The sequence below is a fragment of the Scomber scombrus genome, chromosome 11, assembly GCF_963691925.1.
Source record: "Scomber scombrus chromosome 11, fScoSco1.1, whole genome shotgun sequence".
Lineage (NCBI taxonomy): Eukaryota > Metazoa > Chordata > Actinopteri > Scombriformes > Scombridae > Scomber > Scomber scombrus.
In genome coordinates, this window is record NC_084980.1 from 7118488 (window position 1) to 7189625 (window position 71138).

General features: G+C 39.3%; 6 protein-coding genes across 8 annotated transcripts in view; 2 read left to right on the forward strand and 4 right to left on the reverse strand.

Annotated features, from left to right (window-relative positions):
- Window positions 1–6323: 6323 nt before the first annotated feature.
- Window positions 6324–11130, reverse strand: pigr (polymeric immunoglobulin receptor). 2 transcript variants are annotated; one of them, XM_062428649.1, is made up of 8 exons: window positions 11019–11130; window positions 9989–10336; window positions 9781–9862; window positions 9382–9608; window positions 7766–7862; window positions 7233–7321; window positions 6975–7024; window positions 6324–6861 (listed from the first exon to the last, which is right to left on the reverse strand). In XM_062428649.1, the coding sequence occupies exons 1-8, from the start codon at window positions 11065–11067 to the stop codon at window positions 6778–6780; spliced, it is 1026 nt and encodes a 341-aa protein (XP_062284633.1). In that variant the 5' UTR covers window positions 11068–11130; the 3' UTR covers window positions 6324–6777. The 2 variants fall into 2 exon arrangements, with proteins under 2 accessions (XP_062284633.1, XP_062284632.1); XM_062428648.1 differs by having other exon boundaries at window positions 6975–7045.
- Window positions 11131–14781: 3651 nt separating this feature from the next.
- dad1 (defender against cell death 1) lies at window positions 14782–17532 on the reverse strand. Its single transcript, XM_062428937.1, has 3 exons — window positions 17232–17532; window positions 16012–16183; window positions 14782–15045 (listed from the first exon to the last, which is right to left on the reverse strand). Exons 1-2 carry the CDS (start codon window positions 17440–17442, stop codon window positions 16053–16055), a joined length of 342 nt encoding a protein of 113 aa, XP_062284921.1. The 5' UTR covers window positions 17443–17532; the 3' UTR covers window positions 14782–15045; window positions 16012–16052.
- A 457-nt stretch (window positions 17533–17989) lies between these two features.
- On the forward strand, window positions 17990–24479 carry abhd4 (abhydrolase domain containing 4, N-acyl phospholipase B). The gene is made up of 8 exons (XM_062428806.1): window positions 17990–18244; window positions 20178–20263; window positions 20377–20481; window positions 20730–21018; window positions 22902–23083; window positions 23163–23274; window positions 23439–23625; window positions 23820–24479. Exons 1-8 carry the CDS (start codon window positions 18195–18197, stop codon window positions 23907–23909), a joined length of 1101 nt encoding a protein of 366 aa, XP_062284790.1. The 5' UTR covers window positions 17990–18194; the 3' UTR covers window positions 23910–24479.
- Window positions 24480–26511: 2032 nt separating this feature from the next.
- tgm1l1 (transglutaminase 1 like 1) lies at window positions 26512–42189 on the reverse strand. The gene is made up of 14 exons (XM_062428401.1): window positions 42168–42189; window positions 39819–40111; window positions 39475–39666; window positions 37023–37274; window positions 34930–35048; window positions 34211–34318; window positions 33716–33893; window positions 32101–32239; window positions 30712–30904; window positions 30177–30330; window positions 29587–29871; window positions 28785–28945; window positions 28514–28650; window positions 26512–28399 (listed from the first exon to the last, which is right to left on the reverse strand). The coding sequence occupies exons 2-14, from the start codon at window positions 40108–40110 to the stop codon at window positions 28255–28257; spliced, it is 2355 nt and encodes a 784-aa protein (XP_062284385.1). The 5' UTR covers window position 40111; window positions 42168–42189; the 3' UTR covers window positions 26512–28254.
- Window positions 42190–52219: 10030 nt separating this feature from the next.
- LOC133990526 (nucleolar protein 9) lies at window positions 52220–61644 on the forward strand. Of its 2 annotated transcripts, none has more exons than XM_062428868.1 (12): window positions 52220–52285; window positions 52830–53120; window positions 55263–55499; window positions 55591–55791; window positions 55888–55995; window positions 57379–57520; window positions 57632–57824; window positions 57912–58052; window positions 58195–58314; window positions 58462–58674; window positions 60507–60612; window positions 60732–61644. In XM_062428868.1, the coding sequence occupies exons 2-12, from the start codon at window positions 52901–52903 to the stop codon at window positions 60884–60886; spliced, it is 1836 nt and encodes a 611-aa protein (XP_062284852.1). In that variant the 5' UTR covers window positions 52220–52285; window positions 52830–52900; the 3' UTR covers window positions 60887–61644. The 2 variants fall into 2 exon arrangements, with proteins under 2 accessions (XP_062284852.1, XP_062284851.1); XM_062428867.1 differs by lacking the exon at window positions 52220–52285 and adding an exon at window positions 52478–52494.
- Window positions 61645–69103: 7459 nt separating this feature from the next.
- rem2 (RAS (RAD and GEM)-like GTP binding 2) overlaps window positions 69104–71138 on the reverse strand; it is a 31870-nt gene continuing 29835 nt past the window's right edge. The window contains exon 5 of the mRNA XM_062429492.1: window positions 69104–69426. Within this exon, the coding sequence (XP_062285476.1) occupies window positions 69104–69426 (323 nt within the window). The remainder of the gene's footprint in view (window positions 69427–71138) is intronic.

Consider the following 71138-nt stretch of genomic DNA (forward strand, 5'->3'; position numbering starts at 1 on the left):
AAACTTACACAGCCACCTCGCCAATCGTTTCTTGGACAGGGCTCTGCCAGCCGTACCGTCACCATAACACACCAACAACTGGTTGGTTATCCTGACGGTGGCCGTGCGGTCGACATAATATGTCAATAAGCTGAAAAGCCTCCAATTGGATAACCCTATACCGAAATGAACTCCTTATGTTATGGCTATATAACTTGGCTGACGTCAGAGCAAGCAGCAATGCTGTCTTGAATGACACATTACCATAGGTATAATGGCATTGTGATGCAACATAATACCTGACATTTTATGACATTTGGATTCATACTTATTTTGAGATACTTATAACAGTATTGTTACTCCAACAATATATATATGACTTTTATGTTGGCTTCAGTGTGCAGCACAGCACAGAGGTGTCAAAAATTATACTAGCTCAAGATTTTGAGTTAGTATAATTTTGATGCTGATATTGATATATACACAATCACATATATATCCATGGCTTTATCCTAATCTTATTATTTCAACACAATAAAACCAGAACTAATATACTGGAACAGGCAAAATGTTTAGCAACTGCTCACCATCCATTTATGAAGCTTGCCACATTTATTTCATCATTCATTTGATTATTTTTCATAATAGAAGTATTTCGCTTTTACTGAATACTGGATGATCTAATTGTTCTAAAGCAGCATGTCTCCATCTCAAGGTGTTCCCCTGAGTTCATTACGTCACTTAATTTAGCTTATATGAAAAGATACTCAATGTAATTTCCTTGCATATCTTCTATATATGTTATGGCTATATAACTTGGCTGACGTCAGAGCAAGCAGCAATGCTGTCTTGAATGACAACGCTCTTAAGGAAGAGCACTCCAAAGGCTCATAGGCGTCCCTCATGAGGGCCTCGAGCACCAATGGCAATTCCCACCTTGATAGTCGCGTGAGATAGCCCTCTATCAACCAAAAGTGTACGTCTGGACTCCGACAGAACAGACTGACAGAGTTGAGCACAATCCCCAAGTACTCGGCCCGCTGGCTTGGTTGGGGGGTGCTCTTTTTCCAGTTGATGGCGAATCCCAACTTGGTCAGCTGTGGAGCGGCTTTCAAAAAGCTGTGGTACATCATTTCGGCCCTCTCCGCCGCCAAACCCGCCATTAAAGGGAGTTTGGCCCATGGGGGCCCTCTGTGAAAGGGTTGAGTCATTCCTGACGCACCAGGCCCGCCGTCCGAGCTCCCGGGATCGGGGTGGTTGAGCCTGGCCGTAAAACCCTTGACGGAGACGGCTCACTGTCTTCGGAGGCAGTGGTGGGGGCAGGGGGAGCCCAACCGACTCCGCTGCTCTCGTCATGACCTTCGGGAAGTCAAGCTCAATTGAAGCGGCGCCGGAGACAGCCGAGGTGTCAGATAGAGAGAGCTCCTTAACGCAGTCCTCGTCTCCTCGGGCTGGCGGGAAGGTTGAAGCGGGCCTGGTCAGCGATGCTTCCTCAGGTATGGTGGTGGTGTGCGTAGGAGCGGCGTCCTCCTCCTCCATGGCGTCTTCCCCATACTCCCGCTCCTCCTCGTCACTGGCGTCAGGGGACAAGTCAAGTAGAGTTTGGCCGGAGAAGAAGTTGGCTCGCTGCTGGCGACGGACACGGGGGATGTCTCTGCAGCACGGCGATGGCATGCTCCATTCCGAGACACTCGAAGCAGAGTAGATGCAGGTCTGTCGGAGCGATGATACCGCTGGGACAGGCCGGACAGTGGCGTTGATCTTGTAGCGGCGACTCCATCTTAGGCAATGCTGTGTCAGTGGGCCATCGCGTGTACGCGATTGGAGGAGGGTTATACCCATAGAGTCCAGTAGACGGCGAAGCCTGTGTGAGATATAACTAAAACATGTTCTTCTGGGTTCTTCCTCTTCCACTTTGCTTCTGTATCACTGGGCCCATGGAGCAAGCAGCTCCATCTAACTTAAATGTGGCTAAAACGATCAAATGGTTCAGCTCTCCTGGACTGTCGAAGTGAGATCGAACATAATGGATCAAATTCTGATAGTAAAACGTCTCACTTCGCAGGGTTTGTGACACTAGGAGAAATGTATCTGCTGATTTACAGACCTCTCTTTCACAAAGTAAGTCTATGGGGAAAAGTATTTTTGGGCCCTAATGAGCTAAAATATGTGTGCAAAGCTAATTCACAAATGCGACACATTTCATGATGTAAAAAGTAATGTACTTTAGGTACAACTTAACTACATCTGTGTGTTTTTAAAACTTGTTTAATATACTCTTTTTAATCTTTAACAAAATAGCTTTTAACCCTATTTTAACCACATTCATGAAATGTCTTTTAAACTTATTTAAACATAGTTATCTAACATTTGCATTACAATATATGATATTTTAAACCTATTTTTTAAAAACTTGTTACAAAAATGAACTGTAAAAGCTGCACATTGGGTCCTGTTTGTAGTTAACGTAACATGTGCTATACTGCATCTTTTACTTAAACAGTGGGTTGAAACAGAAATAAAAAAATAAAGAAATGTGTTTATTTTGTGAGCTCTTGTTTCAAGTCATTTTATAGTTTATTAATTGTCATAGTGGTGAAAATTAAGTGATAACCCAAATTTACAGTAAATATATTCTCTAGGTTTAATGTGAAGTCTTGTACCTTTTACAGTGTGTTAAATGTTATGTATATGGAGGAGTTCATATCTGTAGCACCACAGCCGGGCAAGCCTGTGCCCTTCATTTCCAGCCTCGTCATGCTCTCTTCAGCGAGTGAGAGGTACTCTGTAGTTAGTCACGCTGGATCTTATGGTGGAAACAGGATCTGGCAGCAAGGTACCATTTCATTTCATTTCATGTCATGTTTTGTTTTGTTGTTGTTTTGATTTTTATCTACCGTTACTATAGAAACATAGAGGCAAATTATGCCTTCCACAGTTTATGGTGGACCTGTTACAGACTAAATGAACCACAACAGTTTAAAATTATGAAATTATGCTTCTCAATACGTAGAAAAAAGGGATGCGTTAGTTTCTTTCATGCAATTGGTCTGAGTGAATAAGAATAGCACAATATTTTAATGGGAACTGTGCACTTGTGCATCACTTGGCCTTCATACCAATTGTCACAGAGCTCAGAAGGGTTTCTTATCCTTCAGCCTGGCCCTCCATTTCCATTTTTCACTGATGCCCTATTATGTGTAGCAGCTGTCAACAAGGTGAGTTCATATGTATTGATTGTAGGTGCCCTTAAATGGCAAGACTTGAGGGAACAGCTACAGAAATGTAATGTTTAATGCATGTGGACATAAGCAGAGATTGGACTGTTTTCATATTAAATGGGCAAAAACATACACACATATACATGCACATACACACAGCTTCAGATGCAAATGCATGAATGCGAAGCTATTTAAATCCTGTTTTTCTCTGTGTGGAACCCTGTGGTGACTAGCAACAACATTCTGTTTTTCTCCACTTTTTCTCCAAACTATCTCCTTGTTGTTTGGTCAGACAAAAGGAACAATTCTATGAGCATGAATGGGGACACACACACACACACACACACACACACACACACACACACACACACACACACACACACACACACACACACACACACACACACACACACACACACACACACACACACAAGCAATACATAACGGAAAGAACATATTTCACACAGGGTTGACCTCCATCTAGTGGCAGAACTGATTCCACTCGAAACGCATTAAGATTAATGACTGAGTCCCTGCAACAGCCACACAACACAATGGTGACACTAAACTAAACTAGAATGGGCTGAACAGATTAGAAATCACTCGATTAATGTTTTGCTGGTTGAGGAGGTTGACGTACAGGATATATAGGATTTTATATATAAGCGGATTTCCATAAAATATCTCAAAAACGCAAAAAATAAATAAATAAAATAAAGACACAAATGGAAATCGTAACACATCTGAATTTAAAACCTTGTTGATACTTCAGCACACCACCAAAATTACCACCACCAAAATTTGGTGCCTCCTAACACAAATAATTGGTCATTTATAAAGGCTTCCTTCAGAATCTTTTGTAATTTCACCAGTTTTTAAAACTATATTACATTTATAAGCTGGTAAAAACTTTATGCATCACTGCAAATATTTAATTATTCATTAAAAATGGAAAATCTCTCGGTAAGAGATCAAATATTTGATTATTTATGAGGCTAAATAAGCAAAAGATTTAGAAAGATTGTCATGAAAAAGTGTTCACATGCATATTTGGGCTTATTAAATTGGGTGTTTTTCCAGTTGGAATATATATATATATATATATATATATATATAACAATGTATAGAGTAGTTAGAGTAAAGCAAGTTATAACATAGGACAAAATAAAGGGATGGGATGAAACTTAATATAGAGATTAAACAACACAACATGACACAACTGATTAAACAGTACTAAAAACAGATAATCACACTAAAATAAGGCTAAAGAAAAGAACTGACATAGTCAGAGTCCTCAATTTAAAATTCATTTTTAAGACTATTCCAAGTGTCGTGAGTAGAAAACATGAAGAATATGTTTACCCTGTGTGTACATACATTAAAACAGTTTCTTTCGATTCAAATGTTTTGCAACAAATCCCCTGAGCAACCTCCACCAGCTTCAGCAACTTCGACCATAAATGATAAAAGCTCTGCAAAGCGATATATAATATCTGTGGTGATGTTTGTCTGCTGTGAAATAACCTAATGGTTTTTTAAAGACAGTGTGGGCTCTTTTAAAGAGAAATTTGACTCAAAAATGATAAAACATTTAAAAATGTGCTCTTGGAAAAACCACAATTCAAGGCCAAAACACAGTATTCACCTCATTCCGAGAGTTGTTTATTCACTGAGAGTTCATTCTGATTCTGCAAGTACTGTGTGTGATACATGACACCACAAGGAAACACTGAAACTTTGTCATTTATTTCACTATGTCACAAACAACAAAATGGCCTTCCTACATATGAAGGTGAGACCTAAGTTACTGTTAAGACTTCCAGGCTCTAGTTGGTTACACAGCTTACGACTGTCTCATTAGCCTGTTCAATTTCCAATTCTAACATGTCATTTGCGGTTCAGTGAGAGAACAGACTGTTCAAGTGTGAAATGTAGTGCTGTTTGTTTCAGAGTTCATTTACAAACTCTTTCAAATGCTTTGCGAGGCATGCCTCATAATTAGGTTCATAGTGTCTGAATTGGTTTCCATCAGACAGAATGTATTATATGCTTATATGTGCTAATGAGCTACTCAATTATCTAGTTGTGAAATAAACACTAGATCTACAAAAATAGCTGATCTGAAAACATTACTGTGTCACTCCCATGGGCTGTTAATGCAGATAAGACTTTGAGTTACAATCCACACCATAACTCAGTAATTCCCCACCAACGCAATCCAGGCACCAAAAAGAAAGTCTATCATTTTTTGTCTTATTTTCTTTGCATTTGTGGTGAAATTACATTTTCTGAAAGCTAAATTTTAATGGAGCAGTTATTCAAAGGACAGCTGCTTATGAACTCAATTAACTAAAAAGTGTCCATAATGAATATTTTAATATTAACAGTGGATCACACAACTATTTGTATGTGTAAGGTGTCGCTCATAAACACAAAATAATCAGCTGAATCCGCAGTTTTTGTCAGATCTATGGGGCATTTGAGTGTCTTTCAGCATGCTTTTTCTCAGCTTGCTGTTTTGGTTTTGGATGATTCTCACCGTTCTCATCCTCTTCATTTTCAGCAACAGCAATAGGCAACTGCATTCAGCCACAAAGCTTTGAAAACCCACTGTATGCTGCCATACCAATGCTCTATGCGGTGTTTGAGCATCTTTCAGCTTGCTCTCTTTCAGCTGTTTTGGTTTTGTTGCCCAAAACCTAACTGTTTTGGTTGATTCTCACTGCTCTCATCATCGTCATTTTCAGCAGCAGTAGGCAGCTGCGTTCAGCTAAAAAGCTTTGAAAACCCTTTGTATGCTGCAAGTCCAATGCTAAATGACAGACAGGCATAGATAGCGACATGTGTAGGAGTGAATATAGTGAAGCAGTTGGAAGCAAAAGAACCCGATATTTCCTTCAGGAGTTAGTGTAGGCCAAAAAATGTAAAAGGAGAATAATGGCCAGAGCACAACTCCAAATGAAATCTGCTGAATGTTTTAATAGGCAACTGTTTGCTAACATGTTTGCCCTAAAAACTGGTTGATGAGGTCAGTGTTGTGTTTACAGCTTGTTTACGCTGCCCCCAAGTGGCCAAAAAAATCTGTTAACGTAGTACTCAAATAATTAACTAAGAACGTCATCTCCATTTTCCCTTTAATTAGTACAAAATTGCATAATTCTTTACAGAGCACTTTACAGAATACTGACAAACGAAATGAAGCATAATTATCCAAAACTCTGGAGAGTGTAGACTCTACCCATTTTGCTAAAATCTTTAAATTCCTAGACAAAGTAGAGTAGACATACTTCAGTGTCCTGTGGTAGTGATAGATACAGCTGTACTTCTGAACAAATTAAGTAAAAGGCTGCATAATTATTTGTTGGCAAAGCTGTCTTATATGAAGCTCTTTTATAAACATCTCAAGACTATAACAGTGGCAAAGTAGCAGTTTAAAGCAGTATGCAATATAAACAAAATAACTGGAGAGCCAGCATATGTGATGTGCAGTTAACTAACACAAAATTACATTCAGTTACAAAGAGTGACAAAAACAACACTGCAAATATAAAATAGGATTTATGGTATTTTTCTGAATTCAGCACATATGGGCGCTCTGGGGATTCTTGTTGAGGAAAACGACAGCAGCGTTTTGCAGGTCACTGACATCCCCTGAGTACTCCTGTGGGAGACAGAAAGAAAAATGAGCACTGTAATCGCTACAGCATATTCTCGATTATGGTGTTTTTTAAAAGTGTATGATATGTCGTGACAGATGTTTTTACAAGGGCTTACACTGAGCCTCGTTTTCACTCCCTCCATTTGTCTTTGTCCAGGATGCCTCTCTGGAATTGGACAGTAAGGATCTTTAAGACATAAATAGAGCAAATAATCTGACTTAATCTTACAAATATTTTAAAATGATTATACCATACTGTTGTTGCTCTCATTAGAATTAATGAATGCATTTACAATACGACTTAACACGTCTTTAAGAAGATTAGAGGCCAAGAATTAATATTTAAAATATGAAGAAATGAGAAGTAGCCTTACTGTGCAGTTTCCACATCTTCCTTGCAAATATGGCCAAGCCAACAAGAAGCATGAATGACGCACACACGAGCAAAGACTCCAGGATGTGACTAAGACAGAGACATAAATATACCATGGTCTGAACACAAGATAATCCAACATTAAAAGCAGCTAAGGCGTACACTGCATCTGTTCTTACATAGTAACATTAAAGCGAAGATGATAAAAGATAAATGTTCCTGAGCTGGGAAAGAATGGTAATGATCATTATCTGTGCATGACTGAGATTAGCTTGCATGAACTCCATCATGGTGTTACGGATAAGCATCGCTAATGATTAATAGTGTAAAAGGCATCAAATTAAACATGGACAGACCAGCACTCAGATGTTCTATCAGTAAATTTAGGTGGAAGGCCACATTGCAATAAGGTGCAAATAAGTATCGCTATTGTTCCACTGCTTTTAAGAGCATATTTACATGAACATATTTAAAGATATGCTGCCATACATTTCTCAAAAATGGTTCTATCATAAAGACCTGCTTTATTCTTACCTGTGACCGTTCCAAGACTCCTTTGTGATGGGTTTGGGGGGAGGCAGGTATGCAACAGATTGACTTGATGTAGCAGAGGACATCACAGACACTGCAGCTGAAGATAAAGATATTGTACGTAGCTTAAAAATGTCATACTATTATAAGCAAAGGAGTATTTGCACCCAAAGCCACAGAGTTCATAGAATTAATTTAGCTGATAAGCGAATTGAAACAATGGCTGCCTTGTACAGCTGGAGACCTGCGAGCCTCTGCCATCTGTTACCCACACATATTGATCTGTATAGCTGCACTTGCCTTCTTCTAATTCCCGCAGGTGGGGAATTAGCAATGCAGTCACAGCATTGTGTTGAATTTCATGCCTACAATGCCTGGTTTAATAATGATGTCATCAGGTTACTCCACATGGTATACTGATGTGTCTGGCTTTCACCTATACCAGGCTCCACTGATTTCTTGTGAGACTGTGAGAGTGTTTTTTTTAGGCTGGCATTGTTAGGGTTGTTGTTCAGTATGATAACAAGACTAAGAGTGTACAGCCATGCTTATGACTCTGTGCTCACAGAGCTTTGAGCTAAATGCTATGGTCAGCATGCAAATATGCTGACGATGACAACACTAACATGCAGATGTTCAGCATTTTAGTTAGTGTTAGAATGCTCATATTTTGTAATCAGCACTTAACACAAACTCATGCAACTGTTGTTGAGACATTTTCACTCAAAACCACAAATGTCAATCTCAGGGCACAGGGTGAAAGGTCAGGGGGTCAACTGGGTCATTAGGATTCATCCTCATGGTGCTACAAATGTCTGACTAAATCTTTTAGCAATCTATCCAATAGTTGTTGAGATATTTCAATCTGGACCAAAGCAGTCAGACTGACTGAGATAAAATATGTATTTGTTAAGCTGCACTAACCAATATTTTTATATTAACAATGGGTCAAATGACCATGTAATGAGTAGTGAAAGTGGTAATGATGAAAAGTTATGATGAAATCACAGATAATTATTACCCAACTCTGCAGCTCTCTCCAGCTCTACTGAGCATTTTAGTATCTTTAAGTTAATTGTCTTTGTTTTCCGACCTTCATCTGTTTTGCTTCAGTCTCACTGTCATCATGTACCTCATTTCGAACAACAGCAAGCAGCTGTTTTAAGTAAAAACTATCTGCCCAGCACAAAATGGCAGGCAAACTCCACCAGAAATTTAGAGGCCAGATATTTGAAGACAAAAACAGTGCTGAAGGAAGAATAAATACTAGACTTTCATTCATCAGATAGACTGACGTACAATTTCAAATGAATGATAATGTTGCTTCTTATCTGTTGGATGTGTAAATAGGTAATTATTTGCCAAAACTCTTTACATTTACAAGGTAGTGATATGTCAGTGTAGTGTTTACAGCTTGTTATGCTGCACCCAAGTGAACAAGAAAATCAATTAGTACTGCTTTAAATAATAAAACATTCCCTGGTGCACTTTTAACAATGAATCACATTAGAATGGCTTAGTGGCTAAGATTGTGTACATGCCCCCTGAATGCAAAAATTTGATCTGAGAGAAAATATGTGATATATTACGTACATTTTAAGGGCTTTTTGTCAACTTACTGGTCGAAGCTGGAGGTGTGACCAGCACATGCACGGATATCTGCTGCTGTCCTGCAGAGCACCAGTACCAGCCCGTATCTCTCATCTGCAGCTTCTTAAAGGTTATAGTTAAAGACCCAGTTCTGTCATCGTTGATGGCCACTGAAGTGTCCTCGTAGCTCCCGTCAGAGCCCGTTGTCAGACAGGAGCTCCAGTCTCCACTCCGACACCACTTCTTCGAGCTTTCTCTGGTGGTGCACAGGCACAGGGGAGTTGATGAATGCTGACTGCCTGTCACTGTCTGACTTCAATTAGGATCTCAAACAAATAACCATGTTGCTTGGGTATACTGGTGCATTGCTTTTAAGAAATTAGGATTCTAAATATTCTGATAATATCATCAAAAGGAAAATGAAATACCTGTATCTCTCACTGTAGAGGCATTCAACTGTGACACTACCCCCCTCCTCTGCGCTCAGCCTGCTGTTCACCACTGACAAGCCTGCAGGAAATCAATCAACATCCACTGAGAGATTGTACTTGTAATCTAAGCATTTGAAAATGCACAATGGATGTATTACTGTGGATCAATGAAGGATTTTGTGTCCAAAATGAGTCCATCACTCACCGTGTACGGCCTTGATGTTAGTGTAAGCGACGACATCAGCGCTCCATACACCACCTATCTCCACACCACACATGTACCACCCAGAGTCCTCCACCTTCAGGTCTTTCATGCTCACAGTGAACACCAGCTGAACCGGGTCGTCATAAATGCTCACTTTCTCCTCCGCCGAATTGGGTGAACTGGGGTCATCTGTGCGAGCTAAACTGGTGCAGAATTCCCTCATCCTCCCCCGACACCAATATTTTACATAGCTGGTGTACTGAGGCTCGTAATGACACGGGATTGTGAGGGATTTACCCTCCAGGACTGCATGCTCTTCCACAGTGTTTACCCCACTGCAGATGGAGGCTGATGGAGAGAGGAGATGATTGAGTGTTCAACAGTGGCTTCAACTTTAACTTTTAACACTCATGCTGCAATCAGAACAGAACAGTTACTCGCAGTGGACATTCCTTATCTATGATTGCGGAAAAGGGAAAAGAGGCCTTGAGCAATACTTGTACCACATTTATGATGTCAGTTTCATTTCAAGAAAAAGGAAACAAAAACTTCCTTTTTCATACTTCTTCTTCCAAAATTGGATTATCCCACCGCTAAATAACAGGCCTTTGAAGACATGACAAAATAAAGATCAAACATATGCTTGCCAAGAGGCAAAACATAGTATGAACCTTGGCAGAAATGTCAAAAACACGAAAACCTTCTAAAAATGGCAACTTTACAACCTGTCTAGTCAGTCTTTGACAAATTATCCATACAGAAAAAAAAGCTATTATAAGGACAGTATAATTAAGCTCAGAACAATGAAAACTACTTGCTGGAGCTTATGTTTTTAGCGAAAGCATTAGAAACATCCTGCATTAAAGCACCCGCATTTGCCAAAAACCACAATATTAAAGTGAGTGGGTGGCAGCACAGATATTAATCCTCCTAAAAACTCCTTTTTTTAAAATGCATCTACAGAAAAATGCTACTGCAAAAGCTCATTGTACATCTGTAAGCACATGACCTCGGCAGTCATAGTTATTACCTGGGATCCATGGTAACAGGCTGAGGGTGAGTATTAAGAGTTGCGGCATGTTCTAATGTCAGGTTGAGGTTTACTAAGTAGGTCCTGACCGCTGCAATAACACAGACCCCAGGTTCCGCAATTCCAACTTCCTCTTGGTCACATGATCGTAAGTTGGATCCAGATGTTGCAGATGTTAACCATCTAAGTGCCGGCTAGAATATAACAGTGAGGAACACTAAGTCTGAGTTGTCGCTGACTTTCTGTAAATAAGTGGGATCATTCGCATGACATAAAAGTGAAAACAAATTCAAGTTCAATTTGCTTCCACCTAATGCAAAATGTTGTTAAGGTTGTAGTGACCCATATTCTATGATATTAAAGAAATCAAGACCCTAAAGAGTTAGATTAGGAGATCTTTCAATATGAGTATAGTAAATATGAAGCTGGAGCCAGCAGCTGGTTAGCTTACCTTAACATAACAACTTTGAATAGGAGGACACAGTTTATTCATCTCTGTCCAAGGTTAAAATAAAACCTGCCTACCAGCACCTTTAAAGCTCACTAATGATTATATCTTGATTGTTTAATCTCTCCAAAGGCCTAAAGCCAGGCTCGCTGTTTCCCCCTTTTTCAAATCTTTGTTTATCTAAGCCAACTAGCTGCTGGCTGTGGCTTCAAATGAATCGAACGGATGAGAGGACTTTATCTTTTTAAAAACCTTTAACTTTCTACAGGTTTTGGCCTGTAGATTTCAGCATGTCCTTCCTAGTCTTGGATCTCTTATAATTTCAGCATTAGCCATCTTTGTAATACCCTTTTCTCCCAGGCAACCAAATACTGAGTGCCTTCCTTCCTTCCACGGAGAGGATGCTTTTGGCAGGCTGCAACGAAGTGATTTGATTTTGATGGCTGAACACTTTGGATTTGGTCCAGTCTTCATTTGTTGGATTAAGCGTCTACACACAGTCCCCCTCAGCCACTGATTTAACAAACAATTATTCCAACGCTCTCAATTTGCTATGTGAAGGGTGACGAGGATGTCTCTAAAGTCCCTTGCTCTTTGCTTTTGGTTGCAAAGTCTTTCATGGTCATTAATTTCCTAGAAGAATGTTTGGTAACAAATTACAGATTGGTCCTTTAACAGTTTAGGCAGACCTCAGAATAGAAACTTAACTTTCAAGATCCATGACAGGATACTGACAGCCTATAGTAAAAAAAAAACTGGTTTGTTTCTGCTACAGAAAGGTAAGATACTGGAAAATACATGGATATTATTTTGTGGATTGCTGTATTAAAACAGGAGTTCACATAAAAATTCAAGGACAATTTAACCAAACTGTCACAACGTTCCTTCTTTTTAATAGAGTCTTTAAACCTGACTAAAATGTCAGGTAAAAAGGTCTTCAGTGAGTTTAACTACCATCACTCTCCGCACTTTTTTTGAAGGCTCCGACTCTAAAATGTCTTCATATTTCTAATAGTCGGCAACCTTGCATATGTATGCTTTAGATAAAATGGTGCCATGATGCCTCCTAATGTTTGTTTTTATTACTGGGGCTCTGATATACATTGCTTCGTGGTTTGACAGCACTTCCACCCCCCCCCCCCCCACCCCCCCACCCCCCCTCCTGAAGGGCTGCTGCAAGTTAATGAGACTGTTTTCCTTCCACTGAGAGAAGGATCAGTTAAGTCACAATCCAATTAGCCTATAAGTCAGCCCCTTAAAATATTTCCCATTTTCAGGAGGAAATATGGCTCGCTGTCCAATTCCTTCGTAAAGTAAGTCCTATTATTTCCAGCTAACTTCTACTATCTAAAATAATGGTATGGTAGAAGTTAAAATATGTTAAAGGAGCTGGAAAATGAAGGGAGGGTAAATTAAAAACCTTTTACTCCAACAAAGTTCAGGAAGCTTTACTACTCTCTGATATTCCACATGGCCTTAATATAGGGAAGCATGTGCACACAACTACCTTTCTGCCTCTTCATAAAGGAGTCACCGTGTTCCTTGAGGGAGGTGTTTTTCTCTTTAGATATCTTGTAACTCACATTTAAATTCTTACAGGTTGAATATGTCAAATATCTCATTTGCCGGTCCCTGGGAGAACCACTTCATTTATAATTTACAAAGGGAGCAGTGTCACTATTATCTACTTAGTATCTCAAGGTAGGTATGTGCACTCTCTATGTCTGCTATTAAATCAGCATAGGAAAAGATTTAGATCTGACCTTTACAGGAGGAAGCCGGTTTGCCAGACGTGCTTCGCTCCATTTTTCATCTACGCATGCGAGGCAATACATATCCAGTCCAGACAGGTCCTTAACATTCAGATTCCCCCCCAGCCCTTCAGGGACTTTAAAGAGATAATGGCCTAGATGGACCGTGGACACTTTTAAAAAAGACTATATAAATAAATATTAAAAGAGATATTTGAGATTTGCATGGTTCAAGATTCAAAGGAAGGATGTGATGGATTTGTGCTCTTCAGGCAAATCTATCTTTTTGTCTGTAACCTCACATACTCTTCTTCTGTATTTGGTCTAATGTACTATTCATAAAATGTAAATAAATGATTAATTTTCTTTGTTTAAAAAAAAGGATCCTTGAGACCAGAATAGCTCAAATGTACTCAGGTGAGTCCCAAGTGTGTGTGTGTGTGTGTGTGTGTGTGTAGGTGTGCATTGGCTCTGTGCAGTTTAAAGTAATTTGGGGTACCTCCAGAAAAACTAATGGAATCAAAGCCTCTCATTGCTCTGGGTGTAATTTTCTCACTTTCCAATCTAGTAGCACAGCAGAATGCAGAGTAGTAAATCTGTCGCTCAGGTGGGAGTAGTTTGCTGCACAGATTCCAACTCTTATTGGCTGATAAAAAACATGCTGTAGCCTTAATTCTTCAATTTAAAAAGATCTGTGGGGTTCAGAATCAGTTTTAAGAGTTTTTCTTTGTCTGGATACTCTTTAAAACAGACATTGGTTTTCCTGTAGCTCCCAACACTGAAGAGTCCTATATTTTAAGCTGTTATATGTAGGCCCTGTCACAATAATTATCGACTTATCGTACAATAACCTAATTATCTACATCATCATGTCTATATATGGACTTATCGTATGATACATGGACATGTCCGTGATCTTTTTTTTCTCCTCAATATTGCCACATTTCACATTAACAGCTAAGAAGCTATTCATGTCACAATGGCTAAGTTAGTAGTGTCCTCCATTCCTCACTGTGTACGTCCTGAGTGGAGACTGCAGAAGAATTAAAGGTAAATAACTCTGTCCCTATCCATAATGGCAGTCTGTGTTTTTACAGAAGCCTAGCACCCACTCTCCACTCCCTGTCCCTCTTTGCATTATTATGCTTTTATATTATCATTATATCAGTGGTATAAAATGATCTTCAAGTCACAATATCGTTTATCGCGATTATTTCTGAGACAATATATCATAGTTATTGTGACAAGCAAAGTTATGTCAATATACAGGTTATAGGGATTAATCACTCTCGTACTGCTTTGTCTAATGTTTGTGGTATTGCTTTGTGTAATGTACTTCTAATTTTGTAATATAATAAACAAATGTATCTTTTTGCTTAAAATGATGTTCACACTCATGTAATTAGTTTTAAATCATTGCTTTTTAGACCTTCAGATGCAACGCCTGCAAAAGTCTAACCTTCTTTATCCTTCTTGGCTCAAACAGTGTATTATGAAAATAAATTGCTTATTAAAACTAATTGGCGAGGGTACATTTCAAGAATCGCTTCATTTATTCACAAGGTCACATTTTCAGTTGTTTTTATTTCTTTGTCTCAGTGCAAAAGGGAATGCTTTACAAATTTTGACATTTAAAAAAAAAAAGGGGGAAAAAAGAGACTGAAAGAAAATCAACCATTATCAGTAAGAAAATTGTAATGCACCATATGTGACTATGTGCAGCAACATCAGTGTGGGTGTTGGGTTGTACTTTTCCAAATCAATAGCACAAAACCAGATGTAGCATCAGGTCTTCAAGGTGAGTTCTGAAAACATCTCTGGTCTTGATCTATGAAAAAAACGAGGAGGGGGTTGGATTAGTTACAGTGAGGCTATGGACCAAGTAACATAGGAGAGGAAACAGATATAAAGAGAACATAATCGCACCGTTTTCTAAAAAAACAAAAGCAAAATGTGTCATCATGTGGATTTATTGAGAGAAGTAGAAATGAAAGCTAAAGTATCACATGTACTATCTGGAGCTGCTGCACTGACAATGAAGTGATGAACTGGCAGAAATAGTTAATGTGGCTGAGAGCACTCAAAGGATGAGGGTATATTTCTTATTTTACAAACGTAAACCAATACAGTAAAGCATTTATTGCATTTATAAAAAGGTCCATATAAGTATCCTTTAAAACTAATAAAACCTCCCATTTCTTGTCTACGGAGAGACTCTACACTATACACTATACTATGCTGATACATATCACAGCTTTGGGTCACATTTCTCAGATTTCCTTATATGCAAAGATGCTGACTGTGCTTAAAATGTTCCTTTAAAAGTGAGACCAAGTAACTTTTGAAAGAAGAATTAATATAAGCTCCATGATAGGGAAAAGTTGAATTCATGGGGAATAAAACTTTTGCTTGATCAAATCAATAAATTCAGAGGTGCTGCTGTTACAAGATAAAGCAGTCTGGTATGGTGGGAGATGTTAACTAATGGCAGTCATTTGGCTGACTTGATGTGTCTCTTCTACCTGACCTATTGTTGAACTATATTTAACTCACCTGCACCTACCCTGTAATTGCCACAGTGTCAAAACTGACAGTCTTGCCTTAAACTGATTGTGTTCATCATTGATAAAAGTAGTATGAAGCATATGGAAAGTAACTAGAGAAAATATTATGAATGTCTAAATATATAGCTTAGCATTATATATTTCTATTGAGGTTTGAACTACACAGTGGTACTGCCTTATTAACAAGAATTATACTCATAAAATGAGAAATGCATATGTCAGATATGCACCTTCTGAGAGGGGGGACAGTATTGGTGGGATGCACGTCTTTTCAACCAATGAAATTCATCACAACAAGATGCAGGACGGTGTGAGCGAACAGGAAGTCGGCGAAGGCTCTCTCTGGGGAGATAGACAGGAAGTCTCCTTTGTTCTGTGGGTTGATTTGGATACGAAGACACACTAAAAAAAGACAAAAGACATGGAGGGTTTAGTATTACTGCAGTGCACCATATTCCCAGCAGGCAGAGATACATAACTGACATTTCATTATCTACTACACTGTCAACTATTCTTACGATTTTTTAGTACAGAAAACTTCTTTAAATCAATTTTTGTAACAGCAAATATAAAAAAATATTAAAATTATGAGATAAGATGTATCTTTATTGATCAAACCTGGGAGAAATCTAAATTGACACAGCAGTACAGTGGAAAAAAGTAGCAGCGTAAGGGTGAAAGTGTAATCGTAATAGTAAACTGGATCCTTGTGTAAATAAATCTGCAATATGTAGAAGTTTCTGAGATTATATACATGTGAATTTTCCTAGTGTGTGTGTGTAATAACATAAAAGAGTGAAAAGCAATTACTACATCACTTTTGCAAAACCAACTTGGCAAATTCTGGAGTCAAAGAGGTTGGAGTCATGCACTAGTGAAACATTGACACCTGTCCTTTAGTGGAGTCTCAATTTTAATATGTTTATAATTTGACATCACTGAATATTGCTTTAAAACCCAATCATTCAATCACCCATTGATTGTTAATGGAGAGGTTCTGCAGTCCCTGAAATCACAGGTTCTTTTGAAAGTGACCCAGTTATGTCAATTACAGCTCTGATTATCATTGACTATAGGAATACTAGGAATTCTGAAACTGAGTAAAAGTAACACACACTGATCTGACAGTTTACTTGGTTCATCACAATTATAGCAATCTAATGCAACAGCCTAGCAACAAATCCTACAGTAACTTATGTTACATTTTATCCTAACCATTCTAAAGGCGTGTTAATTCAACTTTGCAACCAGCTACTGTTTTGTTAGAATGAATGTAGTTACATTTTATTACATTACATTACAAGCCATTGCATTTTAGTTAGCCTAGCTAACTCGGTTTAGCGCGCACGTTTGCAAATAAGCCATTAGTCCAACGATGGGCCGAAACGCTTGAACGCACAAAAGAACCATTTGGAGGGCAGATAAAGACTTATTTAAAATAACGTCTTACCTGCGAGAATGAATGAGCCCACACATGAGATGAAGCCCGACAGAAAGCTATTGAAGGGGAAAGTGCCAACGAGCAGACAGTAGAGGAACTGCAGCGCTCCTGTTAGCAGGATGTACAGCAGATACGAGTCCACCACTTTGAGCTTGTTGGGCGTCGTGGTGGTGTACTCCTCCAGGAACCGAGAGACCACCGATATGACGGAATTCGACATGTTTGCAGGTTAATTTCCACTGAATTGGGTCAACGTCGAGTTTTGCACTGGTGCTCTTCCTCAACCGAATGAGTGACGTGTCCACAGCAACCGGAAGCGCGTTTGGTGTTACAGGAAATATGTTCCGAGTCGCTCGGGAGGAAACCGGGGAACGGGGAAAAGAGCCCGATGGTGTACAACAAAGAGTAAAATTATAGGAAGATGCTCCACTCTGTCACTATTTTGATTCAACTGTACTATCACTTATTTTCCAGCGAAATGACAGTTGAGTTCAATAGTGAATCACACAAATTATAATACAAGTCAAACTTTATTTACAGCTGAATATTAACCCACTTTCAAAATTATCCAGTTTCCCACACACACAACCGGCCGCCAGTGTGTGTGGTTAGTTATTAAGTTAATGAACTGTTAAGTTGTGTCTAAAATAACGTCAACAGAAAAAAAATGTCAGCAAATTCACGCAAATAATGCAGCGCGAAATGCTGCTATGCAAGGTACAGCTGTGAACATCATTGACATTGTATTTGGAGGTTAGTTAGTGACAAGTGAGGAGCTTCTCTTCGTGTAGTGAAGCGTCTGGATTATAGACGATCTTTGTAGTCGGTCAGCTGATCTCGGAATGTACAAGTTACAAAACATAAATAACGTGTAGTCTGCGTTGAGGACATTTAAACAGCACATACGAAGAAACGACTTGAGATCTCATAACGTATTTCTTACTGATTGTAGTCACCGGAATATGTCAACCAATGGATCCTGCTACAACTGCAGCTCCGATGCAGAACGATTGTGAGACAGAGTAAGTCATTTAAATAACTACGCTACAGCGTTGGTCCATGGTCTGCTTACATCATGTCCTAGTCTAGGTGAACTTTGAAAAGTTTAAAGTGTGTATTGTGTTGCTTTCTCTCTTAAGACATTTAGTGAGTTATTTACAAAGTACATACTATAATGTAGAGCTTTGCTATTTTTTGTAAATCTATCTCAACCATATCCATATTTAAACATTTGTGTTACTTCCCACACTCACTTAGGGAGTTTATGTGACATTACCCTAAATTATTAAATAAACCTTTCCTAAGCACTCTTCCAAAATGTAGCTCAGGAATGTATATACATAGAAGTATTAAGTCTTCTGTGACCAATATAAGAAGAAAACTATGACAAACTGGTCATTTTTAGTATCATTCAGTGACTCAGCAAGTTTGACATGCCTGTTGATTGGAGAACAGGTAGGAGTCCTGGTGGTGTACCTGGTGTATTGATAGTGGTATATTTCTACCTCCAGTCAATGAGGAAGTGGGAGGCAAACCCACCTCAGCTCAGCCTACTCACCTTTTGAGGTCCAGAATAAAAACTAAATAAAAGAGGGAAATTGATGGCATTAAACTGCTTGAATGATAAATATGGTTAGTGTTAAGAGGAAATAGGTGACCAGATAGATAGATAGATAGATAGATAGATAGATAGATAGATAGATAGATAGATAGATAGATAGATAGATAGCCTTTATTGTCCCATAGGGAAATTCGTTTTCACAATCTGTCAAAACACCACCAAACATTGAACAATATACATACACACACTGTACAAACACCACCAAACATTGAGAAACATATGAATACACACATACTTTACAAACACCACTAAACATTGAGCAACATATAAATACAGACACACTGCACAAACACCACCAGACATTGAACAACCGACACATATATCACACTCAGGAAGGCTGGGTCCATATGGGGTTATTGGGGGAGGTTATTGAGTGCCGAGATGGCAGACGGGACCAAGCTTTTGTTGAAGCGTGCCCGTCTCCATCTCAGAGTCCTATATCTGCAACTAGACGGCAGCAGTATGAAGTGAGGGTAGAGAGGGTGATCCGGGTCGTTAGTTATTGTTTGTGCGAGGTGTGACTGCTCTGTGGATGAGCTCGGTGAGGTTGTGTGTGGGATGGTGGATGATCTTGGATGCGGTGTATGTTATTTTTGTCAGTTTGTTCCTGTTAGTGGTGGACAGCATGTTGTAGAAACAGGGTGAACAGTACAGGAGGATGGGTTGAATGATGCTGGTGTACAGTAGTGACAGAAGGTGGGAGGCAACAGAGAGGGCATGGAGTTTGCGGATGACATGGAGTCTCTGTTGGGACCTTTTGTGAATGTTGGTGATGTGTTGATCAAATGTCAGTTTATCGTCTATAGTGAGTCCGAGGTATTTGAAGTGGCTGACCTGACCCAGATGGGGGTGTGCTTGAAGTGTGGATGACCATTTCTTTTGTTTTGACCACGTTCAGTTCCAGAAAGTTATTGGTGCACCACTGAGTGAAGTGAGAGATGGAACGTTGGTAGGCAGTGATTGAGTTATTGTCACTGAGCAGACCTAGGATGGCAGTGTCATCTAAATACTTGTAGTATGTGGTGATTGGTGAGGGACTGATGCAGTCATTTGTGTAGAGGGTGTAGAGAAAAGGGAACAACTTCAAATATTAACCACTACATCGCAACTGTGGCTTTGACAGCATGATGACTGTGACACATACCTCTCCTCAGTGTGTAAGCTCTCTCCTAGATGTATACAATGATAACATTAACTGTACTGGTTTAAACCTTGGACCCCTGCCATAAGTCTTTCAGTATAGCACTCAGCGTGGATGAAAACACTTCCTGTACTATCTTTGCTCTTTTCATCTCTTTCCTTTTCTTTCTTTCTCTTTCTTTTTTTCTTGTCAGGTCAAGTTCAGTTTGGAGCTGGTGGCCCTCCTGGCGTCCGACCTCCATGTCTCTTTTAAAGACTACAGAGTCCAAGATTCTCAACTGTAAGATGATGTTGACTTATACTGGCTGATGCACTACAATTGTAATGAGACACTTCCTTTCTAGGAGTCACATGTTTGACTAACGGTTGCTTGTCTTTCTCTGGTCACGACAGGTATTCAGAATGATTTATGGGCCAGATTTGTGACCCTTCCGAACCAAGACCGAATATGGACTCTGACCCTCACCAACAAGGCGGTTCGCAAACCTGTAGAGAAAGGTACTGACCTCTGCCACCCTCCCCTCAGCCTTTGTTTGCTTACTGGGAGGCAACCGCCATACTATACCATACATGTTACATAACCTATACCATACATGTTACATAACCTATACCTATCTTTCATGTCTACCAACTGTCAACCTTGTATCTGCTGTTTGAATTGGTCTTTGCTTCATTCTATTTGTTTGTGTCTGCCACTCTAACACACGTCAATTTCTTATTTCTATCACCCCTCCTTTCTTCTCCAGCTTCAAAGACTCCTCTGGTGATGGTCCATGGTTTTGGAGGAGGGGTAGGCCTGTGGATTAGGAACCTAGACGCACTGAGTCGCTCACGGCCTGTATACGCTTTTGACCTCCTGGGCTTTGGCAGGAGCTCCAGGCCTCCCTTCCCCTCAGATGCTGAAAAGGCAGAGGAGCAGTTTGTTAGCTCGATTGAGCAGTGGAGAGAGTCTGTAGGCCTGGAGAACATGATTCTGCTGGGACACAGTCTGGGGGGGTACCTGGCGACCTCCTATGCCATCCAGTATCCTTCTAGGTATGCTAACGGGATACTATATTGAACTGAAGCAAAAACCTTGAAAGTGCCAGGGTCAACTGCCTGGAGCTGGCTGTGATTTAGTGTTTTGTTTAAGGATGAAATATTTTAGTAGGTCATGTTCTATGAAAAAGCCAGAATTGCATTTTAATAGCAGTCACTGAATATGTCATGCTCAGTGTGAAATTAGCTTGTCTATTGTTACATTTAATTTTAATTCAGTAATTGTACTAACAAACACAAATGCCTTTCATTGTCAAATCCAAAAAAAAATAAATATTGTGCAGTCACATAGAGCTTGATTCTACTGATTGCTAAATACTTAACACCTGCACTAATTCACATTTTGGCCACTTGAGGGCAACAGAAACAACATCTAAACACAACATATCACATTTTTGATCTTATATGATGAGGTTGTTGGCAAGAAGAATTTGCCTGTTAACGTATCCAGCAAACATAGGAAAATTAGTGTTCTGGCCAATTTGTCTGGCCAACTTCACTCTTGTTTTAGCTCCGTTAGCATCTCTCAGGAGTTCACTAACCTCTGAGGTAAATGTATGCCCACCTGAGCTGCTGTAGGTTCACCGCCTAGTTAACTGAAAAGAATGGTGAGAATGAACAGAAACAGAACATTTACAGGCAGTAAAAACAGAAAGAAATGAGCTAAAGATGCTAAAACGCTCTGTTTAGCATCTGAGAAACTACAGAGTTGGCCAGCAACTCTTTGTGGGTTTGTCACTATGAGCTAACTGACTTTCTCGCTACTTGAGGGCAACAGAAACATGTAAACAACATATTATCACCTTTATTTTATTCTATATGATGACATTGTTTGTAAGAAGAATTTGCCTGTTTACACATCCAGCAAACACAGAGCATCATTAGTGTTTATTTGACTGGCCAAGTGACAAATTCAAGTCCAGTATTCACTCTTGTTTTAGCTCCGTTAGCATCTCTCAGTGCTTCACTAACCTCTGATGGAAATGTATGGCCACCTGAGCTGCTAAATCCTCCACTGCTGTATGTTCACTAGCTAGTTGATAACTGATAAGTGGTGTGAGTGAACCAAAACAGAACATTTACAGGCAGTAAAAACAGAAAGAAATGAGCTGGAAGATGCATAATCACTCTTATTAGCATCTGATAAACTGTGGAGGTCGCTAGCAACTCTTTGTGGGTTTGTCAATATGAGCTAACGGACATTTTGGCCATTTGAGGGCAACAGAAACAACATGTAAACACCTTTTGAAAAATGTTATATGATGACATCGTTAGCAAGAAAAAATCGCCTTTTTACACATCCAGCTAACACTGAGCAACATTAGTGTTTATTCGTTTGACCAGGTGATGAATTCAAGTCCAGTATTCACTCTTGTTTTAGCTCCGTTAGCATCTCTCAGGGGTTTACTACTAGCCCACTGAGCTGGTCAATCCTCCACTGCTGTATGTTCACCAGCTAGTCGATAACTCATAAAAATGGTGAGAGTGAACCAAAACAGAACATTTACGGGCAGGAAAAAACTAAGTAAATGAACTGAAAGATGCTAAAATGCTCTCGTTAGCTTCTGAGAAATTGCGGAGTTGGCTAGCAACTCTTTGTGGGCTTGTCACTATGAGCTCTATGAACTTTCACAATACACATAGTCATTTTATCCATTGTTTGTCCATTGTTTAAACTTGTACTAATCCAGTTACTGATGTTATTGTTAATGTATTCATTATATCGCTAGATGGCTAGAATGGTTTGCTTAACTGGTCATAGAGTTTAGATTTTTGCTTTGGGTGTAATCATAGCCTTATGAATATCAATAAAACATAATATGATGACAAATCCACAGCGAATGATGTGATTAATAATATTGTATACTTTTCTCTTCCAGAGTGTCACATCTTATCCTGGTTGACCCGTGGGGTTTCCCAGAGCGACCACAGCCACAGACACAGACCCAGGAGGGGGAAGAGGTGGTGAAGAGGCGGCCTATTCCACGCTGGGTTAAAGCTATTGCAGCAGTGGTTTCACTCTTCAACCCTCTGGCTGTTATCAGAGCAGCAGGCCCATGGGGTAAGACGTGTAAATATCCGTCTGCTGTTGTGCTATGACACATGTAATTCTCTCATCTCATGGTGTGAAATTGACTCAGGTCCGGGCTTGGTGAACAGATTTCGCCCCGATTTCAAAAGGAAGTTTGAAGATATGTTTGACGATGACACTATGACGCAGTACATCTACCACTGTAACGCACAAACCCCAAGGTATGTCAAGACAAGCATCACATAATCCTATTTTTATTATTTTAACATACTTGCAAAATGCTGACACAGGCTTTTTTGAAAACAGTGACACACCTCTTAACTCCACACTAATTTTTTCATTCAATTTCCATTCCACCTTTTCCATTAACTGCCCTTTTCCCCAGTGGTGAGGTGGGTTTCCGGGCCTTGTCGGAGTCTCTAGGCTGGGCTAAGAGGCCTATGCTTCAGCGGGTTCATCTGCTGCCCTCCTCTATGCCACTCACCATGCTGTATGGAGCACAATCCTGGGTCGACAGTTCATCTGGGGACAGCGTGGTCCAGATTAGGAGCCCAGACCACACTAAAGTGATGGTGAGTAGAAATGCCAAGATTTAAATACATAGACACAGAGTCATGAGGTGCAATTTGATCAAATTATGAGTTTAGCTCCATTCCGAGTTCATCTTTGAATTAGTGTAATTTCATTTATATTTTTTGTACACTGACTAGTGAAATGTCTGACTGTCTTTTTCTGTCTTTATTTCCTCATCTGTGTCACTCTGCAGCTGATAAATGCAGCTTCTCATCATGTGTATGCTGATCAACCAGAGGCCTTCAATAAGGTGGTCGAAAACATATGCAATGGTGTTAACTGACACGTGCATATGTGTACAAGGACCTAATACTACTACATACACTGTGTAGATAATTCATGGTGGTTTCAGCACTGCAACCTTTGCATGTGAAGCATGCTGAATGGTCTTATTACAGGGTGGATGTATATCACGACTTTGAAGGTTATTATGTTCAGAATTCTGTTCTCATAGTAACAAGTTATTAATATCATCGTAGCGATCATTGTCAAATTTCAAATTTGTAAGCTGATGTCTTTTTTTTGTCCCCCACACCTGTATTATTGTTGAATGTATTTATAAAATGTGATTATTGTATTTTTAATGTGTCCATACAGGAGATTAAGTTAACCACTTAATTTTTCCCATCACTATGTTGTTGTTGTTGTTGTTGTTTTTTTTTTTTTTACAATAAGTGAAACACTAATTGGGCATACAGACCTAGTGCTACAGATTGTTGTTTGTTTGTTTGTTTGTTTTTTACGGTGGGTTTAAGGTGAGGCATTAAGTACTGTATGTATGACCTCCTGCTTTTTACTTCTGATTGTGTATCAAACAGCTGTGTATATTTTATACCTCAAAATCAATAAAAGCCTATTTATCAAATTGCCTTCAGGTAGTAGTGGAAGAAGTTAGTACACAGATGATTTAAATGAACTAATTATTGTTATTCCTCAAACAAATTAATCTTGTGACAGATTACATTATTAGATTGTAGCAGGTTAATGTGGAACCAGCTAAGGTTGAACTTTTAACTGCTGTATATGGGGATCTGCTTTAATCAAGTTGTGAGATGATTAGTAGGGTTTGAAAGAGGACAAAATATTCAAAAAAAAAATTCTCTCTAATCATTGTTTCTTGGTGAAAAATCTGATAATTCTACCTCTTTGTGCCTCGAGTTATTATTTAAATGGAGCCATCTGAGAAGTAAAGAAACCCTGTGGAGTGTTTGACCTTTAGCATGTGTACAAGGGTGCATATGCAAACACACAATGACGCAATGTGTACTCCCGCCAATGCTTTCAAACTATCTCATAGAACTACAGGTGGCTCCAATTCACCAGCAAATGCAGGGAAGAATGCTGCTACCTAACATGGAAGTAAACACTTTGCAAATGTTTTAAGGAGGTATGATATTTTACACTTCTGTTAGACCTCAAGGACACACACACTGTGTTTTGGAGAGTAGCACACTATGTAAACATAACTTGTGTGTGTTTACAAGAAAACTCCTCTGAGTATCCTTAAGAGGGAATGTCTTTTCTATGGAAGTACTAACAATGAACAATGAAATCATAATCTGGAAAGTAATATTCAACAATTGCAGTGTAGTAAAAAGTACAATATTTCCCATTGAGCTACTATATTTTGTGGAATAGTAGAAGGATACAGTAGCAACAATGTACTTAAGCACAGTACTTGTTTTTTGCACCACTGCCCTCTGCTCTCCTCATGGCGCAATCCACATGTAGTGCACTTTGTAGGGTTACCAATAGAGGTCAGTATCAAATGCCACTCCTATTAGGTTAACTGTTTGTTCAAGGTTTCTGCCTGTCAGAGAGATGGATGGAAAGTGGAAGTCCTGCTTTCAGAGTGCTTTGTGGGTATTATTGGAAAGTGAAAGTACTCATGTCTGGGCTAAGTGACTCATATTAGTGTTATTCATAATATTGTAAAATTATTATCAGTATTACATTACATTTAAACATTTAAATTTTGCAACTGGTCAAGGTGACAAAGGTGCAAGTTTTTTATATACTATTGGTCAGTGTAATCTTTAGCAATGTATTTTACTAGCTGATCAGTATGATTTATATGTAAAATATGAACATGTAAAGAACGAAATTACCATAGTTAACATGATCAAATAAAATTTCCCTTCAAATAGTTTTTAAGTACAAGTAGCATAAAATGGAAATATCTCAAAATTGTATGACACTTGAGTAAATGTACTTAGTTACATTACTACCAAATGTCTGTACTTCTATTTCAGCAGAAGTAATACCACATTGTAAAAAGTTTTTCCAAGTAAAAATTATTTATTTAAAAAAAACAAAAACTTGGAAGTACACAAATGCTAGCAACAAGTAACTCAAATAATCAAAGCAGGCAGCAGAATGGCCTGTGTTATAGTACATTATTGAATTAGTATGCATTAATACTGATGTATTAATGTTTCAATATTTTATAAACCCATCAGGAGGTTTGTCTGTAAAGTAGCTACAAACTTTAGCTCTCAAATTCAGTGGCGTATGAAGGAACATAAAATGGAAATGCTACATATTTATTTATATAATATCACAATCAGTGATACAATGTATGTATTTTGAATGTATTGAGTAACAAAATGCCTCAAAGGTGTGTCACTTCCTCCGGTTGTACAATTAAAATAAATGGGATAGGGTTATTATGCAGTAATTATTATTCCCTGAAGCAACCTTTTTTTTTCTCCAAGGAAAACAGTTATTATTGAAAAAATGGAAAGTTACACACTGACACTTGATTCCTCTCTCTATTACATCATCTTCACATCCCCTCTCACATCTACAACCTGTAAGGGCTTGCCTTATGTATAAAGGTAGAACATAACTCAGGAGCCTGTCCATCATTTTCAGTACATGTTTTATTACCAGCACAACACAGGAGATAAACTAGAAATACGGCCATGCGGTTGTATGCCTCTGCCAACGAGACAAGTTGCAACGTATATCCATGTCTGCCCAGACCCACGTTATATTTGTAGAGAAGACTTTGAAGGAATTTAATAAAAAAGGTATTAAGTGTATTTTCTTTGTTTGTGTCACATGCGTTACCAAGGAAAGCTGATTCTGATAGAACAAAAATCTGACATGACAGTAGCTGATGATTCAGATATGGATGTTGCTGCAAAGAAACCAACTCAGCATCCACAGAAGATCTATACAAATCTATACAATCACCACAGTTTCAAGATGAGCACCCAACATTTGCGTTATTAATGAGATATCACATTCATGAGAATGGGATAGATGTGAGGTCACAGTGACCTTGACCTTTGACCACCAAATTCTAATCAGTTCATCTTTGAATCCAAGTGGACATCTGTACCAAATTTGAAGACATTCCCTCAAGGCGTTCCTGAGATATCGCATTCATGAGCATGGGGCGGACAGATGGACGGACAACCCGAAAACATAATGCCTCGGGCACAGAGGCATAAAAACATCACTGGTAGACAAAGAAGTTAAATAGCATAATGTTATTATAATAGATTCCTTCACATTGTATGTTGAGTGATGAGGTTAAACAGACTACAACCACGTAAAGCTAAGGAGAGTTACAGTCACACCTGCATCCTGATATGGCTGGCTACAGTTCACAGCAGTGACAAGACCAATTTTGCCTGTACTTGTTACATAAAGCTTAAGTCAGTATTGTACTCACACATGATGGAAACACACAAACACACAAAAGAAAATAAAGAACAACATCTGGTAGTAATTCATCTAAGGGAACATTTTGGCATGCATTCTGCAAAGGGAAACATTTCAGTTTACTGAGTGTTGACCTTTTGGTTTCCGAAATAATCAATGTTTTATGAATGTGCTTTTTCTCTGATGATTAAAGGAATTTTTGAAACAAATTTAAATGTCCTTGTAGATTTTTTCTTTGTAAAATCTACATGGTAAATTTGCACAGAAAAATGACTTAGACATTTTCTTTCAAACATATTACAATTCCTCTGTCAGTCAAATATAATTAAACAGAAAAAATAGGGGAAACTGTAATGTACTCTTTGCAAATAGTCAATGCCATCATTCCCTTTAAAACAATTCACAGTACCCTTCCTTCATGAAAGCCATGTGAGGTTCATTTTGTCTGACAATACTTTTCACATACTTTTCATCGTATAACACGTTATATGAATAATACATCTACAGTATTTACAAGAAATAATTGTGACCTGAATCTCTGCACCTTCACATGCTTTGTTCAGTGTCTTGAAATGTACTAATGCATGTAACAGTACAGTTTATAACCTTAATATATGAATGCTTGCTAATTAAAGCGCTTTAGTCTCAATGCATGTAATTAAACACTGCACATACACAACTGTGTATAAATTTCAGAGCAAGGCAGAAATGTGTATTTATATTATTTTAAGTAAAAATATAAAATTGGTTATGCTACAGTTGATAATTGTCTATTCATAGTTTTAAAATATCAAAAATTAATAATAAAAGTGATGTATAACAAAACAAACAGGCTATTTTACGATATAAAAACTTGGCACACTTTTCATATAATTAGAGGCTCTTGGTAAATATTTGACAAGTTCAGAAGGAAAAAGTGAGAACCAAAACAGGAAGTGATCTCAGGAAGCTTCCACTCATTGTTCGAGAACGACGATATTGGCCACTCCGTGGACTTGCGTGAGCTGTTTACAGTCGAGAGAGGCCACAAGCTTCCTGGGTCCGGGTTGGGTGGGGATGAAGTGTTCTGTCAGTGTAACTGTAGAGTGACTGCCAACATCACTGAGAGAATCAAAGAGGAGTAAAATATTAGCCCGGAGAAGGAAATGTGGGGGTATATGCACTGGTGAAAGTGATAATGAGGTTAAAAAAAAACGAGATTTCTCATTGTCTTACCCGACAACCACTTCATGGTCTTTCTGCAGACCCAAGCCCTCCACTCTGAACATGACCCCCTTCAGTGTTCGTGGCAGTGGGTTGGTGAAGGTGATCTTTGCTGCCATCTCCTTACCAACCACAGCTTCTCCCAAAGGCTGTCAGAAAGAAGTTCAAAATCAGGCTTTATTAAGCTTCGTTTTACACAAGAAGAAATCTTTAAAAACAGAAATAACGTTACTATCCCTATACTAACTTTAAATGAATTGTTAAATGCTAATCAAAAACTCACCGTGATGGTAAGGTCAGGTGTGCGGAGCCTGAAGGTGGTCTGGTTGGCCAACACTTGCATGGTCTCGCTGACTCTTCCAGACAGCGTCAGCATCAGGGCTGCCTGGTCCACCAGCTGGTCTTGGTACTGTTGGTAGGGCAGTACCCACTCAATGGTCTTCTCTGTGTGGAGAGATATAGAGTGTTGGGCTAAGTATTCAGAATGTTCAGTATAAGCTTTGTACTGTAAATAATTCCCCAACACTTGAAACCATCTTAAACTTGACTTTTAAGAATCAGATAGTTGCATATAAGCAAATTTCTCCCAGCTGTTCCTGTGCATTAAATTTCAATGAAAATCGACTATCACATTTGAAAGAAGAATATTGGAGTTGTATTTATATCCACTTGATGATCCAGTATTCACTCTACTTTTCTACTCTTCGTTTTGTTTTGCTCTCCAGTAACTCTGGCTTTATAGTTGCTGAATGTTTCCTATTTTCTAGCTAGATGCTAACTCTGTGTGCTGTTGCCAGGCAATTAGCATACAGTGGCTTTTTGGAGCTTTTTTTTTCCTTTTCTTTTTTGTACTGAAAACAGCTGCCTGCCATATGAAAACTGAGATAAGAGTGGTGGAAATGAATCAAAACAAGAGTGGTGGGCCAAAATACCATAACACAAAAACTCCAGAGCCAAGGGGAAAGTTTAAAGCTGGGTGAGTTTTCCACTACAGGCGACCTCTTTCACGCACACATAGTCTTTTGATTCATTGTTAGTATAGAAATATTGATTATAGCAACTTTGAAACTTAGTGGAAAGCCAACCTTCATTGGGCAAAAGCTCCACAGGCATCTGCTCCGTCTTGATGGTGCCCTTCAGCACACCAGTGTAGTACATGACAGCCACCTGGCTGTGCAGCGTTGTCCGACGGGGCTGCGAGCTCAGGTTCTTCACTAGGATGCTCAGCTGGGCATCAGTACCCATCCTGGGACCCTCGCCATCCATCTTCACCTCCACGCTCACATCCTCTGCCATGGGAGTGGAGTAATAGTCTGGCTTGCTGCCATAGCGACTGGCAGTCTCCACAGCGATGCGTTCCTCTTCCGACCCTGGCAAAAAGACAGGAGGGGGTGAGTGAGATTTCAAGATTTACTAACATATATAAGAGATATGGCACACAGGCCTTCCAAACAAAGCAAACAATGAGACACATTTTCGTATTTTGATGATGTGAACAGTTAAGGGGTCAGGTGAGGGGAATCTCTGTACAGCAAAATGATCTATACAGCAAGGAGTCAATAAATGATTACATTTTAAGACGGTTCCTGGTAGTGTAAGAATAATTCTGTCTGGTTATGAAACACCACTCTGGGGTGGAGCTGAAATGAGCAAAGTAAAGTATGGTTGCCAATACCTTCATTGTATTTGTACAGGTGTGTGATGTCTGCCCGTTCATCAGAACCCACTGCTTTGGTGCTGATAAAGTGGCCAACAGCTTTCTTCTCACTGTGGATCTGACTGAAAGTACCATCAAGATTCTTCTGCCAGTAGATCTTATCACTGTTTACCTAATGGGAGAATAACACTTGATCAGCTCAAACATCAGAGTTTATTAGAAGTTTATCTGTCATACAGATGAAAAAGTTTAAGTACGTGCAACTCATAAAAATCTGTGTTGTTGATCTAGTCAAAAAAAGCCAAGAAAGATGTGTGCTCAGAAGCACTAAATGATATGTCCTCAAACATCAAAGCATACAGTTTTGCAATTTTTGCGGGATGTAGTCACTCAAGCTCCAAAGACTTTGATACCTCTATAATACCTGTAATTTAATTTTCCCTAATACCTCTCCCTTTTTGAGACAACGCCCTGGTGACACATCCACACATTTCTGAAGAAGAACTAACTATCAAAACAAAACACTTCTAGTTTTCCATTTTCTAGCCCTCACCTCAGCAAAGATGAAGGGTGTGTCATGTTTCAGGTACACCTGGCCGGAACGGATGGCGTTGACAGATGCAGGCCCACATCGGAAGGTGCCCTGGCTGGTCTCTTGGGGTGTGGAGTCAATAGCCTGCCAGCCTCCATGACCAGGGGGCAAGTCTGGTCTGGCCATCCAGCAGTCGTTCCATACATGGAAATTCCTATGGGTAGATGAAATTAAATGATGTCACTTGAGGTCACTTTTAAATCATTAGTTTTATGTTTTGAGAAGTACATATATTTGATCTTTTGCTGAGCGGTCCAATGCCATTTTAAGTATGTCAGCTTAAAGGGATAGTTTTTTAAAGTTTGATTCTGTACGATACAGTAGATACGGAAAAGCAGACAAGTGCCCCCCTGGATGCTAAGAAATGTACTGCTGTGGATGGGGACAGCAGCAAAACACATTTTAACCACCCAAATAAAGGCTCACCTTAAACAAATCAATATCAGCACTTCAACATCAACACTTTCCTTCCCGGCGCAACATTTCCTCAGCTATAGCCAGTTAAATTTAGATTACCATAAAGAAATAGAAAGAAACAGCTAGCCTGACTCTATACAATTTTTTACACTGTCCGAACATATTAAACAAATGAGATACGTATAACATGTTAATGAGTGAGCTTTACAGGTGCTGGTGGGTAGATTTGCTCATTTTCGAACAGAGCTAGGCAAGCTGTTTACAGTCTTTATGCTAAGCTAAGATAACAAGCTGCTGGCTGTAGCCTCGTAGGTAAATATAAGAGTGGTATTGATCTTCTATTATAACTCTCTGCAAGAAAGCATTTTCCAAAATGCATAACCTCTCCATTAAGATTACATAGCACTGTGTTCTTTTAGACCTTGGTTTTATATTTGTGTAACCTTGAACATTTCATGAACATTTATGTGACTTTTTTGTAACAAACATTGATACAATGTTGAGAAAAGATCATCAATGATTAGTCCTGTATGGATGGTAAATATAACAGGAATATTAACAGTGCACAGTGCAGTGCAGTTCTTTTAACATTTCTACATGTTGCTACATTACAACAAGCACTGGATGTGCTTTTTTGCTTCTTGGTCAGGAAGGAAAAGCGTGAAAAAACTAGCCAGAAAGAACAAAAAATTACACCAATCATTTTAAGGGGCACAGATAGTACTGCCAGATAGAAGATAGATACTAGATTAGGCTCTGCTGTCTGAGAAGATTTGCAGATAATTGAAAGAGCATGACATCGCTGGGGCTTCGAGTTAGAGGGGACTGCTTTTGGAGCAGATCTAAATATACAGTGCATTCCGAGGGTATGGATTTAGCAGCAGACAATTTTCCTTGCAGGTTATCCTGGTCATGTAAAGTTACACATCTTACCAGACAGAGTCACTATTGAGGTAGTCAATTGGCTCCATATTCTCATCGAAATATACATCTGTGGTGAGGGATACGTCAGTGTCGTGAGCGGACTGGAAGTTGGTCACGCTTCGGGCAGGTATGCCAAGACAGCGGAGAACTGAAAACAAGGAAAGAAAGTGGTAGAGTAATTAAAACTGAATTTATGAGGTCATTTCATAATTCAAATATGTGTCCAGATGCTAAGATGGGAGCAAAATTACTTCAGGCATTTCTCCTAAGATGGCATTTGCATGCTGGCACTGAAGTTTATTATCCTGGTTGAATGAAAGCAACAGATGTGGCTCTATCTGTGACAAAAGTAGGAGGTATGACAAGAATGCCAATGCAAGGTATTTAGGGTGTATATGAGCTACGGCTTGCTATCAGGGGCAACACTATGTGCTAAGGTCAGCTAGCTGTCATGTGAGGGACCCTGTATGCACGTACAATGAATGAAGTGTTCTGTTACAGCAAGAGTTAATAAAAAGGGCCTGATGGACAGTGAGGGAGGTCTATCGCAGAACACTGGGAAATACCATAATAATAATATAATATAATAATAAACTTTTCTTAACAAAGTTACAAAGTGCTTTACAGAAGAAATAAAACCAAATAAGGCGGACAAAAGTGAGCAATGAAGAGTGCAGAGATGAGACAGAGGCACGTAAGTAATAGATCATGGTAAATAAAATGACAAAACAATAAAATAAAATGCTCAGAAGTAAAACAGTAAAAGAATAAAATCAATTAAAAGTTGTAAAACAATAAATAGAGCAATTCAAACATTTGTGTGTGGGCTTTAACAGCCAAGGCTCGTTCAGTCTTTGTCACCAACTGTGATCTAGCAGTGATCAGCAGGGCTCCATCTGCAGATCGTATGTATTGGGGGGGGGTCACATACCACGTCAACAATTCTGATAGGTAGCTCGGAGGTGTGTAACGCCTTAAAAGTCAGTAATAAAATTTTAAAATCAATACGAAAGCTCACTGGAAGCCAGTGTAGGGAGGCAAGTACAGGGATAATGTGCTCACACTTTTTTGTGCGAGTAATAGGCAAGCAGCAGCATTTTGGACCAGCTGGAGACGGTGAAGGGAGCCCTGGCTGATACTGGAATAGAGTGTGTTACAGTAGTCAAGCCGAGAATAAATAAAAGCTTCTATAACTTTTTGAAGATCAGTAAAGGATAGAAAGGACATGATTTTGGAAATGATCTTCAGCTGGATAAGACAAGACTTGACAACATTATTGACCTGTCATGGTTGATGCATGTTTGCAGGTGGGGTTATTATGAGTTGATTACTCTGAAGATGATTGATTATTGATTATTCCTGGAAATGATGTCTGAAAAATTAACTGATCTGGCATCCTTATCTGCAATCTGTTATCATTAGAGTTCTTAAGGGTAATATGGGCAGATTCAGACTTGTTGGCTTTCCATCGTTGTTCAGCTTTCCTGCACAGTCTTTTGAGTGCTCGGGTGTGATCATTGAGCCAGGGAATGTTATTTGATTTTTGGGTATTCTTTAGGGCATTTGCACATGCACACACATACAATCTCTTCTCATGCCTGTTACTACAAAGACTTCCAATTACCTGTTGTAGTGACCGCCGAGAAGACCCAGCACTGTCCGTATTCCACAGGCTTTCCATTGGAGGCGTGGTATTCCCTCAGGATCTTCACGCTGCTGCTCCATGCCGTGGGAGACACTCCACCAGCGTAATTCCCTGACCAGTTTCCAACCAGAACCCCGAAGTCATCCTGAGCATTTATCTAAACAGAGAATGGTGACTCAGTCAATGAGAATCTGTCAGCATGTGCCTGCTAAGAGTTTTTGCTGCTGTGTTGTGTTGTTCACTTTCAAAGCAAGATAGAGCAAGTGAAAAGGAAGGTAAGCTGACTTATGTACTTAGTGATCAGCATACTTAAACATCCCGTCTTAGACTCTGATTTAAGGTGAGAACAGAGAAACGTCCCCTCTTCACCAGCTGAATGTGAAAACAGCCTTTAAAGTACTTCATTCTGCACAGTGAAACTCAAACATCCAAGTGAAGCAACGATAAGAGAGTGGGACATTAATCATTTCTTACCATGGCAGATATGACCCTGACCACATTGACAGCATCCCTTCGACCAGATGGAGGCATGTCACTCTTTTCCAGGATGAACAGACATGCTTCAAGGATCCCCTCATGAAACTAAAGCGACAAAAAACAACAACAACACAACATTACCAATAAAGGAAAAGAGTCCATTCAAATGAATCAATTGCTATATTAGCTGGCAAAACTTCTGTAAATAAATGGGACCAGCACATTAACAATAAGCCACGTGGTAGCATTAGATGTTCCTTCATTATGATGAACATGTGCACTGCAGTTCATTTAACATCAATCCCACATACACCACTCTGCTGCTGTGAATACTCAGCAGCACATATTTATCTGCAGCTGAAAATAGTCTCAGTCAAATGCGCAATTACTCATGTTTTGAGTAACATTTGCTCAAATCTACAGTGCCCAGATGATTTAGAAAATGACTTAGCCTTTTTAGATGAAATAAACATAATGTCCTAGTTACAGTAGGAACAAATGGGTTTAGGGTGTGGAAAGTGGAAAGCAATGAGAACACATAGCTTTGCTCTATTCAAATAATTGATTGCTAATTAGAAACATACAGAATGATACCAGCCACTTGGGTGAGTAGAATTAGAGGAATACAACTGAATGTTTATTCTGGGAGGGGTAACTGTCGCTTTAAGCCGACAATAAAGTAATAATTGTCAGAATCTTGTCTTGATGGTCCGTACCTGCCCGTAGTTCCATGTGCGAGAACCTATTTGTTTCTCTGTGCCATAGTAAAGTCTCCCGGTGTCATTCAGCACATACTCCTTCCTCTCATCCTCGTTATCCAGGAACGTTATGTCCTCTGTGAAGATAGCACACCATTATATATGTGTACAGTAACTTGGCATTAAAATACTGACAATATAGCATTGAGAGTACAGCTTGTCATCTGTCACTGTAAACACTTAAGCTTGTCCGTACTATTAAAAGCAGTATACGGTATCTTTAAAGAAGATTCTACTTAACTAAACTTCAAAGTAAATATACAGAAATCCTTCTTTATAGGGATTTTGGCTTCCTCCCTGTCTGTGAAAGTGACCAAGCATCCATCGTATTATCACCCCTTGAGTGACTAAATCACTTAAGAATGCAATTTTTTTCACTTAAAATGGGAAAGAGTTCCCAAGGCCAGGAAATGGTTAAGGAACACAATGACCCCTCAGTGGGGCCCACATTCATTGATGGGAAACAGTCTCTTTTGAGTAACATCAGCCCAATAGACTTGGGTGTGCACCCCTGACATAAGCCTTTCTTTTTCCACCCATTTTATCTCTTGCAATGGTTACCGTGATTACCAGTGGGTGGCTAAAGGAACGGGACAAATTGAAAGACAGGCAAAGTTGTAAAAGTGTTCAAGGTGAACATGAGAAAAGCAAGTGGAAGGAAGCGGTTTAACAAAGTCATGAGGGACGACCGGGAGGAAGAAGGGAAGTTATGCTTTGGAGGGAAATGGGGAGGGAGTGTGGTGCAGAACAGAAAGTCGTGAGATCTTACAGGAGAAAACAAGGGAGGTGAGGCTGACAGTATCTGGCAGCTGTGATTATTATGGTTCTCCTCTCTTACTGAATATTTCTGGAATGTAGGGAGAAACAGACACACACACAAGAGGATAGGGTGGAGCAGGACAGAGAACAGAGCAGTGGGGCAATGGAGTGAAGGCCGGGTCAGCAGATAACAAGAAAGGAGTTACACTGGGTGGGAGAGGCTTACAGAGGGAGGAAATACAGATGGAAACAGTAAAAGCAAAGGAGAGGACAGGTTTTCACCAGCTGTAGGATTACTGTGCGTTCGCCTCGCGGCATTTTATACAGTAATTGCAGGATTTTTTGACTTTTATGAGCGTGAGGCAGGATCGGTTTTGGGAAGAGGAGACTGAGAGAAGGAAAAGGAGATTGGGCTTGATTCCAAAAGAAAGACGCTGCCAAAAGCCCCATAATGAAATACAGACTGTTTTTTTAAACAGATCCAGGTCCACTGTTTTTATTTTGCTGTGTTGCAAATGCACTTTTTCTTTGGTCAAATATCCTGTGCAAATAGTTTGCAGAGCTCAGCAAATGAAAACACATTCAGCAGAATACATAATTTACCAATGGCTTCTGAATAGTAGAATAATACGTATGCACTTTTTTAGTGGTGTTTTTTTAAAAACTACAAACAGTTTGGAAAAAAGAAAATACTGATAAACCCCTAAAAAGTATCCCCATTTCATGCATGGGGCCACTGAGAGTGAGTTTTATCTTAAAGATCTGCTTTATTTTGGTCACAAACATTATTCAGCATGGTGGTTTAGTGTTATTAAGAAGCGTGTTGGAGGTCTTGAATTATAGCCAGAGGAGTTACATAACTCCCAGAGTTATACACAGGGTCACGTTGTAGCTATTTGATGGACAGTAACACTCTTGCAGATTGAGCTGGCCTTTCCCGCCCATGTGTTACTTCATAACAGGCCTTCTCTCAGAGATTAAAAACTAGAGAGACATCTGCTTTGTGCCAATATTTGCTATCAGAACAATGATGCCATTCCTTATACAGCTATGTTCTCTTCACATCTTCCCTGTCAGTTCAGGCTTCAAGAGATATATTGACTTTGGAAGAGATTCTGCTTCAATCCTAATATTGACCCGAACAGCACCCATTTCATTCCAGACAAGTTATGTAACACTGTCTGTCTTCCCTCATTTTTCTCCTCCTATCACTTGTCTTCTGTCTGCCCTCTCTTCCACATCTCACAATCTAGGCAAAACCTCATCCCAGTTCACACCCACTGCCAGCTTACCTTCACACCAGGGGTTGAAGAGCATGAAGATGTTCTTGTTGGATGTGTAAGAACTCGTGGCTTCACCCTTCAGCAAGCCAGTTGTGACTGTGAAGCCATACAGGCCAATCACAGCATTGGCTGGCGAGTTGACTGACAGCTTGATCTTCTTGCCGTTCTGCTCTACAATCTTGGCCTCCCAGCGTTCATCCTCCAGATGATCCACAAGTGGAATGATAACATGGGTGCCTTTGGACACGATGGGCAGCGAACCTACATACCACAGGTTATATTTGAGTCAAGTTTTAAGGAAGCAACAACAACAAAAACACTATAATAACATTTTTCCTGTACAATAGTTTGGTACATCACAATGCTGTTCATGCTATGTCTTCATATGGTATTGTACGGTAAGTTCTTTCATATCTTTTCGAATTTATGTGCAGCATTCTACCGAATAAAAGGAATTAATTGACATTTTGGGAAAAAAGGAGAATTTGATTAGAAAATACATATTCTCTGCTCTTAACCCTAACCCTAACCCCCTAACACGAACACTAACACTAACACTAACCCTAACCCTGTCCATTAAAGCATTTCGTAAGCCCGAAGATGAATGTGTATGCATGTCGTTTGTTTGGCTGGTTTGTTTGGTTGGTAAACCTGGTTTAGAAGAATAATTTAGCACAATCATCTGCAGCTAAACAACAGATTCTTTCATCTAAAATGAATGAACATTTGGGGCAGAACAACATATTTGATGCTTTTACTATAAACAATACAACCTTCCACAGGCATGTAATCTTGTACAGCTTTGTTTCAATCAAAAGTATCTTTGAAACACATTTGGTTTCATATTTGTGTATGTAAATTCTAATCGTGTGTCTCCACTGAAGTGCCTTGTAAGCATCTTTTATTTGTGATTCTTGGCTAACCTTAAAAGTTTGGATTAACTACGGTTAGATGGCAGGAGTGGCAGTGGAAGCACTTCATTGCAACATGTAGCCCATGGGCACAGAGTAAACTTTGTTATTTACATCACAGTAATTCTTAGTTTGTTCCCACACTGGATGACAGAACCTTAGCAAACTGTAAACCGCAAATACATCACTGCCCCTGCATCCAGCAGTGCATGGTTTCTCTGAGTAAACAAAATGTGGTGGGTGGAAAGCCTCTCATCCCACACATAACCACAAACCAGGCAAACACAGGAGTATTTTATCTTAAGGACAGTAAGCTCGGATGTTACTTTACATGATTATACTTTACAGGTTTGTACTGGATGCTTTCCTCAGAGCTCTTTGCTGTTGGGCTTTAGCTGACATTTACTAAAGCGAGTAAAGAGTTGATCAAGAAACCATTGTTCTCCAGCCGACCGCAACCAAGACTCCCCACCCTTCCTTTGTTAGAAAGGAAATCAATGGAGAACACTGTATCTTTTTTTCTGAACCAACTTACTGTGCCACCTAGTTGAATGAAATCACAGGTTAGGGGGCTACAATGATACAAAGGCCTCACACTTAAAGCCTTTTTCACAGCAAATGACACTGTCAAAGCAACAGTAATGAAAGTCTGTCGAAGTCGAGTGTGTGTTGTTTCTTTGCTTCCCTCTTAGCAGTGGTGATGTAATGGCAATTTATTCCCAAGTGTGCAGTGGATCAGTGTAGTGTAAGGTCTTTAAATACCAGAGGGAGGTGTCCAGTGTCCTACGGTCTGGAAACTGTTAACACTGCGGGTGGAATCTAAACCTTGTGGTGTAGCCATGGTTGATCATGCAGCTCAATATAAACGTGGTAGCTACGTATAGCATTCTGAGCATGTTTCCCATGCTTTGTTTAGTAAATGGTTCGTTCCTCTGCGCTTCACATGGGCTTGCAACTAATATTGGTATAACACGCCAACAATTTTACACATGAACACCAGCCTATCCGTCATGATTAGTGCTATTCAGCCTGTGAAAACTGTCATAGTATTTCTACTGTCTCTATAGAAGCTTTGTAAAGTCAGAAAAAATAACCGCGATGAAGTTTATTTTCCGAACTTGGACATGGAGTTTTAAAGGATGGGGGCATTTACCAGGCAAGGAGAGTCTAACAAAACTTCCATTCCATCTTCATTGACACAACATACAATAGACAGTTGTTTTGCATTATGGGAATTGTAGGATCCAGATGTTTATGTAGCTTGACCCATAGGGTATTAAAGTTAGAATATCTCAGCCTCTGCTGCTTTGATTTTGATTGTTCTTTTTTAATCTGTCTCTTATAAATACCCAATATTTCTGTTGGCTGTAATTCAATTACTGGAGTGGCCTTTTATGGTTTACTAATATATTTTTCTATCTTTATTGTTTTGTTTTTCTTATTGTTTTAGTTTTGATTTCGTACTTTCCTTCCACTGCACTGCTTATTTAAGTAAGATATATGAGTTTGGAAAGTATGACACACAATCTGTCCTTCCATTAGCCTCGTACCTGTTTTCAGGTCCAGATGCAGCTTGTGAGTGTCAGCATTGAAGGGCCTGTTGAGCTCCATCTCTATCTGGAAGGTCTGCCCTCTGCGGATGATCAGCTCGCTCTCATCAAACTGGTCGGTGTGGTGCTCTCGTCTGTTCTGACCTAGCTTGGAGCTCATCAGGTCCACAGAAACCACTGACAACTTCAATTCTGACAGAGAAAAATTGAATATTAAATTAAAGCATGCGTCTGTGGGTTTGATATTTTCTGTAGGAAACATCATGATGCAAAAGTTAAATAAACTCAGTCACCTTCAGATCTAGTACAATTACACCAATGTCCTCAAAAGTCAATCTCATTACCTTCAATTTCCTTTGCTTCTCCATTCTCAGGCTTTGGCTTAACAGGTTCCGGGGCCACGATTGGGGCCGGGGGTTTGACCATCTCAATCCTGTCTGTAACATCATGGGAGGTGCTGTTCTGGGGCTTACAGCAGCACGGGCAGATTTTCTTTAACCAGCGGCAGCATCCTCCTTTCTCCTGCTTTTTCTCCTCCACTTTCTCAATGGTCAACTCCACCCGGGTCGGCGGGGCTGCTCCTGGAAAACGCCCCACCTCTGATGTGTCTCTTACTGTCAACCGTTCACCTGGCATTCTGGGAGATGTGGAGAAATTGCTATTTTAAGATACGAATCAAGATATTAAGTAGTAGTAAATAAATAATCCCAACAGAAATGAATACAACAGAGCAACTTGACATCTTTAACAGAATGAAGACTAAGGCTGAGACAGTTGGTTTTGTGGCTTTTCTAGCAAAAATGCAGAAAATTTGATGGTCGAGATATCATCTCAGTATGACCCAGAACTCAGTGTGGACAGATTTCATTGGAACTAAAGTAATAGTTGATTGGAAAACTATTGACTGTGTGTTCTTTGGATTATCCAGACTAACTGGGACATTGTTGAGAAGTTGCTGTTGATTTTCTTAATGCTGAGAACCCCACAAACATAATTAATCTTCATTGTAAAAGGGTAGAAGAAGAAAAGCAGCGTGAATAAATACATCTGTGCCTAGAAACTCAACGAAATTGTAGGTAAAGCAGAAACAATGAAGAAAAAGGATTTAAATCATGGCCTCAAAAAGTTGTGTACCCACATCTCGCTTTCCTTCATCTCTCCATCACACAACAACCAATAGCCATCTCTTTTCTATTTCCCACAATTATCACATACCAGACATGCACTTTTCTTGGCCGTCATGCTTTCCCAAAGAATTCTCGGGTACTTAGCCTTTTGTCCTCGTTAGAAGTACTCCCTCTGCAATCTAACATAGTTTACCTACTACAAGCAGCTGGATTTCATTCGTCTCACCCCAGCTGTTTGGGCGTAATACAGCATGTGGTATGCCTCTGTGCATGCACATAGGTGTATAGCACTGTAAATCATGTGTGCATTTATCATAGTCACATCCCCACCCTTGTACAGTGCACTCATAATCACAGTGGAATTAGATCATTTGTCACATTAAAGATAAGCTTGTCCCTCGTGTTCGTCCTCAGCTTTTAAACTTGGGTCCAAATGTCAGCTTTGTGAAAACAAACAGTGTTTACTGAGATGAAAGGCAGAGGGGAGGGGACTTTCCCTGGTACCCCCTTCTTTCTCACCATCTGCATCTTTTCTCCATCTCATCGTGAAAGCCACATTGGGCTGCAGCCAGGCGCTACGCACAAAAATAAATCTATATTACCCAAACATTAAAGCACCAGTGGGCTCTAGTAAAACAGCCAAGAACTGTAATGAGCTGCAGTAATGCACGTAGTCAGCGGTATACAGCATTGTTGAGTAAACACGTATAGGAGATGTTTGCTTTATGGGGTAATTACTCTCATTTTTGCAAACAATTTACTAAACCCCACTCCCCTTAGTTAGAACCTCTCACAAGCATGTATTTTACACAGCACCTGGTTTAAAGTGATAATTGAGTACATGTATGGCTACATAGATGTTGTAATGCTAAAAAGCTAATATTAAAGCTACAAGTTGCATTCAAAATGTCAGTAGGTGTTCCACTGCCATCATAAATACTAATAAATACTTGTGCAGAAGTTAGATTTATGCTTTATTGTTTGTGTTTTACTACAGAAAAGACTTTAGCTAATAAAGTACACACAAGGCCATCCCAGGTTGTAAGTTCTGGCTGGAATAAACTTCCTTAAAACCAATAAAAAGCATGACAACTAACGTGACTCTAACTTTCTGATATAGTACACAGTGGACGTCCTGAAGGGATTTAAAAAAAAAAAAACTTAACCAGTAACCCTTTAAAATAACATAAAATAGTTAGCTGATGACATTGACTTTGGAGGCTAAGATAAAACTAAGTTAGTGGGCATGCTAATGTTTGCAGCTTAACTTAGAATAGATAACCACACTGTTTTATGTATTCCTTATACTTTTGCACTTTTGGTTTTTGGAAAGGTGACACTGATAATACCCTTTCAAGTCTTTAAACTGTTGAGATAAGGAGTTCTGCTCCTGCCGTTCTGTGCACATTGCTTCTGCAAGTGGAGAAATCTAAAACCTAACAGACTTATCATCCCTAGTGATTATTGACAATAGACAATCACTGTTCAGTGGAGGGGTTTAAGGAAAAGTCAATCAGTATATGTGCACATCTGGCTAAGCTCTGTGCGTATTTCTAGGTGTCTTACTTATGTTGTCTTTGTTGAACATTAGCGTCCTGCTTTGCAGTAAGTAAAGGGTCAGTGCTGGGCAGTTGATGTGAAATGTCCTCTATAGGAAAGAACAAGCAGCAGTGAGTCTTTGGTAAAGTGCTGCTACTTTTCTATTGATTGCATGTTTAAATATTAACATAGGACAGTGGTATCAATCATGCTGGTTTGGGGTAAAAAAAAAAAAAAGAAGTGAAAATGAAGTAACAGGGTAGTAAAATTCAAAACAAAAGAAGCGGATGTGATAGGGAGAAACGCCTCTCTCAGTTTCAGACCCATGTACAGTATAGAGTATGTGGTCTGCATCTTAGTGTGCATGTTTGTGTGTGTGTGACTACTATGTGTCACTTTGAACATGACTTCCTGAGTTCATCAGCTGGTCAGAAGGTGTCCCCCTCCCTTAAACTGTTTCCAAATCCTCCAAATATTTGGCAAAAACATTCATAATCATCGTGACATGAACAATGGAACAAGTCAGCCGTATGGGTTGCAACATGAGCTCCACCCAAAGCTGTTTTCACACTCTCCACACATTTCTGTTCTGCATCTTTAATTGTAAAAGGTGTCTGCATGTAGATTGAAATGAAGTGAATAGCACAGCGAAGTCTGGTTACAGTGCAGTATCTCTATTATATTGCATTAAGCTCTTCTGCTCTTTTCTTCTTCTTTACAGGCGATAGGTGACTACATTTTGGGGGAGACAAAATACAAGATACGGGTACAAATGGCCAAATAAAACAGCAAATATGGATATTTTTGGAATGCAACAATTGAACAAAAGTTTTTCAGGGTGTTTAGTCAGTAATGTGTGTCTTCACGGGCTCGAGTTATCTCACGACTGCACCTTAGGTGGCCTAAAATTGCCCAATTAGAGTTTTACACTCAACCCCCTAAAACCATGAAAAACCATTTCACAAGCCTAATTTTTGGCAGCTTCGCTCTTCCCTCACACTTTAATGCAGTCATTTAATTGGATTTACAATAAAGCCATCAGCCAGGCTTGAAGTGAAGTGTTACTTCTTCATCTTTTTATCCCCCCTTGCCTATCACTACCACATGTATCACTTTAATCATTATGCTGCATGTGCCTAGTCCCTTTACACTTCTCACCCCATGTCAGTTTAACGTCAGCATGACGGCACTGCTGACAGTCCTACTGGCCCCTAAGATAAGAGCTTCCAATTCAAGTCACTATTACCAGCAACAACAGGAGCCACTTTAAACAGCCAGGCTTGTGTGTGTGTGCTGATGTTGAGCCCATGTAAAGCTAATTAATTGATTAAAGGAGGGAAAACTTGAAATGTGGCAGTGTAGTTAAAGCCTGGAAAGCCATTACATGCAGAGAAAAATAGCAAGAAATTGATTAAACCCTTTGTACTGCATATCCTTCAAGGTCTCTGAGAGAAGAATAGGAATAAAGCGGTCAACCAGCAGCAACAGAAGGCATGAAAATACCCGAACAAGCGTCAGCAACTGTCTGTGGTCTCCATTGAACATAGACATTGATTTAAAGCATCGGTAACCACAAACTAACTTTGGCAGGATGGGGCCCCTTTCCTTATGAACTGCTGGAAGCCAATCAGGGGAAGTCATTAATTTGATTGTTGTTGCATTTGTCACAAACAAAAATTTCACCCACCTACCATTCAATAAAGAAAACTTACATCTATAATAGTCAAATCATGACACTACTGATAAATGAAGTCTGTTTTTATAGTATTAATAAAGCAGTCAATTCAAAAATATTTTGATTTATTTTATGCTCGGTGCCTTCTGTAAATTTACTTAAGCTGTTTCCTTCTCTCTCCTCTCCTCCAGATAATGATCATTTAATTATGAGGGACTTTGTCTTTTTTCTATAGGAGGAAACCGTTAGGTCAGGCGTGTCCCGCTACAGGTTCATTCTTCCCTTCACGCCCTCCTCCTCCTGGAAAAACAAGCATAAAGGGAAAAAAAAGAAAAGCAGCGAAAGTGAATGAAACTCTTACTTTCTCTTTGAAGACTTTTCTCCCGATCAGCGATGAAACCTCTACGTCGTCCTGAGTAATGATCCCTCAGCGTTTGAAAACTTTTAGAAACTTCTTTCTGAACTCGCACTCGTTCTCTTAGAATACTAATATATATCTGCTTGTCTTGGAATGTACTGCACGCTACTTAAAGCCCTCACACACCCCTTTTACTCCCAGCTCAGCTCAGCTCAGCCCACCCCGCCCCACCCTTGGCTGGCTGGAGGTTCAACCCCGCAGAGCGCGTTTAATATCTACACTAGATTTATAGTGCAGAATGCAGATACGTGTCATTCAATTCCTCCCAGTCAAAATGAATAGGACTTTGAATTTCAGATATCCAAAGTAGCATTTTTAATATCCTGAATGACGATTCTGCATATCTGGAGTAGAGATCTTAGTCCCATTTCAGATATCTGCAATCAAATTATTTGGTTGCGATTCATAATTTTAAATTCAGATATCAGAAATGGAACAAATATTGATGATGTAATTTTGAATATCTAATATACGAGTGTGACAAGTTAACATGTCATTACACCTATCCACAATTAGTATTATGACGGCCATTCATGTGAGTCCAGAATGATCATTCTGGATATCAAAAATGTAACTGTGGATATCTGAAATTGAAAACCAAATAACCTACACATGAATGGCAAAGGTGACGTTATTGGTCCTAGGAAGAATAAAGCTGTGGATACTTAAAATGTTCATTTTGACTATAGGAAGAAGTGAATTACATATATATTTAATATATACCTAGTCTAACTATTAAATATTAAAATAGGCACTTGTGCTTTTAAAATACCTTACCCATTTTAGATGTGTTATTTTTGACTGGTACAATCAAAGTTACAGTTAAGTTACAATTTCTACTAGTAAGAATGACATATGGATATATTACTAGTGAGAATACATTTTTGACTATTAGAAACAGTATATTGGCTGTAAAATGTAATTACAGATAGGACTGTTTAAATGTTAATTAAAACGGCATGACGTAGTCTAAAAGAATGCATGTAGTGAGTGGTTACATGAGGAGTAGCACACACACACACACACACACACACACACACACACACACACACATGCAGAGTGGAAGTTGTTATGTAAGACTCAGCATTGCTTTACCATGCTGGAAGGGTGTGGAAACAGAGTGGTGGGTCTGAAGAAAAGGACTTGTGAGGCACTGTGATCACCCACTAAACCCAGACAATCAGAGGCATTAACAACACAGGAATTATATAGAAACACAGCTATTATAATTGCGAAATAATTTTTTAAAAAAGATTTAAAAAAAAGATTGATGATTAAACTGGTGCAGTGCACCTTAACTTCCTCTGAATACTTTCACTTCTCCTTTGTTAGGGACTTTTTAAAGCAAACTCAAAGGGTGAAATAAAGTGTCTTATAGAGCACCAGCTTAAATCTGACAAATCTCACAAGCCAGCAACAGGAAGCCATGATTAGTGTTTGCTAATTGCATATTGTTGAAGTAAGTCCAAATCATCTATTCAGCAGAAACACAAGATGATGACATGTTTAAGTTGTCTCATCGATTCCAGTTTTTCCAAAACTCCAGCAACCAATGGCAGGAGTGGTTTGGCAGTGGTTCATAATGAAGTCATATGTGTTCATAGGTGACAATGGAAAGTCTGGATGCGTGTCTAATCCTGTCTTTTAAATGGCTACGTCATACCAGCTGAGAACCATGCAATTAAATAACATCAAACAAGTTTAAGTTCAGGTTTTTTTTGTCTTCCCCACCTAAGACCAAGATATAATAAACTGGATATATAAACTAACAACATGTACAAAAAACATAAAAGCAATAAGGCACGTATACTGGTGAGTGGTGACTTGATTTACATTGTGTGTGTGTGTGTTTACATTAACCAAGGTGTGGTTCAGTATGGAGTCCTGACACTGACAACATTTATGAAAAGTCCATCAATCAATTAATCACTCAGTCAGTGTTTATTTATATAGCACCAAATCCCAGCAAAAGTTACCTCAAGGCACTTTTCACATGGAGCAGGTCTAGACAGTTCTCTTGTGTTGATTTAATACATATTCTTCTGTCACACAGCAGAGGGTCACACAGTCAGAATAGTAACAACTAGAACACTCAATATAGAACAGAAGTATTTTTATTGAAAATCTGCAGTTCATAATATAAAGGATGCAGGTTATAATATCCTATGATAACATCAAACAAGGATATATGTAATCTATTATTCTATATATTTATATTTAAGAGCAGACGTGTCACACATACAGCCCCCCGGGCCACCAAGTGGTCCAATCTGCAAAAATTGCTGAAGAGTGAAGAAGAAATGCACGTATGGCCAGAGATGTGATGTAATCAAGTGATGTCTGAGAACAAGACCTTGAACTAGTGACGCCCTTGATCATTACTGCCCCCTAATGATTTCATCTATGGCTTTTATCTGAATGTAGACCCTCCTCCTGTTGTGACTCCTTGAAGTTAACATGTCTGTCTGTCAACCTAAGAACCACTTCCCCCCACCAAGTTATCATTTAATCTTGCCTCACACTGTAAGGTCTGAATGCAAATGCTCTCCCTTCCTGCCTTTAGTTTCTTTGCTGATCACTGCCTTGGTCTTACTGTATAAAATGCCTCCATTTCATTTGCTCTGGGTCAGTCTACTGTCTCAGACCCACTCTGTGCAGTGTGCTCACCGATATCCCGGGGTATCAATAAACATCCAACACCACAGCTAACTTTGAACAAGGACTTTAGTGAATTTCTTCAACAAGAGTAAATCCAGTTCTTTCAGTAAAATGCACCACTATCCTCGCTCATTTTCACTCGTCATTCACAGTCAAGACTTCTTAGCTTCCCGCGGAGCTTCCAACTTGAGAGAATTGTCCTTCAAACTTGAATCACATTGCAAGTCAAAATTTTCCTTTGTGCCCTTGGACATATTTTATCAGTATCTCTTCCCAGGTTACTTCTAGATGGTGATTATGCAATGGTTTCACTGGTCAGGCCCACTTAAGATCAAATCGGGCTGTATGTGGCCCCTGAAATAAAATGAGTATGACACCCCTGTTTTAGAGTATACTATTCAAATATATCATTCAGTTTAATCAATTATTATCCAGTAAATATCTTTCACAACAGATATTTTGACATGTCAAAGCACAGAGTTGATTTATGATGGCTACCTTAATCAGGTGTGCCAGCACTACTATTGTGTCATCATGTTGGCTCAATCACTAATGGATCGAAAGCATCATTAATGTTATTGGTTATTGGTACTCTTCCTGCTGTAACAAGTCAACGCGTCTGCATGCAATAGGGCTCACTGTGGACTGAAACCCTTCATAAGTATAAAGTGATAAGATAACCTTTAGGAACTGATTCATTCATTTTGCTACAGTATAATTTCTAGAAGCCGCACTTGTGGCTCGGAGCCACACATTCCATTTTTGTCATGACTGTTTGTATTTTGAAAAATGCAGACCATTTACAGTTTTATTGTGGGTCCTGCTGGCCTGATGGCAGCGTGATAAATGGCACGGGCAACATTCTGCAGCTTCTGCAGAGCGGTGGGCGTGAGAGGAAACATAAAGGTGACTCGGGTTCGTCGAGGATCTGAGTGTAACAGATGGGACCAAGTCCACGGCTCTCTCTCTCTCTCTCTCTCTCTCTCTCTCTCTCTCTCTCTCTCTCTCTCTCTCTCTCACTCACTCTGCGTGTAAAACCAAACAGCCAGCAGTGTGCCAAAGGATACTTCCAAACTGTGGGAGACACACTGGAGATAAGGGAGAAGATATGCCCCTCTGTGTTGTAACCTATACATTTCCACTCGGAACAAGTGAAAAATACAGCGTTGTTCATTCAGTGTGTAAGAAATCTATCACTGCAAATGTAGGTTGTCCTTGTGTCCAGGACTTTCACAGAGAATATGTTTGGTATGTGCTGTATTGACACTTCCCTGTTAAATAATTACCAAGTTCCTCTGACCTTTTCTGCTACTTGCCAGGATGCAAAATTCATGCCGAGCCACAATACACACAACTATAAGACAGATGGTTGGATGACAGCCAGATAAAAGATAATACGGTGGATGAAAACAACACAAACTGTATGCTCATGGGCCTATAATAATATATAGGAAAAGTTCAACATTTAGTGACCTGTGCTTATTTGCTTTCTTGCTGAGACTCGGGAAGATTGATACCACTAAGCTAGTTAGCATAAAGACCGGACTGCATCCTACTTGTTTATTCCATATAAAATGTCCATATTGTTAGTGCTACAGGATAACGTTAAATGAAAAGTTCAACATTTTGTGACCCATGCTTCTTTGCTTTCTTGCTGAGACTTGAGAAGATTGATACCACTAAGCTGGTTAGCATAAAAACTGGACTGCATTGTTCATTCCATATGAAAAAACAAAGTATAAAGACTAAATTTTAGTGCCACAGGATAACATTGGAGGAAAAGTTCAACATATTGTGACCTATGCTTTTTTTCTTTTTTTGCTGAGACTAAAAGATTGATACCACTAAGCTAATTTGCATAAAGACTGGACTGCATTATTCATTCCTTATAAAAAAAAAAAAACCCAAAGTATAAAGACTATCAATGTTAGTGCTACAGCATAACATCAAAGGAAAAAGTTCAACATTTTGTGACCTACATGCTATGCTTATTTGCTTTCTCGCCGAGACTTGAGAAGATTGATAGCCTACCGCTAAGCTAGTTAGCATAAAGACTGGACTGCATCCCACTTGTTTATTCCATATAAAAAACAAAGTATAAAATACATTTTAGCACTACAGGATTGTTATGTGCTGGACTATCTTGGCTGTCTCTGGCTGTTTGTTTCCAGTCTTTAAGCTATGCTAAGTTAAACTAAACTAACAGGCCTCCTGTAGCTGAAACTGAACAGACACGCCTGACGGTGGCTTCGATATCGCAACTCTCAGCTAGAAATAGAATACGTTTATTTCCCCAAAATGTTGAGCTATTTCTACTCCTATCATGTCACTGCTGGGTGTTTGTTATAAAAGTCAGTGATTGCAAAATTAGGAGGAAGCATTTGCAATAGTTTTTCCATAACTGCTATGAGTAATGTAACCTCTCAACTCTTGGAGTATATCTTCAAAGGCAGCCAAAACAGAGGAAACTGGTGATTTTACAGTTGTGATTAATATTTACATAAACTTTACGATTTGTAAAGAATCTTCCCCTCCCATAATTACAAGGGAGTGTTGGCATTCAATATTCCTGCTGTTGTTCTGATTCATGAAATTCTCGAGAAAGATCGTTGTGACATCAAGCATTGAGTGTTGCGCTGGTGGTGTGATGAAATGTGTCTGTGTACGTCTGTGTGACTCTTGAGGCCGTAATCACTTGCAGGGCTCATTCAGAGTTTGCCCTCCAGGAGCTGATTCATACGCTGCCGTTGCTCCGGAGATGAACACAAACAGACAAATCTAACAATCCAGGAGCTGTGCCGGCGAACAAATAATTTATCTGTCGTACTTGCTCTCTGCTCCCCCCCAAGAAAAAAAAATGTACTCAAGCATATTATATTCTGTTTCTTCTGTGTATTAGAGGCAAAGCGATGTGCTCTCTGAACGCATTTCAGACAGGAAACACTTTCTTTCCTGAAAAGTATTGAATAATTTAGTAGAGAGCAGACCAGAATGTAATTATTTATTTTACTTTGCTTAGGTTTCATTCTCTTCCAAACTTTTTCGTAATGTCTAAACATTATCTGACAGTGTACAGCCATGCAAGCTCTGAGAGGCTGGCAAAGTGTTGCTTTTGAGACGCCCAAATAAACACTGAATTAAGTTTTTCTCCTGCTAATACTGGCCATTAGAAGATCCCCTCATATTGCACTCACAATGTAATTGATAGGGGCCAAAATCCACAGTCCTCCTTCTGTGCAAAAATGTATTTAAAAGTTGATCTTATCATCTAAATGAGCCAAATCAAGTAGATATCTTTCAACGTTAGTGTTTTTAGTGCCAAAGTCCCTCTTTTTGATCCTATATCCACCACAGCTCAACAGAGCAACACTGTCCGAGGAAACACAAAGAGATAATTTGATGCTAAAAAAACTGTATATGTGGCAGATATCCACTTGATATGACTAATTCAGACTACTAAAGCCTTATATAAGCTTCACATCAACTTTCAAATGCATTAAATGTACAAAATGTGTGGATTTTGCCACCCATCACTTACACTGAAAGTTCAGTGTTCATATGGGCACATGACTGTTGTTTTAAGACAGACTTGAAACATTACGAAACTGTCCTTTGAGAATTGTAGTTCAATTGCACATACAGGCTATATTGAAAAAGACTCAACCAATGAGCTCAGTGATAAAACCGTCAGGTGATGAAAGCATAATGAGGAATGCAATATCTTTAATATACGATGGCATAAGAAAGAAACATTGTTCTCCACCAAAGACAAACTGAAAGATAAGTATGCTGATTGAATTGGTGGTATAAATTCCTCTTGTGCCTGCTGGAATACATGCACTATCATTATTATTATTATTATTGTTATTATTATTATTGTTGTTGTTATTAACATTATTTTTGTACAGTAAGGGTGTAAAGTTAAGCTCATATTCAATAACCTTTTCTCCATCCTTCTCTGGCAGATTAGAAAATGGTTGATTCATTTATTCATTAGAAAAAGCTTTTCAAAGCGAGGACTGATGGTCTTTTATTAGGCCTGCAATTCGAAAATTTGTACTGAGTATGCAGCTGGAGCAGACAAGGTTCTTCTCCTTTGTGTTTGGGAAAGGTTTAATTTTTTTTTTTTCAAATTATTTCTCGAGTCATGAGGACAAGTGAAGTCATGACTCACTGGTTGGGATACAAGTCTTTGTCACACGCCCTGGGCACTGGTCCACACCTCTGATCATTATCAGTGTACAGTGAGCATGGACTCTCCCTCTGCCAAGTTACTGTGCTGCCCTCTGGTGGTTATTACTAAAGCTATAACACAACACACATCCTGTACTGAATGATTCAGTTATGATATCTGGACTGATTTATTATCTGGTAGGTATGGGCTTGCAGGCAATACAGTATCTGTATTCATTTATTAAAGGATAATCTGATTAATAAAAGTCGCATAAGTAATTTGGTAATTATAACTGGTTCATTATGCTTATTTTCTTAAGAGACTAGACTTTATTATGTAGGCTAAATCAGAGGGAAGGCAAAACAGCTACCACGGTTAAGCCATGGATGTATTGCAAGAACTCTTATAATACATCTATGAATCCTGATGGGTCAAACAAAAATGAAACTACTTCTGGGTAGGCTTTTTTTTTTTTTTTGTTAATATTGAAAGTAATTTGTTTGTGTTGTCTTTATTTTGCACATGTAACAAATCAAGATGTAGTTTTCCAGAGAACCTTGTAGTAGAAGTAGTTTAATAAACACTTCTAGCCAAAAAAGTGTCCTATCAAACCAGTTCTGTTCAATATGATACACATACTGTATTTTATTAAAGGTCATAACAGTGTAATTCATTAGGAATATGAAGGGAATAATAATGAATTCATTTATTTTCCTTCTTTTGGTAAAAGCTTAAAATCAGCTCAAAAATCATATAACTAGTCTATTAATACTGTACTATTAATATGATAGATAGATAGATAGATAGATAGATAGATAGATAGATAGATAGATAGATAGATAGATAGATAGATAGATAGATAGATAGATAGATAGATAGATAGATAGATAGATAGATCATTTCTATTGTTAATAATTATTTGCTCTTTGACGTTTTTTGTTTTTTTCTTTGGCAACATGTTTGATCCACAAAGTCATGCCAATAAAGCCAATTATATTGAAAAAAATTGTGTATGAGAGAGAGAGAGAGAGAGAGAGAGAGAGAGAGAGAGAGAGAGAGAGAGAGAGAGAGAGAGAGAGAGAGAGAGAGAGAGAGAGTGTGTGTGTGTGTGTGTGTGTGTGTGCGTGCGTGCGTACGTGTAGAAGACACGACCCCGCCCCTCCACGTCATCACCACGCGTCAAACACACGTCGCCTCTGTTAGGTCTACGTGAACAACACGTGAGTTAAACAACATTGTTGCCTTTTACAACTTGTGTTTTTGTCGACTCATATTTTGCCAGCTAAATACCACCTCCATGTGTTCGATATGAATTTGTCAAGATGTCAACCTGTTCCAATAAACACTGAGATAGTTGTGGTGTTGATAGTGTTAGCATAGAGGGCTACAGGTCGCCTTCAGCCAAACTCCATTCACACAATATTCAAATGTAATGTTTAGCCGGTTTTTCGGCCACTACATTGACTTTATTAAACATGATACAGGATATTTTCTGAATTATTATCCATGTGTGAGTTCGGCATTCCTTAACCTGACCTAGGTAGACCGGGCAGATAAAAAAACACAATAAATCCATACCTAGCTACTCAAACAATATTGATTTTAGTAGCCTTGCATATCTACTACAATGTATTGATCCCAGGACAAGTGTTTCCTCTAATACAAGCACAGTTCTGTCATTGTTTTCAATCTGGCAAAGTGTTATGGAGTTGAACACTACATTCCAGCTATTACTTCATGATGTCTCTATTCTTTCTGTTTCAGCCTGAAGATTTAGGTACACACCCCTCAAACAAACACCTGCTGGTAACCTGCATGTTGTGAGGTTACCAGTCATGTTGTCCAAAACGGAGGAGAGGAAACCAGGGAAAGGGGGAGAAAATAAGAGGAGGCACCCCGATGACGATGGCCTAGGAGGAGAGAAGAAGAGGAGAGGAGGAGAAGAAGGAGAAAAGGGAAAAGATGGCAGGAAGCGTCTGGATGCTATGAGTGTTGGCTATTTCCGCAGAGTCGGGGAGAGACTCAGTGAAGGTTTTGCAGATGATCAGGAGAGAGGTGAGATTTTATTTCACAAGATCTGAGCAGTCAGGTTTAGGAATGAAGTCAGGGGCATGAATTTGGAGCGTGCAACAGAAAGTCACATTACACCATTACTATAAGAATCCATGTTATAATACAGCAGGATATGGAGAGAAAGAAAACAAAAGTCTATCTCCTGACATCAATAATGTGATGTTTGATGAAGTATGAAAATCACAAATGTGGTGAGGAGAGATGCATTGTACCAGGTTTTAGCTAAATTGCTATTTTCCACCCGTAGTCCCTCGGCAGGCAGGTGGAACAATCAGTTAAATTAATGACAAAATTCAATGGACATGAACTACAAAACACCAGTTCATGAAATTTTACAAACACTGTCTTCCCCATATCCCACCCCATCTAATCATTTGACTAATAAACATTGACTTTGACTTCAGCTCACAACCTCTGATCAGTATGTATTTATTAGTCACATCACAAACAAACATCACATCCCTTCCTGGGCCCAAGTGTGGGGAAATTTCATTGAATGTAAAGAATCAGAATCAGAATGCCTGTGTTGTCATTGTATCATTAAAAAGCATACAATTCAATTTTGGATTGGTACTTTTGTAAGGTGCCTCAAGTTAAAAACACGTCCTCAACACGTTCATTCAGACATATTCCACACAATAATAAATTATGAATTAGAAACAATAAATAAATATAGCAGTTAAAAACTTCTGTAAGAAAGTGCGTGTTCAGAGCATATGACATTGAGTAATAACAGTTAGTGAAAAAAAAGTTAAAATGCCCTTTGATCGTACCTTTAACCTTTTTATTTGGGCTTTATGTTCAACCTCAATATATTTGTAATTCCAAATGAAAGTACTGGGAAAAACTTGTTCAGATTTGTTCTGGGTTTTCTTTACTTTAACTTTTACATTTTTACAGTGATTTTAAGACATACTTTTGTATGTTATTTAGGTTAAGTTGATCCACAGGTGCTTGTGTTTAAACAATATTTAACAGTTGAGAGTGATAGTCTTTTAATTAATAAAAAAAGGTAGAAAATCACCAGGGCCGATTTTGTTGAAGATGCTGATATAAGGGAGTAAAATATTCCTGATATTGATATATTGGCCAATAATCAGCTAGAATAATACATAAACACACAGTTTTTTTGCAAATATCACTCAAATGTGATTATCAAACACTTGTGACAAGGATATGTAAAGGAGGCCATGATATTTTATAGTTTAATAAAAAATTGTATTGTATAAAATAACATCAGTGCACTGAAACAGTAAACTTTACTGGGAATTTAATCCTTATAATTAACAATAATTAAAAAAAAACACACACACACAGACACACACAGGACAATTAACTATTGAACTTGAATTAAGAAAAAGGATCAAATATACATAAAATGCTGCCTATATAATTTAAAGCACTACATTAAAAATATCGGCACCGATGTGAAAGGCCAGTATCAGCTGATAATATCAGCTGACCAATATATCAGTCAGGCTCGAAAAATCACACTTATGTTCTTGATAATAAGGTGATAAATAAAGGTTTTCCTATGTTTTAGTACTGGTATAGAAAGTCAGGTATTTGCGCTAGCATCACAATATGTCTAATAATACTCAGCCCTACTAGTTACTGAATCTGTGCATTTATTTTTTACTTCAACCTGCATTTTTTAGTCCTCACTGAGTCAGAGCTCTCAGCGCTGTCAAGTCTCAGCAGAGTGTTTGTTTGAAAGTCCAAAAAGAGGTTTAAATATTGAAAAGCTTTCCTAAATTGCTTTGACAAGTTGTACTTCAGCTATGTAGAGCCTTTGTTTTAATGATGACACATCACCTGGGTTTTCACTGATGCAGCCATTCAGATGTAACAATCCCCGGCTTCAATGAAATATTTATGACTTCTCCTTGTCTTGTTATCCATACACTGATTTGACATGATTCAGCTTATTGCAGCATTATTGCATCATTTTACCTGAAATATAACAACCTGAAATATAACTGGTGGACCATTTTATGTATAAACTTTATGACCCTTGGTCCTTTTGGGGATAAATAACCATGTATATATAAGGAAATATGTGTACATGTGTGTATCCGACCCTGTCAAAGTATCTAATGCTTACTTTCGATTGGCTCTTTGTAGAGATGTTTGTGGAGAACGTCCTCTCAGAAGTGAAAGGTAAAGCGAGCCTGGTGGCGATGGACCAGACAGGAAGCATCACTCTGCAGCGCCTGCTCCCGCTTTCCAGTCTTGAGCAGGTGGGGGAGGTGCTGACTGAACTGGGTGGAGAATCAGGTTCAGAGTTGAAGGATGTTTCTTGTGACCGGTGCGGTGGCCACGTAGTGGAGAGTGCCATCAGACAGGCGTCCAGGTTGATGGGTACGTTTATCTCACTTCTCACCACTTAGTAACGTGAGGTTTTCTTCAGTTGTATTTGGTTGGTGAGACTCTTTGCTTCCGTACTTTTTAGGATCACCACAGAAGGAGGCATCAGAAGAAGAAGAGGAGGAGAGTGCTGGAGTGCTGGAGACCCAGGTGTTGTCTTTAAGTCAGGTAGTGAGAGAAAACAATGAAGACTTCATCAAACACGCTCACGGCTCACACGTGGTCCGCACTCTTTTACACTTGCTGGCAGGCTGTCTCGGACCCCCACGCACTGAAACCCGTCCAGGTACACACACACACACACACACACACAAAAGGCTCTATCCACTTTACACTTGCACCCATGTCATGTTTCCTCTCTTTCTTTCTTTTTTCTTTCAAGGTCTAAAAGAACGCAACGTCACTCCTCAGCTGACAGACTTTGAGATTCCCACGTCGTTTTGGTACGAGCTGAAAAACCTCACAGAGACCTTGATGGACAACGTTAACTGTGAGTCATTTTACGTCAAAACCCATCACACGTACCCTCGTCTAAGTTGTCACGTGAGGAAAGATTAGTTGTCTTGTGGTGTTTGTACACACAGAAAAGATTTAAACTTTGCCCCTCGTCCCGTTTCGACTAGAGTAAGCTGAAAAAAGAGACAGAAGAGGTGGTCAGATAAATAAAACATAATTTTCAGATTTTTTTCAAGGCGGTTACGTTCTAAAGCATAAATAAAAACACAAGAATAAAGTACAAGCAGAGTGTCTCCACATAAGTACACTGCCACACTCTTGTAGTCACTCATAAGTGATGACTGAGAAGGATTATTTTAGTCTATACATTGTTTTTTATTTAAGAAAATCCTGCGTAGTTATAAAAAAATTATTTATTTATTTATTATATAAATGTATTTATATAAAGTTTATTATTCAGGGAACAGTCTAGTATTTCAAAATAAAGGTAGTAACCTTGGCTTTTTCTGTTAACTTAAAAAATACATTTATTCGTATCTGTTTTTGTATGTGAATGGTTGTTAATAAGTTAAAATATCTGTTTATCTGTCTTTAGTTGATTGTTGTTGCCAGCGAACGACTTTTATGGTCACTTTAGTTCCATTATTTCAGGAATTCATTCATATGTTCAGTTTAGTTTTCTGAGCTCAACCATTTTCATTTGAGTTTTTTAGTTTATTTTTCCGGACTGAATTTATATATTTTTATATATATTTTCAAAAAGAACAAACGGCTGAGTCGTCCTTCATGTAATCGACTGACTGCTCTGACATTGTTGTTGGAATTGGATGAACACTCAATCGCATCAATCGCATTCAATGCCAGCGAGAACTCAGCGGAAAGGCAAAAGGGAAATGCTCAAGGGCAGCTCTTTTAGAACAGAACCCTCTGTATTGTGTTCCGAATTTCTATGATAAACCTCAAGCTCGCACTTTGAATGGCAAAACAAAATGATAATAGTCGATAAACAGCCTTGCGGCAAATGCACACAACATAGAGCTACAGTATCTCAGAGGTTTTTCTGCAAAGTGACATTTGATATATTAACACAGACACACAAAATAAAATACTATCTGGAGAGAAAAGCTGCATACACATGTCTCAAAAACAGTTCTAACTTCCTTCCTGTGCTTCAGTAGTAAATTAACACATTTAAGCCAAAGTCTTTAACTTTTTATGATCTGTTTGAATTGTCAATTCTCATATTTACCTATCATCCTGCATCAGTCAGTTGTATAAATATGTATTTCTGCTGTTCTGTGTGTGTGTGTGTGTGTGTGTGTGTGTGTGTGCATAGCAAGAAAATTAAACAAAACGCACACACAATGGGCAGAGTATAAAATGTTTTCTCTTGGCTTGTGTCTCTTTCCTCTTCTAGTAAGTGTCACTGATTCAGTGGCCAGTGCAGTGTTCCAGACCATGCTGACCGTGTGTCACAGAAAAAGGCCCAAACTCTGTAAACAGCTCCTGAAACGCATCACCGAGTATCTGACGAGTCGCAGCTCTGCTCCTGGAGTAAGGTCAGGGTCGACTCTAGTTTCATTTCACTCTCATATCCTGCAATGAGACGCTAGAGCGAAGATTTAAACAGCATGAAATAACACTGGGGTTTGTTCTCTCTTCCTTTTCAGTCCACTTCTGGTTTTTCTCAAGGACCAGGCCTCCAGTCACCTCACTGAGACCATCATACAGCTATCCCATAAGTCTCTGCTGCGCGACCTCTACAAGAACCACCTCAAGGGTCAGCTGGTCGACCTAGCCCTCCATCGGATCGCCAACTTCCCCATACAGAGGCTCATCGCCGCTTCGGCCAAATATACAATGGTAGGTGGAACTTTGAAGAGGAACGTCTTGGTTTCTTATTGAGATTGAATGGAGGGATTCCATTTTTCTCCCTTCTTCTCTTCACAGTTCCTGAATTTGTTCGACGAGCTACTCGAAGGTGCTGAGGCCATCCTGGCGTCGGGTCACATGGGTGTGATCGTGCAGATGGCAGAGAGCTGTGCAGAGAGTCAAGAGAAACAGGATGACATGATGAAGTGCCTCCTGGGTGTAAGCCTTAAATCAACATAACTGAAACCGTCATTTCAGTTTAATTCTCCGTCTTTACGACTGATACCGAACATGGCTGACAAACAACGATAAAACTGCTTAATGCGTAGTTTATGGACTTCGTGTTGTTGTGTTTTCTCAGGCTTTCCACTGCGCGGAGCCCGGCTCTCGACACACCAGCTGCCTTCCTCTCTTCATGTCCCTGCTCACCTACGAGGTGTATTACCACTCTGACACAGCAGAGGGCGGCATAGACATGCAGGTAAACAGCTGAGAGACAACTTATCAAATCATTTATCCTCACATTTCAGCTTAATTAGCAGAAAGCTGCGCTGCAAATGACAGCAAACTACACGTATGTTGAAAAGATGCAGGAGACATAGTGTGACACAGTCTCGATCACTTCCAGGTCCCGCTGTCCTCCATCTGTTACCACGGCTCCCGGCTGGTGCAGGCGCTGGCCAGGTTCAAGGAGCGCTCTCTCCTCCTCAACAGTCTGCGCTCTCTGACCCCCGCTGACCTTCTGACGCTGGCCTCCGACCCCTCGGGCAGCCACGTCCTCCAGGCCCTCATCACCACATCCAGCGACAAGGGCAGAGGCAAGATCCTCAAGAGGCTGGAGGTATGAGCACAGGGGCAGTTCCACAGTGTTATACAGTAGCAGTCAAAAGTTTGGAAACACCTTCTCATTCAAGATGTGCATCCAACATGAAAACTTCAATAACTAAAAACGATAGACATTTAGTGCTCTAACGACTTAGAAACAGTATTTGCCAGTTAAGTAATCGTTGCATCAGGTTCAAACAAAGAGAATGACAACAAATCCCATGAAAAACAAGTGCTGTCTATGTGGTAAAAGGCTGAGCTTTGAACCACACTGTTAGACAACATTCCTGCTGCTGCTGCTGCTGTAAATACCAATTTGTGCACCAATTCCACAGCTGAAAATAGATCTAATTACTCCTGTTTCACTAATGTTTGCTAAGAACTACAATGCTCAGCTGTTTCTTTATTTACCCTAACTTTACAACAACAGTCTGACACATTGTTTTGTTCTTTTAATGGAATTCAGTGACAAAAACAAAAATACAACCAGCCTTGTAAATTCAAGGTAAAGGTGAGTACCTGTTTTGTTTCTGTCAGTGGTTTCACAGTGTACCACTGATCATCAGGGGGCAATGCTGCAAAAAATGCAGCAATGTGCCTGTAAAGGCAGGGAAGAAGAAGGCAATGCCTGCCACAAAAATTATATTATCGACTATCACCTTTTTTTACCTCAAAATTTGCCGCACTTCACATTAGCAGCTAAGAGGCTATTCATGTCACATTGGCTAAGCAAGTAGTGTCCTCCACTCCTCACTATGCACATCCTGAGTGGAGACTGCAGAAGCGAGTGGTGACGCTTATATGTAATTAAAGGTAAATAACTCAAATGACAATAATATCGTTTATCACGATTATTTCTGAGACAATATATAGTCCAACAAAAGTAGTTATCGTGACAGGTCTTATTCAAGATTTAAGAAACTTTATTGTCTGTCACATAGTAACAGAAATTTCTCTTTGGCGCAGCTCAATCAAAGACAAATGTAACATGTAACAATAACAAAGTAAAAACAACAGAAACATCAGAGTAATATAAGTTATGCCATCAATACTGTTAGAAGACAAGTCTATTTGTGAACAATGTGAATTCGACACACTATTAACCTCAAGGACACACAATGTATTTGCTGCTCGTTAGTCCACAGTTCAATTTCAGTTCACTTCATTTCAACCTCAGGACACTGCTTTAAGATGTGTTGAGCTCTGCTATTACTACTTTTCAAGTGATTGGATTTCACATTAATGGATCAGTCCACTGAACCATTAATGACAGAAAAGACAGACTGCGGTCCTGATTGAAGCTGCTGCTGCTGCTGCTGGAACAATTGAGGTTTTTTTTTGCAGAGGTATTAGAGTGATATTGAAACTTAAGTATTTATCCCTCAGCCGGCAGAAGCCACATATAGAAATTTAAGGTACTGCAACAGACTTCTACTCTAAAGGTGTCCTTGTAGTTGATAAAATAATCTTATCACAAAGTCAGCTTAGTAGCTGCGGTAGAGCTTTCGATCCTATCACACACGATGCCTACCTGTCATGTAATTGTTCTGTTTTTCTAAGCACTCGAAGGACTTCTTGTTATTGTTTGTCTTGAAAAGTTGAGATTAAGGTCCACGCTTCTATAATAACATATGAAATCCATAATCAAGTCAACTTCATCTGCTGAGGAAGATTGCGTGATATGATTGAAAGCTCCAGAACAGCTACTGAGGTCTAGATTGAACACAAGTTGAACATTATCAGACATAGAGTGTAACAGTTTCTTGTTGTTTTTATTTGTCATTACTCCTATGAATTTTCTTTTCATGCATCATCCCTCTTTGTTCATCTTACCATCTGTCTTCACAGGGTCAATATGTTCAAATGGCCTGCTCCAGGTTAGGCAGTCGGGTCGTGGAAGCCATATGGAACAGTGCTTCAGTCAATCAGAGGCAAAGCATCGCACAGGAACTAGGTAATCTGAACTCAGTCTAAGATTTCTTTTAAACGGTGGCGAGAGGTTTTTTTACCCCCTTTTTTTTTTGCATATTTTTTCTCAAATGATCATGACTTCCATCTCTCCTTCCTCTCCAGTGCCGAGCGAAAACCAGCTGAGGTCAGATCAGTTTGCGCGCCACGTTTGGGCCAAATTTGCTCTCTCACACTTCATCCAAAGACGAGCTCACTGGCAGGAAATCCAGACTGGCGAGTCCAAGAAGCGGAAACTCTTCAGTGACATTATTGAGTGAAAAATAAATTTGTAATCTTTTAATGCCTCCCCCCATATAATTAGATGAAAAATAATAAAAAAGAAAATATTCTTTATTTGTGTGCAGAATTAATTGATAATATTTTAAGTATGGCAATGTCAGCTATTGAGTCATTTACAGTAGTTCTAATTACATTTGTTCCATTGGATGTACTTGTAAGGAGAAATTTGGCCACTAGGGGCTGCTGGTGGAACATTTATACTCGGTCTCTTCTTTTCTTTGAGGTTCAGCTTTTCAAATGAGCAGAGCAACACAATCTCAAATTTGTGATCATGAAGTCAAATAGAAAACCCTCCAAGGACACACAGCTGACACTGCATTTTTTTTCAAATCTTATTTTGAGTGTAATGTTTGATTTTTATGCCTGTCCGCCGGTGATAGCTATGGCAAGAGGCATTATTTTTTTGGGTTGACTGTCTGTCCGTCCCATTCTCATGAATGCAATATCTCATGAATACTCAGAGCAGAGGAAATTTCATTACATCAATTTTGTCCACTCAAAGATGAACTGATTAGAATTTGGTGGTCACGGCATTTTATATTTAAATGGTCAAAGGTCAATTTCACCATGACATCATAATGTTCGGCAAAAATACTTTTCTAGCTATTATTCAACACCATAACTCAGGAGCAGAAGGGGAGATTTTGACCATATTTCACACTTGGTTGCAATACTGAATTGGTGTTGCTACTCTTGGGTGTCCGCCTTTAAACTGTGGTGATTGTTTAGAGTTTGTAAGCTGCCAGGTTGGAAATGTGTTGTGTCAACTGTGTTCTATCAGAATCTGCTTTATTTGCCAAGCATGTGAACACATAAAAAGAAAATACATTTAATACCTTTTTATATTAAATTTCTTCTGTACAAATATAAGTCTTGACAGATATGGATACAAACTGCAACTTCACTTGTTGGTGGAGGCATATAACATCAAGATGGTATTTCTAGTTCTTTCTCCATTGATATTGTGGAATGTCACAATAACAGGGTGAATATAGTATGTAACTATATAAGCATGCATATGTTAAATATGTAAAAGCAGTTTTGGTAGGGACAGACATTTTTTGGGGAATAAAGTATGAGCATTTATAGGAGGACTTCACATCTCAGAAAATGTTCGATTATGTTATTGATCCCTCTGTTTCTCCGTATGTGATGTTTCCTCGTAATTCCTTAACAGAAGCACAAACACATTCAGAAATCCTTCTCTGCCTCAGCAGTGAGCCATTTCTGTCGCAAGCCTTTTGGAGACGCATTAGATTAGTCACAGAGGAGAACATCAATTATAAATTGATCGGAATAAGGAAGGCCTTTATCTTGGCAGATGCCTCTCAGTAGAGGAGAAGCACATGGCCAAGAAGCCACGCTTAAAGACAGGATGTGTTGTCGGTGTGGAAACAATAAAGAGCACCATACGCTTAGGTAAGAAACATATTGTCATTCATCCCAGACTCTCTTGGCCACTGAATTTTTCACTGTCTTTCTCTAGCTCAGGTATAGACTTTTTACATTCTTTTAACCCATGTTGAGCGAAAAAACATATTTATTCATATTTTGTTCCAAGGTCTTAAAAAAATAGTCAAAGGCTTTATGTGTGAGACAGGAAGATAGAAAGCTCACTTCATTTTAATACAATCCAACACTAGTCTTGTTATAAATACTACCTTTTCCAACACCATTGACATGGTGTCATGGTTGTCTGGAGGTATCAACTCTGGTCATTTTGAAGTTGTAGGTTGTTTTATTGGATTGCTTTATAATGCAAATTGTTCCCCGCATTTTAGCCCTTCTACATAATATGTAAATGAAGTGGATAAAATATTCTTTCAACATAAACCAGTGCAATATATTCACACCGAAGTGCAGTTTCAAAACGTCTAATAAAATTTAGTCAGCACACATGCAGAGCAGTATAATAATAATAATTATTATTATTACAGAGCTATACTGGTATATTGCATTGCATTACATCATAATGGTATTTATATTTTTCCAGTCACTCAGTGTCTAGTGTATACATGGCCATCACAAAAGCATGACAAGAGCGACTTGAAACAACATCATTCGTTAATGTGGTATACTGTATTTATTAGTTCACCGAAACTGGAAGAAAACAAGTTTTAACACTTTCCCTCATTGGTATCCATTTGTATAGTCCAGATGTTATGTAGGGAGGTTTTGAAATATGCCATCAACCCAATACGAAACAAAAACTGGGACCACAAATAACCCATTCTAGTGCATGAGTCTCAATTCACAACCTGCACAATAGATATTTAATTGTCAAAAGATTAAATCACCTTGAAATTTGCGGAGTATATTCAAGCTCCTAAAGAGATGAAGTGCCCTCTTTTCCTTACATTTCACTGACCTATGACACTGGTTCCCTGCTTGGTAGCTTGATCTACCATCTGTGGTCTTCTCCCTCAACCACAGATTGTCTTAGTCCTTTTGTTAAGACCTTTTTTTTTGCTGAAAATGTGGAGTGTGTAAGTAACTTGAGAGAAAGCACCATTTAAATGTCTGTGTCTCTGTGGTTTGGAGCTAAGTTCCTTACCTTGTGACTTCATTTTTTGTCTCTTGTACTGCTAAGACACATCACAAAATTATAAATGTGCCTTTCATACCATCAAACATGGTGTAATATGCATTTAAGCCTTTAGAGACGGTTTCCCCTGGGCCACAGGCCACTATTAGACCTCTGAACATTTGATATCAGGCCACAAGGAAATTGTATGATTTGGCCATTATCAGAGACTAATACTTTATCAGCATGTACTTTGTCCCAATTACTGTGCCAACCAGCTATTTAACAAGAAGAAAGATAAGTTTGAAAAAAAGAAGATGAGAACTTATTCAGAGGGGAGCTCATTTGTTTGTGATGATTTTAATACCCCCTGGTCAGCAAGGACATTTTCATAGTCCGCGGGGACACCTGATGTAAGGGAAGAGTTAGACAGAGAAATACTCTCATTCACTTTCTTCAGAGTTAGATGAGAACCTGAAGCAAGAAGTTTAGCTTAGCTCAGCACAATGACTGAGAGATGGCTGAAACAGCTAGGCTGGCTTTACCAACACCTCTAAATCTTTAAAAAGGTAGCTCAGTACCTCTAAAAAGAAGGTAACAGATTTTCTTCCTTTTGACAGAAGCAGGCTGGTTGTTTCCCCATGCTTTCAGTCTTTATATTTACCCAGCAGATGAGAGAGGTATCGATCTCACCATCAAACTCTTTTGCAAGACTAAGCATATTTCCCACAATGTCAAACTATTCCTTTGAATGTTTAATGTGTTGTTCGCTAGGTCCTAGCATGTCTTTGCAGTTTTACCCTACTTTTACAGCATTCATGGCATGGTATCCAACAGATTCCCCATCACACCCATATAGCCCAATGTTGAGATCAATACTAATCTCATGAAGGCATCTTATTATAGTCTTGCTGGATTTTGTAGAACATATGGCTTTGCTCTCACCTTTTGACCTGCTATTCATCTACATTACTGTGGGGTGTGTTGTAGAAAGAATTCTGACCTTATTAAGGCTGATTTGTGCCTTCTTTTTTAACCCACTGTTACAGTCACTAGGCCTGATGTTTCACTCTGGGCTTCTTGCATGGACCAAACCAGTCTTAATTACACATGCTTCAATCCGAGCGAGACTGGTCTGGCTTATTCTGGCTTCCTTTGTTGTTTGGTTATTATAGCTCTGCGCATGTATAATCAGCTCTGTGCACTCAGGAGACAAAGCAGAGGAACAATGACCTTTGGGGTACAATGAGCCATCGCTCCTCGAAAACAAATCACATGGAATCCCCAGAGATTCAGACACATTTCCTTCACTGCCAGTCAATGTCTGACCACACCAGCGTATGGCAATCACTGCAGACTCCACATGCCCTGGTCTATACCTAGTTATACTCCGTAGACCATTTCCAATATTACCTCCTGGCTGACATGCCTACACCCACACCTCAGGAAAATATGCATTTCATTAGTTATGCACAGTGCTCACCCAAAATAGTCTTTCTTTGGTGCAAAGTGAGGAGTTAGTTCGACAGGCTTTCACTGGCACACAGTGGGTGGTTTTCCGTCTTTTAATCTCCCTCTGTCTTCCCTGCTCTCGAGAAGTATTCTCTTTGACCAAAAATCACAGTAAAAGCCCACAGAATGAGTCAGCGACAAAAAGACAGAGAGAGGGAGGATTTCTGTCACGATTTGAGAGAGTGATAGGGTGTCACAGAGAGAAGAGAAATCATATCATATTATCCTTGTTTCCTCTCATATTTCCTGCAGGCTTCTGTATAGCTGTCAAATGTATGCTATCAGTTATCTGACCTGTTTAAGTGTGATAAAAAATCCTTTGTCATTTTTCCAATCTTTGAGACATATTGTATCAAATCCAGCCTGTTTCTGTTTGAAGAGTTCACATTACCTCTATGCTTATCGCTGTCTGACTCTTATTCACCTACTAGGATGGGGGAGAAAAAAGTAAAACAAACAAAAAACCTCTTTCTGAAAATCAACATAAATATAGGACATTTGAGATGCCAAAGGACTCTAGGACTCATCGTCTCCTTGACAACAGTCTCCAAGCAACCATTACTCCTCAAAGCATTTCTCCAACCCGTCTCTCTCTCCAACTCTCTCTCTCTCTCTCTGTCTCTCTCCTCAACCCCAGCTATCTCTTTGCCAGTTTTTCTTCCTTTCAAGAGTCCTCCTGTGTATCCACTCCAGATAGTTAGCGTACCAGCATCAGAACCCCAGCTATCTGATGTGATCCCATGTTATTGGCTGTTGGGAAAGTGTTCTTGCTTTTTAACCCAAGATACTTATCTACACCTGCTAAATCTAGGATGGAGTAGATAGAGATTTTTTTATCGATATTTGTGCCATTGCTTTGGGACTTGAGCCAGTGACACAAAATGCTTCTATGGTAACACGCTACCGAGTTTTTGGGAGATTGGCACTTTGGGGAGCTTACAACTAATAGGACTATAGCCCTGTTAGACAACTGATAGGACTATAGCCCTGTTAGACAACTGATAGGAATGGGCTTTTTAATATTAAAGAATATAGTTAATCCAAAAGTGGTATATCCTGTGAATTCATAAATGATCCATATACCTGATGTAGCTAACACTATTTTAGGTAACCACCCACTGCATAGTTATTTTAGTTGTAGACAGTCTCCTCTGGCCTCTGTCCTTAAGTTCCTTTAGAAGGAGGCAAAGTAAGACCTGATAGATCCAAGCAGTGTTTTGTTTTTAGACCATACTGCCTGGAAATCGTGATGATTTTTACAATATGAGGTAAAACTGAGACAAATAATATTATTTAATATCATGTTACCTTTGCATTCAGTCGCTCAACATGGTATTTTATAGGGTCAGTTTTACGTTTAGTTTAATGTTGGGAAGGCTACTTTTGGAATGGAATAGGTTACATATTACTAGTTACCCTGTTAAAAAAATGTAATGTAGCTATTAGAATTACTTAATAAGAGGAATATACCTTATTACATTTGATTACTTTTCTAACAAATGTTGTAAACTGGGCAATAAAGCTGAAAAGTTCTTAAAGCATACATTTAAACCAGGCAGTGTAAACCTTAGTTACCTGATATCCAGCACTGAAAGGCGTTCTTCTCTGACATGGTCACCCACTTTATTGTGGTCGTCTGGTGGCATGGCATGCCTAGAGGAATGTGCATTATTTTGATTGGCAGACAAGAGGCGGTGTCAATTCCAAACAAGAGAGCCAATCAAAAACAACACTCAAAATTTGAGTGCATACTGCCAAATGAACAGAACCTGTCTAGACATAGAAAGAGCTCCTTGTAAGCCATGCTACCCTTGATGGTGTTGCACTTAGATTTGTCCCAACGGCTTTGCTGACCCATGTTTTCCTGAGATATGTCAAAAGAAGGCGTTCCTGCACGGGGAGGAGATGCAGGGACCGGATTAATACTACATACTAAGCTTTTTACCGAAAATAATATATTCAGACGTAACCTGTTTTTCTAGTGATCAACATTTTGATGAGTAAATATAATTTAATGACATACTCTAGTTACTCCCCAACATTGGCCAATAGTAAGGAATAAATAGTGTAATTGCTAAAAGAAATTAATGAACAGTTGAAATAAGGTTAGAGGTTAGTTTAATAGAAAGCTAAAAGTAGCATTCAGCTTCTGCTACTCCAAGAGTGCAAACCTGACCAAACTTATCGAAACATTTCAATGTTAAGGTATATGAAAAAAAATCACAGCAACAATATACACTTATATGATGAGGTCGTTCTCTTCATCTTTAAGGGGCTATGGGGATGAAAAGGCTGGGAACGACTCCAGTTCAAAAGAGAATTGGTTTTGATTTGTTGATTTTTTGCGTTCCCATCATTAGCAGGTATTATCACAAATATCACATTTGCCTAGATACATGCATGCTGTATATACCTTAAAGTTAGGACAGTTCAAAAAGCTTGTTCTCTTGTTTTCGGTTACTTTTCTCCCCCGACACAATCTATTTTTAACCTGAGATTTTGTTACAGCCAGAAAGTGTCCACATGGCATCTTTTTGCTGCTTAGCGCTAAACGGAACAACCGTCCTGAGAGGCCGTCTCACAGTCTGTCTAGAGAGGACCCGTGAGTCATCTGATGACCTGTCACGCCATCCCTCAACCTAGTAACGTCTGTAAAGAGACATTCATTGCAAAATGTTGTTAGAAAGAAGGACAAGACACTTGTTCAGGATGTCAGACAAAAATTAATTTATTCTCTGTGGAAAGACGAGAGTGCTTAGTAGACGGTGACAAAAACAAGTGATCATGTGTCAGTGACGCCAACCACACTTTGACGAGATATCCCAACAACGTTTCCAGAACGTTCTCTTCTTTTGGGTCACCTGTGTGGCCAGCCCCCACAGAGTTCAGTCCAAACACGGATAATGATGCCAGTGGGTAAAAAGAGAAAAATGAAAACATCAAACAGCCACAGGTAGATTAGGTTTACTCTTGTTTGTCCTCCTCGTGCTCAGGAAGCAACCTAGTGTTCTGTGACTCAGCTTCAGTTGAAGAAAAGTTCAGTCTGATCGGCCGTGCTAACATCTTATTCCTTACAGCAGTTTTGACCTTTTCTCCTTTGCTCTGCATCCTACGATAAAGGGTTCTTTGTGCTGATTGCTCATGATGCTTTCAGCAAAAATATGGCTTGGGCACTGATGCTTTTAGCCTTGGTATAAAAGTCACAGATGAACGTATGCCATTGGTGATATCGTCAAACACTTCTTCCAATCAGTATGGGACACAAACGGTGGATGCGATGTGGAAATTGTGGCTATAAAACAAATGCGCAGAGAGGGAGCATTTTCTTAAATAAAGGGTCTTGCCTCAGAGATGGCATTGCTAGAGACGCTAGCTAGATTGTGCATTAGCTATTGGCCACTGTGGAACAGTGAACCCAGTATCACGTAGCTGTAAAACCTACAGGGTCATGTCATAGATCGTCTACTCGGCATGCTATAAAACAGGGTCTACAATACATGAGATTGCTATATCAGTCTTTACATATTCAATGCGTGCTACGTGTATGTGATTATTTGTGACTTTGCCCCCTTCCCGTTCCTAACCCCCTCCTGTTTCGCCGCAGTAAGCGTCCAATCAGCGCCTCCACGTGACTCTCTTCACCATCGCTAATTGTCTCTCTCCTGCTCTCATCAGGTAATGAGTGCTCGCTAATGCACCCAAGCTGGAGAATCAAATCCAGCTCACCTCCTTATGTATTTGTTCTGTTCTTTTTTGTCTCATATCTGGCCTCTTCCTCTCTAAAAAAATGGTTTTCTTTCCTTGATAGGTAGAAGATTAAGGTTCAGGGCTGCGATCCAGGCCGATTTCTTCTATATCTGTCCATCTTTCCCTCCCACTTCCTCTCTCTCCCTCTCCTCTCCTTTCTCCACTCTTGACTTTTATCCACCATTGTGAAAATTCCCTCCTCCTCCCTTAACATGTGTGCCTCCTCCATCTCCATCCTTCCATCTATTCATCTGCTCCTCCCTGCTGTTTTCCATTTTACCCTCTTCCTCGCTTCATCTTTCACACATCCCCCCATATCTTCTTCAATCTTGTGTGTGTGTGTACATGTGTGGGAGTGTATCTCTTTGCCTGTGTGTACTGTATCTTGTATGTATGTGTGTGTTGTGTGTTGTCACAGTGCACTGAGGTCATGGCAGGAACGGGATTTCTGGCGGAGGATCTTGCTGCCCCGGTGGCGGCTCATCTCCCTGTAGCGGCCGCGGTCCCGGTCTCGGGCGTACGAGCGTGGTACCAACCCTGCCAGAAAGCGCTTGGCCCGGCTGGTCAGGCTTTCTCTGCGGCCTGACCCTGGGTCACCATCAGCCCATCCGGGGCCCACGCAGTCGCCTCTCGCAGTCCGAACCGCCGCCTCCAGTAACTCGTTGGTGCCGTGGTCCAATGAGGCTGAGAGCTCCAGGTAGTGGCAGTCAAACATCATGGCGCTGGATTGGGCCTCTGGTGCAAAGAGAGAGGAAGTTCAATTTTAGAACCTTGTTTATGATGCACAGTTTAAATAAATGAGTCTGTACCAGAGAGCTTCACACACTGGCAGCTGCAAACCGCAATTAGAGATAGCAGTTTGAAATTTATGGATGTTTAATCATGAAACCAGTAAGCTGTCCACAGCATGTTAATGATACAGCTGGCGTGTGATGTGTCTCACCCCAACATATGTAGTACCTCTGATAGACTGCTGTATGGGAGACCATTAGATTCTTAAGTATTCATTCAGTCACTCCTTACACACTAAATTATGACAAATAGAGTGAATCTACAGCATCTCAAGTAGGAATGAGACAGCCCTGTCTTTTTGGAATTCTTTTGAAATATGGTGTGACAGTCATGGCAGTGAAAGAGAGGAGAGACGTTTTATTGGAATGTTTTCAGAGAATGATCTTATCTTGTTAAGCGGGTTTTTATACATCATATAAATATTTCAGTCCATTATTGACCTTGGAAATAGTATTTTAACAAAACAATCCCAACCGAATGTCCACTTACCAACTTTTTCTATAACTGTCAACTGTATTGTGTGTTCTCACCAGTGGTAGGAATTTCCTCTGTGAAGGAGATGGATGTGTTGACATACTACTGTATATATGGTTCCAAAAAAAACTAGTATGTGGACCTTGAGTGACGTTTATTTTGTCAAACTATTATTTTAATCATCAAGGGTGAACTTTCATCTTATATTACTTTTCAGCCAATGTTGAGAAGATGTCCTTAAAGTGCTATGGAAGATGAATCTGTATGGCATCGTATGCATCTTCATGACAACTGCGCAAAACCAATTAACCGTTGAGACTGTGATACAGTTAAAAAGCACTGGAAATAGCTAGTAAGTGGACCTTGACTGTAGTTTATTTTGTCAAAACTACTATTTCAAAAGTCTGTCATGTTTCATACTTTTCAGCAAAAGTAAAGAAGTCCTAAAAGTTGTGTGGAAGAAGAGACTGCACGAGTCATCGAATGCATCTTCATGACAACCAATCCACTGTTGAAGACTGAGTTGAGACTGGAAAAAGCTAGTAGGTGGACTTTGAATTTGTTTTTGTTTTTTTTTACCAATTTTACATGTGAAATATGCAGATCTTTCAAAACGAGAGCTGTTCTAAAAGACAGGTTTGTTAACCAGAGTTTGTGCTGCGAAGATACACTAACCATTATTGTCCTCAGAAAACAGCAAGCTAAGAGAAAATAAGACTAAAAGAGCCATGCTAACAGCTCCATACACGCTAGCAGACAGTACTAGATGCTAACATGCTCGTGGTGACGAAGCTAAAATCCATGATGACGAAGTTAAAATGTTTACCGTGATTAGCATCTCAGGGTCATGCTAACATTTGCTATATGACATTAAAGGCTGATAGGAATCATTAGTTATAAGTATCTATCTATCTATCTATCTATCTATCTATCTATCTATCTATCTATCTATCTATCTATCTATCTATCTATCTATCTATCTATCTATCTATCTATCTATCTATCTATCTAATTTCAATATGATAGTGGCACTAAAGGAAAAATTAAAGGACAATTAGTCCTGAGGGCACCAAATTTGAATGGAAATCCATCCATCCAAAGCTACCTAACTACACTCAAACTGGTGATGATACAGTTCATGTTCCCATCATTACAGTTCAATACAGTTCAATCCAACCAAA

Bases quoted from the DNA above. Each gene is read 5' to 3' on its own strand.
- pigr (XM_062428648.1), bottom strand. From the start codon at position 11,067: ATGCCGCAACTCTTAATACTCACCCTCAGCCTGTTACCATGGATCCCA. The intron at 9,863-9,988 runs GTGAGTGATGGA...GATTTCCTGCAG, and splicing joins TAACATCAAGGCCGTACACG to GCTTGTCAGTGGTGAACAGC. The intron at 7,322-7,765 runs GTAAGAATAAAG...TCTCTGTCTTAG, and splicing joins GAGTCTTGGAACGGTCACAG to TCACATCCTGGAGTCTTTGC.
- abhd4 (XM_062428806.1), top strand. From the start codon at position 18,195: ATGGATCCTGCTACAACTGCAGCTCCGATGCAGAACGATTGTGAGACA. The intron at 20,264-20,376 runs GTAAGATGATGT...TGGTCACGACAG, and splicing joins AGAGTCCAAGATTCTCAACT to GTATTCAGAATGATTTATGG. The intron at 23,626-23,819 runs GTGAGTAGAAAT...GTCACTCTGCAG, and splicing joins CAGACCACACTAAAGTGATG to CTGATAAATGCAGCTTCTCA.
- tgm1l1 (XM_062428401.1), bottom strand. From the start codon at position 40,110: ATGCCAGGTGAACGGTTGACAGTAAGAGACACATCAGAGGTGGGGCGT. The intron at 33,894-34,210 runs GTAAGAAATGAT...TTCTCTGTTTAG, and splicing joins TCAGGGTCATATCTGCCATG to ATAAATGCTCAGGATGACTT. The intron at 29,872-30,176 runs GTATTGGCAACC...TCTTTTTGCCAG, and splicing joins CCTGTACAAATACAATGAAG to GGTCGGAAGAGGAACGCATC.
- LOC133990526 (XM_062428868.1), top strand. From the start codon at position 52,901: ATGTTGTCCAAAACGGAGGAGAGGAAACCAGGGAAAGGGGGAGAAAAT. The intron at 55,500-55,590 runs GTACGTTTATCT...CGTACTTTTTAG, and splicing joins ACAGGCGTCCAGGTTGATGG to GATCACCACAGAAGGAGGCA. The intron at 55,996-57,378 runs GTGAGTCATTTT...TTCCTCTTCTAG, and splicing joins CTTGATGGACAACGTTAACT to TAAGTGTCACTGATTCAGTG.
- dad1 (XM_062428937.1), bottom strand. From the start codon at position 17,442: ATGTCGAATTCCGTCATATCGGTGGTCTCTCGGTTCCTGGAGGAGTAC. The intron at 16,184-17,231 runs GTAAGACGTTAT...GTCTTTTTTTAG, and splicing joins GGGCTCATTCATTCTCGCAG to TGTGTCTTCGTATCCAAATC.